Source organism: Vitis vinifera, chromosome 12 (assembly GCF_030704535.1).
Source record: "Vitis vinifera cultivar Pinot Noir 40024 chromosome 12, ASM3070453v1".
Taxonomy (NCBI): domain Eukaryota; kingdom Viridiplantae; phylum Streptophyta; class Magnoliopsida; order Vitales; family Vitaceae; genus Vitis; species Vitis vinifera.
Window position 1 is genome coordinate 18,029,584 of NC_081816.1, and position 72,089 is coordinate 18,101,672.

The following is a 72,089-nucleotide window of genomic DNA, read 5'->3' on the forward strand; positions in this document are numbered from 1 at the left end:
AAGGATTTTCAAAGTTGTAGATGCGATCATGTCTATCAGCCCTGAAAGATTATTGACTCAAATCCAATTCAATTAGAACCAAAGGATCTCCTTTCAGCAGGTTATTGGGGATAGACTCAGCAAATCTGTTGTTGCTGGGCTTGAGGATTTCGAGAGCATACAGAAAATTAAATCCAGGTAACTTTCCAGATAGTTGAATGTTGCTCAAATCCGACACCTTCATGTTAGCAAGTTCCAGTGGTCCACCTTCACTCACAAGTGATTCTCAACATTATGATAAAGGTTGGCTTGGGTTTTCTGGATGGATGAAGAATCTTGCTGAGGCCATTGAGTTTTGGATTGATCATTGATGAGCTTCCCGTCCATAGATGAGTCAGCCACCAATATCTCCATCTCAGAAGTATCATTGGGAGGTAAGCCATTTACAGGTGCAAGGTTATTGTGAATATTACTGCTATTAGAGCTCTGGTGCCGTTGTTTCTTAAATCTGCAGCCTGCAAGTCATCCTTTAGTTGTGTCACAAATTCTGTATTGAGCACATGATCACTAGTGAAGTCAAAATTTCTAGATCTCAAGACATCTTTCCTTCATTCATTCGCTATGAAACTGAATTCTTCAGTGAACTGCATAGTAGACTTCAGAGACTGTTGAGCAGAAGTTGACAATGGCAACAAATGGTGCTTGAAATGTTATAGTAGACGTTGTGCTCAAAGTATTAGGAGATATTGATGTTGGAGCAACTTATCCATCTGACCAGGGTATAAATTCTATGAGGAAGAAAGCATGGATGACATGGGTTCTTGCTCTGAACAAAAGTTTACATCTTTTATGACCAGCATGAAATCAGCAACAGGTAAGAACTCTACTTGATGTGTAACATAAATCACTGCTTTCGAACCCAAGAGACACAACAAGTATTCCATAAAGAAATTGGTTCCTGTGCGAGCATCCACAGCACTGTAAATATCTGATCACCAAATAAGAGAACCTCCAGATCTTACTAAGAGCAAGAGCCGTGAACTGATCTCTTGTTGCAAGCACTCAGTGGGAAGGTCCCAACGTGTTATGTATTGGTGGCTCTGCACACGGGCCAGGTCCAGAAAAACCATGCTCCAGCGATGTCCAGTAGAGTCACCACATATAAACAACACCAGAAACAGGGGAAGGTATCCAAAAAAACAGGGCACATAGAAAATAAACGAAAGAAACCAATAAAAGCGATGTTTCATGTTTTGAATCAACAAGTTTAAATAGGTGGGTGAAATCAAACGTATTTCGAATAGGAATCAAACATATCTCAAATAGAAATCAAAACATAACCGAAGACATCCCACGGAAAGACTAAAGCAGTATCAAACTAATCTCGACAAAGATCAATAAAAGTGAAACATGAACACGCTATGGCTTTGCCCAAACAAATCTAAGACTAGCAAATACGTCTCTGATGACTAAACCAAAAGCATCCAACGAATCTTAGTAGTATCAAACAAAAGAAATCTGGAAAGGAGTAGATATTTTGCAATGAAGGACTTACCTCTAGGCAGCTGCAGGTTGATGGATCACCTTTCTCCTTCCCTCTCCTCAGCGTGCTAAAAATCTTCTAAAAAAAAATCCCCTTTTTGCCCTCTTTCTTCTTCTCCCTCCTTCCAACTCCAATGCGTGCTCTGTCCCACTTTTTCCAAAAAAAAACCTTCTCGCTGAAAAGGAAAATCCTCCTTCCTTTTCTCCTTTTCCATTTTTTAAATCTTCCCCCCTCCAAAACCTTCCAAGGAGAGTCCCACTTTCCTTAAACTCCCACGGTAAGTTTCCTTGCAAAAATAAAACATGAAATTCTTGAAGTTAAATCATTGAATGAATAAATAAGCAAGTAAATAAATTAGGAAACGGTCAAAATAAATAAATAAATAAATAGAAATAAATAATAAATAAGTTAAGGAAAATAATATAAAGAGGAAAATAACTAATAAAAAGTGAATGATAATCATAAAACTAAAACTAAAATAAAATAAAATAAATAAAATAAAATAAAATAAAAATAAACCAATAAACAAAAGTCGAGCTCAAAAGCCATGTAACCATGCAAGTCATACAAGTCACGCTAAAAACGTCCAAATGGGCCACTAAGGAACTACTATGGAACACTGAAAACAAAATTTAAAGACATGTGCTAAAGAGACAAAATTGAGGGTCTACAAATATGCCCCTCTTCGGTGTAGATCACGAGTGTAGAGAATGTGAGTAGAAACACGAGTAATGAGCGAAATGAAGTGAACTATACCAAAGAATTAAAGAAAGACCAGAGATTTTGTCCTAGCACATGAAGAGGTAAGGTCAAAAGATGGGGTCTCAATGATATGGACGAGACAACTCTATATGGGGGGGAAATGAAAATAAAGAGAGAAGGCATGTGACGAGTGGCACAAAGATGGAACGAGGTGGAAGTGATGACTCAAAGCCATGGATGAGATGAATGAATCTGGGTTAGGGACAAGATGAACGACTCTGGATCTAAAATAGGATAAAAGACTCTGGGTCATGAGCTCAGGGCTCTAATTGGAAAGAATGACTCTGGGTCAAGATGGAAAACGACTCTAGGTCGAGAGCCATAGGCTCTAAATGGAAAAAAAATGACTCTGGGTCGAGAGCTCCAAGCTCTAAAATAGGAAAGAATGACTCTGGGTCGAAACGGAAAGTGACTCTGGGTCGAGAGCTCCAAGCTCTAAAATAGGAAAGAATGAATCTGGGTCAAAATGGAAAGTGACTCTGGGTCGAGAGCTCCGGGCTCTAAAATAGGAAAGAATGACTCTGGGTCGAAATGGAAAGTGACTCTGGGTCGAGAGCTCCGGGCTCTAAAATAGGAAATAATGACTCTGGGTCGAAATGGAAAGTGACTCTGGGTCGAGAGCTCCGGGCTCTAAAATAGGAAATAATGACTCTGGGTCGAAATGGAAAGTGACTCTGGGTCGAGAGCTCCAAGCTCTAAAATAGGAAAGAATGACTCTGGGTCGAAATGGAAAGTGACTCTGGGTCGAGAGCTCCGGGCTCTAAATGGAAAGGAATGACTCTAGGTCAAAATGGAAAATGACTCTGGGTCGAGAGCTCCGGGCTCTAAATAGATAGCCGATCAGGATACTTTCCGGCTCATGGTGCCGGGTCAAGGCCACTCACAAGTGGCTAGAATGATGAAAACGAAACATCTCAGGGATGTGAATGATGCAAATGACTCCGGGTCGTGAGCTCAGGGCTCGGGGTGCTATGAATGACTCTGGGTCAAGATGGAAAATGACTCTGGGTCGATGAATAGCTCTGGGCTATGAGCTCCGGGCTCTATGACTGATCGGCTAGAAGGAGAATGCGATACGCAAACTCCAGGTCAAACCACTCATGGGCGACCAAGTGATGAAAGCTCAGCTAAGAGCTGGAAAGATTCTGGGTCTATAGGAAATGATAGCTCAGGGCTAGCGGGCTCAGGGCCTAAGAGAAAAAAGATAGCTCAGGGCTATAAGACTCAGGGTCTAGAAGGAATGGATAACTCATGGCTACGAGGCTCAGGGCCTAAAAAAAGGATAGCTTAGGGCTAGCGGGCTCAGGGCCTAAGGGAAAATGGATGCTCAAGGCTATAAGACTCGGGGTCTAGAAGGAATGAATAACTCAAAGCTATGAGGCTCAGGGCCTAGAAGGGAATAATAGAGAAGACCAACTTGAAAGTGGACATGAAATAAATTGGCTCAAAGCCACATACTCAAAATGTCAAGGGTCGGATTACTGAAACCAAGAAGGGAAATATGCCCCAGTATCCAGGGTGCTCACACTGCCGAAACAACCAGTAAATCAATCATCCGCTGAAATCAATAGGTCAGAAACTGATGCATCGTGACAAACCTCTGAAAAGTCTAAACTGAAGGAACCCTCTATGTCTGAAAAGCTGCTCTGTCGATGAATCTCAAAAGGTAAATCTCAAAGAATGTATATCATGGCTCATCTAAAAGTAAACCTCAAAGTGCGTAAAATGCTGCTCATCTGGATAATCCAATCTGCAAGGTAACAATGACGAAAACAAATCTGTCTCATGAACATCTGGCTAAAGGATCCACCCACACTCCTCGGGTGAAACCTGATGCGATCCGTCTCTATCTCAACAAATCCATGTAGGGAGGCCCTGATACAGTCGATCGTCGGAAGCTCTGGGCTAGTGCTCAATCTAAAACCAAACTGGCCACTGTCTCAATCTCAAGGATACTCAAAGAAAATGGGGGAAATATGCCCCAGTATAAGATCTGACGTCAAAGTCATAAGCTAAACAACCGACACCAATCATCCATCCTCATATCACTGCCTAAATAAATCTCGTAATGGAGAGGGGAATATGCCCCAGTATGGATATCGGATGTCGAAGTCGTGAGGCAAACAAACTAACAATGATCATCCATCATCCATCCTCATATCACTGCCCAAATACAATCTCATCAAGGAAAGGGGAATATGCCCCAGTGTGGATAGTCTAATGTCGAAGTCGTGAGGTGAACAAACTAATAATGATCATCCATCCTCATACCGTATACAATAACAGATAAGAATCTCGAAGGAAGGGGGGAATATGTCCCAGTGTGAATATATGATGCACAACCAAAGGATAAATCCAACATCATCAATCAACTGTCCTCAGCTCAACAATAATCTGCTAAGAAGTCAGAATGATGTATCGACCAATGCCTCAAGGAAGATACTCCAAATCTAATCTCAAATGAATAGCCAAAATGATGAGGAATGTGGTAATCTCAAAAGTAAAAACATGTCTCTGATGAATCCCTGACTGTATCCAACATGAATCTGGTAACCTCAAAATGGGGAAATATGTCCCAGTATGCCAGATCTATACACTGCACTGAAAACTGCCTCCAACTCAGTAATAATCCACTAGTCTATCTCAGAAATACTCCACAAATGGAAACACTAGGGGCTCAACGATGCTCCACTAGAACTGATATAATCTCAACATACCCCACTACGGATCTCTGATCGGTGAAAATGACCAGACTCAAAGAAAGTGCTCCACTAGGGGCTCATCTCAACCAAATGAAAGGGGAATATGCCCCAGTATGGATATCTGATGTACAGTAGAAGCCAGACAACATCAAATATCATCCGTAAGATGAAGCAATCGTCTACATCCATCACTAAATCACCTCCAAGCATAAAAAAAAACATCTCCCAGAAGAAGAAACGTGACAACATCTATATATCAACCAAATCCCAAACACCAACCTAAGTAGAGGCTGTCAAAGATAACATCTGATCTCATGGTCTCAGGGTGGTCTTAAGACACGGGACGTAACGTAGGCCAGGGTGATAGGGTGAAAGAAATGAAGGGAAACTAGGCTCAAATACCCAATGATCAAACCCATACCCTCGTGTATAAGATGTAATGCATAGAAAAATCTCATGAGCCATGGACCTAAAGGTAACCAAAGGAAATGTCGATGGCGAAATGAGAGAAATGATGAATGGTCAAACCATCAATGAAATATGTGACTGATGTGAAAAAAGGTATCAAATCAGTAATGGGTATCAATATGTAGGGAATGAATAAAAGGTGGAACAAAGATCTGGAAAGCGGTAATGGGATACAAAAGAAAGCAATGAGAAAGTGGAACGAGTGATGATCAACCCATGTTAGCACAATAAAGGAAAGTCATATCACCAATGATGGAATTGTGGATAAGACAATGATCTGGAGACCCTAGTAAAAGGTCACTCATCTCTCATACCTAATACATATCAACCATGACCAAGAAGCATAGGATACCATAGAACTCTCACATGAACCCCCAACACTCCAAATGCATAACAAGAGTGGCTCAAGGAGTGAAAACTCATATAAACATCTCACAAGAACCCACAATGTCAAATATACCCAGTAAACAGACCTCAAAAGGTGATATAAGTACTCAATGGAGCAAGATACCATACACAAACATGTCATTGCGCTTTTTCTTTTTTTTTTTTTTTTTTTCTTTTTTTTTCTTTCTTTTTTTTTTTGGTTTTTTTTTTTTTTGTTTGTTTGTTTGTTTTTTTTTATTTTTTTTTTATTTTTAGAGCGCATGCTCTGATCATCAATAAGTCAAACTCCAATGGGAAAGATACAATAAATGAATAAACTCTCTCAAATCACTGATGAATACATGAACCCCAACCCATGAGACAACCTCTCAAACTAAAATCTCTGAATCAATGCCAAATGATGGGATGAATGGAGTGATATGACTGCCCTCTTTGCACTAAGACGTGAAGAATCATCAACCCAAGGAAGAGAATAGATAAGATGAAGCAAATAATGATAGAGACAAGAAAGAGAATGAATATATGATGATAATAAAATAGAACAAATAGGGTGATAAGAGGATGGTAACAAAATGAGAAGATAGACCTATAAGTCTAAAGCTCATGAGACTTTCCTAGCAAAGCATGCATATACATCAAAGGGTCCCAACCCGGGTGTAGAAATGGTAATCAAGGCTATAAGAAAGAAATAAGGCTATAACACACCACGTGAGGCTCAATGGGCTAGCAATGGTTTAATATATCAATAGAGGTGATAAGGTGTAAGGCTAACCAAAATGACGGCCACCCATCCTGCGACCATGGTCTCAAATGTAATACTTCTTCAACTAATCCACATTGGTGGGGTTTGAGAACTGGTCTCTATCCAGATATGTCAATCATATTTCCTCTCTGGGGTCAACTCTCTAATGACAAGTGGTGTACTCCAAGTAAGTCCCTAGGGTCTCCTGGAATAGATGAATCTCCAAGACCATAACCGGGCTAATGTTGTCCTCAAACATATCATCAACATAAGCGGGATGCCCCATCATAAATAAACTGAATCTCTTCTGAACTCTCAACAATGAAGATCTCAAGCATATCAAGAGAGTGAACTATCTCAGGTTAATCTGTGCCAAGCATCCAACTATCATCCAATACGTCCATCTCATGCTCGTCATGAAGAAAATCATGTCAATCAAATCTCCCATCTGAGAAAAGTTAACGTCCTCTATAAAAACTCTCATCTGATAAACTTTGACTCATAATCCACTAAACTCAATCATATGTACGAAGTCACCCTCAACAATGTCACTGGTTAACTGGGTGGTGGGGGTGGATGGTAAGGAATCATACGACATCTCATCTTGAACTGGATGCTATCTATCTCACTGTCCATCAATCATCTGGCTCAAACCTGCTAATGCATCCTGAATGGAGTCATGGTGGCTGTAGGTCGATCAACTGTATCATGCTGAGGATCCATACCTGACTGCTTTGAAACCTTGACCAATCTATCTCCAACTCTAATATAAAAAGTCGAATCCAAACTGAAGCGAGTAACATTACTATAAGGTACAAAGATGCGGAAAGAGAAATGACATGAAGGAAGCTCAGAAGAGGTGGAACCACACTAATCACAATGCAGAAAGGTGGCCCAACTGAGACTCAAACATGTACCAATCTCTGAGCACACCAAAAGGAGACCATGAAGAGGATAACTGAACCCAATTGTGACCAAGGCAGCTCTGAAGGTCCACAGATGCACCCACGTGTAGGAATGAAATCTTAATTGGGTCTAGGCTAACCTACAAGGTTGAGGTGGCTCTATAAGATAAGATGGGTGGGTTAAAGGATCCCTAACAGAAGCGATCGTACCCTCCGGCGGTACGCAACCCTCTGCACGCCTCCAAGGAGACGGGGTGCTTCCATGCAAGGTGGTCATCACCTCCACACATGCACTTCCTCGCGTTCCCAGGGGGTTTCTTAATGGTGAAGGCTCTCCCATCTCTCAACACTCAAGGATAATCTAAAGTGCACAATGAAGGATGTGGGTGCATCCAAAAAACCTAAGATCTAAAGTGAGATAGTGAATGAAGACAAGCAATCATACGAACATGCAAGAGAAAGGGTTGTCATGCAACAAGCAGCCATGCGAAGCAGATAAATATCAAACAATCAAAGTCCTATCTAGCATATGTGAGAGTGAATCATGCTAAAGTGAACAAGCAGTTAAGTGATCACATCAAACAGTCATGCGAATCAAATAAATATCAAACAAACAAAGTCTTATCTAACATATGTGAGAGTGAATCATGCTAAGTGAGCAAAACAATCAAGTGATCATCCAAGGCAATCAAACATATTAAGATAGCAAACCAAACAAGCAAGCAAATCAAATCACCTTGCCTAAAAAAAGAGGTACCCATTAATCGACCAATTAAACGCCACATTTTCCTTAAATAGTGTTCAAGTTTGATCCTCAAAATCCTCAGTGGAGTCGCCAATTTGTGGACCCGCATTTTTCACGTGCGCCCCCACTCGATCGGCGAGACTCGCTTTTTATTTGTGAAAAATTGATTTTTGAAAAAAAGTTGGAGTCGCCACTTATTTTATTTTTATTTTTGAAGGGAAAATAAAACAAGAAATAAAACCCTAAAAAAAATGACTCCATAATTTTTGGAAAAGCGTGTCTTTGAAAACCCAAGTCATGGTCCGGGGATCAGGTTACCTATTGGGAAGGTACCTCTAGGAGGTAGCACCCCTTTAAGCCCTAAAGAGGTCTCTACTGACTAAGTTAAGGGAAGCGTTGCAATTAAATGGTTGATCATGGATACCTAAGTAAGCTAGGTCACTCCAAAAACATAGCATATCAAACAAGGTCAAATCACAATTAAGGAGAGTTAAAAATGCGTACCTGGACGGCTTCCCAAGTGCTATCATAAAACATAAGAGATTAGTTTGGAGATACATCATACAACATTTGTTTTATTCAACCAAATCAGGCATATATCAAGACATTCAAGAATCACGTCAAATATGGATATGGTCATCAATGACATACAAGTCCATAGAGTTCTAAAAAAAATTGATGAGAAGAGAGCGTACCTGGATAGCAAGCTAGTACTCCTCTATGGGAAACAAGAGCATCTCAACAATAAATATTAAGTGAATTCAAGTGTTTCATCAAGAAGAATCAAAAATCAACATATCAAGTAAACAGTATTGAAGTGAGTGTTATGAATGTCGGGCCCCCACCAAAGCCCTAATTAATTTGGCATGAGTTGATTCCATGAATTCCATGATTTGGAATTATGAAGTTTATTCATGCTTATTGAAAATCAAGAAAAACACAAAAAATAGTTAAAAATCAAATAAAACGTTGAAAGTGCATACCCGAAGGAAAGTGGCAGCAAATAGCATGTTAAAACTGGGATTTTATACCTAGAAAGAGTTTGGGGGTAATTCCCTGAAGTTAGGGTTATTTGGATGAAAACGATTTTGAAAACACAATTCAAAACACGTAAAAGCACGAGGAGAACAGGAGGGTGCAAGAGGAAAATGGTATTGTGCTCTAGAATGGTCTTCAGAAGAGATCTGCTGGAATTGATTCTGATGGCTTCTGTTGATGTTGACTTGGAACGAACTGCTGTTGAAACCGATGAGGTTGTTGCGAAAATTTGTTGTTGTTTTCTCTTCGAAAAGGTCCCTGTGTTCAGAAGCCGCAACTGGGCATCCCAAAATCATCTAGATATAGGTCACAACCTTCATTAGGCGCCTTGGCGGTTTATTGGCATGTCTTAAAGCTCCTTATTGACATTTAAAACATAACCAGAAACAACTTTTCCTACTCCACAGTGCTTATGGAATTCTTGAAAATATGGAACATAACCGTGAGTAATCTTGGAAACAATTAGGCAATCTGTAGGTTCTTCACTTGCTCTCATAGTTAAGTTACCCCAACCTTTCTGATACCTGGACTTGCTACCTCTGATTTACTTGGAGATCATCAACAAGAGGACAATCAAGGTAAAGTGAGCCCACTGATTCTTATTCATGCTGGTTAGATGCTAACTTGCTGATGTGTTCTGTCAAACTAAGCAAGCCCACTGGTAGGTTCTATTGAATTGAGAAACATTATATTTACTCTCAAATTTAAATCTTTTAACCTGAATTTAGAATCAGCAGCGCCATTAGAGTCACTGGCAGTGGCAAGCTTCGATTTGTGTTGCTTGTCACTTGCTCTTTTTAATACTCTCCACCTTATTCTCCTCCACCTGTAGTTTGATTGTCAATCATTTCTTCTCTTATTCAAACTCTCTAATCTGTGCCCTTGACTTCTCAATCTGAAATTCTGGAGCAGCTTGCTTTTCTCGTAGAGACTCAGTTTCTGCTGCATTGGATTTTCTCTTCAAATCCTCATTTACAATTTTTAGCTGCTCATTTTCTTTCATCAGCTTTTACCTGAGCTTGTCTTGCAGCCTCCCCCCTAGAGTGCAGTTTCCAGCATCTTCAATTTGCTCAGCTAAGTTACCTTCGATCTCTGGGACTGTCCAGTTCATTTCTGTTTTAATATCAGGTACACATTTTTGATCATCTTGTTATGGAGGTCAATGGCAGAATTCACAGTCTATAAAAGATCATCCATCTTCGAATGCAATCTATCTGTCATAAGGAGAACAAATTGTCTTTCCATTTAAAGCTATGACAGTGCAATGAACTTCCACTCCGGAAGGTTTAATTTGAACAATGGCTTTTGTTGCACCTAGGGTTATAACTGAACCCCCATATCAAACTTCATGAGTTCAATATGACAGCGGGTCCAACACCATTCAATCTGACTTCCCAATAAAGTTTTGAACTATCATCTTCACCCTTATAAAAATTGTTTCCAGCATCTAAGCCATCTGTATTGTCACCTTCATGCTCGGAATCATCATCATCATCTTCTGGACTCCTGTGATCGTTGCAAGGGTGATTGAAAGTGATGAGCAAGCTCCAGGTTCCCTTTGGAAATTAAATACACTTTACTAATTTCAATCTGAATGTAGGGTTGATCAGTTACATCAGTGAGACATATTACCCTAATTGCTCTTCCATCAACTCACCAACAGCTACGTCATGTGCTAAAACATCACCACTGCCTATTCCTAGCACTAACAAAGAACATTGAAGCTTCCATTTTCTCTGTCTTGTTGTCCAGAACCAACCATCTTAAACAAATATAATCGGCTGAGAATGTCCTTTTTCAGGTATGCTGTATAAATTAGTTGTGCCCATTGATATGATGTCCCTGATTTCAGTCTGAATCTGATCCTTTAAAATGTCCCAAATCTTAACTCATCCATCTCCAGAACTGATGGCAAAGAAGTCCAAAGAGGTATCAAAGAGGGGCCCTAGGTTGTTAATAAATCTCATATATTTGATAGGCCCATGGTCTTGTTTTTCTCTAGGTACTGAGATTTCAGCTTGATAAGCTACTCTGAGGAGATTGTTGTATAAAGTTTGTCCCAATTTATATCTTCCTTCGGGGGTGTTTGCAATTGATAGACCTCGACTTTCTCGAATGGTTTAACTCTGACTGCACAACAACATCTTGGGCAGATATGAGAGCATCTAGCCTTGCCCTTAGCCATAAAGGATGCTACTTCGCTGACTTGGACCTCTAAATTTTGGTAAGAAGTTTAACTTGGCTCTGAATAGATATTCAACAGTCTTGCTCTTATCTGGTTTGAAGGAGAGGTGACACTAAGACCTGATTCAAGAACACCACTAACAGGAATTTCAATCTCATTATTAAGGCGCAATTGTCTGCCCTTCTCAACCTTGTTGCATTGTCCCGCTCTTTCATCGTCATTAACATCTACAGAGTTTGCATTAATACCGAATTTTGCACCTATTCCAATTCCGAGTTATCTGGTTCAACTACTTCAGCCTATGGAGTCAGCTCAATTTTTTTTTAAATTCTGGATTAATCTATGAAGCTTTTCTGTCCCGAACAGCATCATTGATAATCTGCATTCCTGGAAGCTCTTGAGGAACAGTTTCTTCATTGAGCCTTTATTCTATTTATTTATTTGCTGATCCTAAAATAATTCAATTCGGGCAGCCAACTTAGCATGATACACAGCCACTTCTCGGAGAGGTGCTCAGCTCATCTCAATAGCAGGGATGTTCCCCAAACATTTTGGGTGAAGGGTTTTCTTATTAATCAGCTCGCTATCCTCCATCAAAGTCGTCATATATGCAGTAGCGTGACTCCCAGAGATACGCTTGTGAACATCAGCATCAATTTGTTTGCCACCCTCGTTGAATTCAACAAACTCTCGTCACAACTTTATGAGTGTCGCAGTGCCATCCTTGGAATCATCAGATTGCTGACGATACTCTTTGACATCACACCTAACATGAAAACCGAGAGGGCAGAAAGGGTTTCTGGGGATGAGCCCTTCTCTGTCATGTTTTGATTCCTCTTCAGGCATCTTTGCTTCGACTGATCAAATACTGTATACTTAATTGCAGGGGTTCATGGTCAGAAGAAGAGAAATTCCAAGACCATCAAAGGCTTCACTCCAAGTTTAAGCTGTCAGGTTTTGCCAGATTGTTTTGCTGTAGCATGTTTGAGATACTTTCAGCAAGCTTCCTGAATGCAATAGCAGCAGAGAACACCTCCAAGGCTTGTCAGATGATGGATTATCAGTACAACTATACACCATGTTCAGGATACCTGTAAGCAATGATTCCATAGGCAATTTGGTGATTCAAGATTTTTATGAATGAGTATAGCTGGAAGTGGGGCAGCTTCTGGTCTCGATAAACTCCTCCAAAGGAGTTCAAATTCTTATAATTGCTTGTTCCTTCCACTAGCTGTTAGATAAGTGCCTTCAGCTTCCTGCAAACTCGTAGGTTTCAACCTTCACACTTGGCAGCTCAGGAATTAGCATTTCCAGCTGAAACACCAACTTTCTCGGTATGTAATCGAACCAAGAGAAATCGCTTCTCCTACAGCAAAGGGTTTAACTACAGATTCAAAAGCAGGATCATTTCTGGTATCAAATGAGACCTCTCGGGAACCATAACAGAGGAGAAAAAATATGGCGATTCAAGTTTCAACTTATTCGACTCCTATTGGACGGATTTGAGACAGGCCTTACCGACAAGTTGTGGATCTCAGTAGCAAGAAAAAACTAGAGCGCTAGCAAGAAGAGTATGACCATCACCCGCGTTAGGGATTTCTAAACCAGAATTCACCATCTCATAATTATTAGACTCGTCATCCATTCCTGAAGATATATCAGAATTCCTAGGCTCAAATGGTGAACTGTGCAGATTTGCAAGCATTTCAAGAAATTCAGCATGCAGTAACTTCTTCTACAGGAACAAGTCTTCTGCCATTATTTCCAGTACAGCTGTTTGACACTGGTATTTGTATGCCAAGCTTAGAGCCTCCATTTTGGTTAGATTCTCAGGCAGGGGAGCTTTCATTCTAGCAATTAGAGAAATAGAGTTACAAAAATAGTTTTCAGAACTTTTCAGAGTTTTTCAGCCATTCCAAAATATCTGCATATTGAGCAGCCCCTTGCCACAATGTTTTCAGTAAGTCAAGCACATTCAATAGTAAACGAGGATTGCTATTTGATAAGATCATTAAAATCTTTCAATAACTTGCGAGAGTGCATCTACCAAACTTGCTTTGACAGATCCCAGTATTCCAAGAAGAAGCTTCATTTATTGACTGCTTCAAACCTAGATTGTCTTTGGCTGAAATTATGGCGAAAAGAAAAAGAGGTTGATGAACTGCAGCAGAAGTAAGCAATTTGACTATAGCAACAAGGAGATCTTCATTCCAAGAAGGCTTGTCACTTAGAATCTTATCAATAGAATGCCTTAAATCTGTAATCTGTTTATCATCCGAACTAAAGCATCTATTCCCAAATAAATGTGGTTGTTAAGAATCTGCTATAATGAATAACATAGATAGTACTCTGCTAGCACCCACTAAAGTCAACACGAATGGCACCTGAAAATTACAAGAATTCCTCGTCTGGAAGTCCACTGAGCATATTCCCATGCGAGGCAAGAATTTCAAGTTTTGAAAACAACTCGAGACCTTTTGGAATTTTACTTTCGAACTCATTCAACGATAAATTAAGGGATACCCAATTAGCCAATTTTGTCGATGATGCTGCCATATCACCAGAAAAGGAGTTGCGACTGAAATCTAAGGACTTGATTGATTCTAACCCCGAAATTGAGTCTAGAGTTGAGTCAGAGAAGTTGTTGTCCGCTAATGACAGGTTCTTTAAATCTGCCCACTTCCTATCTGAAGCATACAAGTTTGATAATAATACATAAGGAGAAGTAGTCACAAGCTGAAGTTTTAGAAGCCATTTAGCCAAACACTCCCCAATTACAACATCTCCACGCAGTCGGCTAGCAGAAAGCAAGCTCACTAGAACATATGGATCATTCCAGAAAGGGAATTTCCTCATGTACTCTTCTTTCAGTTGCACCAGTGCCAAATTATTGTTACTTCTCTATAACAGGTAGCAGCAATTGACCAATTGCGCCTCTGAACATCAGGTTTGTTATAGAGCTCTCTGCACCTAGCAAGATCCTTAAGACAAACAAAAATCATGCACTTTTATTGGCAGAATAGAACTATAGAACTCTGACTTTCATTAAAACAATGGCTCCTCTGGACGCCCACTACATTTTCTTATTTTCTTGATCAAGACTTGGTAAAATTCAGTAGCTTCCAACTGAAACAATTTAAATCCTTCCAAATATTTGTCATTGTTGTTCTGTATGTTATCTTAGTCTTCACTTTTGTCAAGACGAGCCTTGTGGACAGCATGTTGGATTTGTTTCTCATGCTCTTTGAGCATTTCCTCAAGATTTCCCCATTTCAACAATTTAGTTAAGTTTCTCTCAAATTCATTACTTGACATTTCCAGTACAGCGCAGCTACCAGTCAGTAGTGGAAGCTCTCCTGAGAGCCCATTTGAGGAGAGATTAAGGATGTTCAAAGTTGTAGATGCGATCATGTCTATCAGCCCTGAAAGATTGTTGACTCAAATCCAATTCAATTAGAACCAAAGGATCTCCTTTCAGCAGGTTATTGGGGATAGACTCATCAAATCTGTTGTTGCTGGGCTTGAGGATTTCGAGAGCGTACAGAAAATTAAATCCAGGTAACTTTCCAGATAGTTGAATGTTGCTCAAATCCGACACCTTCATGTTAGCAAGTTCCAGTGGTCCACCTTCACTCACAAGTGATTCTCAACATTATGATAAAGGTTGGCTTGGGTTTTCTGGATGGATGAAGAATCTTGCTGAGGCCATTGAGTTTTGGATTGATCATTGATGAGCTTCCCGTCCATAGATGAGTCAGCCACCAATATCTCCATCTCAGAAGTATCATTGGGAGGTAAGCCATTTACAGGTGCAAGGTTATTGTGAATATTACTGCTATTAGAGCTCTGGTGCCGTTGTTTCTTAAATCTGCAGCCTGCAAGTCATCCTTTAGTTGTGTCACAAATTCTGTATTGAGCACATGATCACTAGTGAAGTCAAAATTTCTAGATCTCAAGACATCTTTCCTTCATTCATTCGCTATGAAACTGAATTCTTCAGTGAACTGCATAGTAGACTTCAGAGACTGTTGAGCAGAAGTTGACAATGGCAACAAATGGTGCTTGAAATGTTATAGTAGACGTTGTGCTCAAAGTATTAGGAGATATTGATGTTGGAGCAACTTATCCATCTGACCAGGGTATAAATTCTGTGAGGAAGAAAGCATGGATGACATGGGTTCTTGCTCTGAACAAAAGATTACATCTTTTATGACCAGCATGAAATCAGCAACAGGTAAGAACTCTACTTGATGTGTAACATAAATCACTGCTTTCGAACCCAAGAGACACAACAAGTATTCCATAAAGAAATTGGTTCCTGTGCGAGCATCCACAGCACTGTAAATATCTGATCACCAAATAAGAGAACCTCCAGATCTTACTAAGAGCAAGAGCCGTGAACTGATCTCTTGTTGCAAGCACTCAGTGGGAAGGTCCCAACGTGTTATGTATTGGTGGCTCTGCACACGGGCCAGGTCCAGAAAAACCATGCTCCAGCGATGTCCAGTAGAGTCACCACATATAAACAACACCAGAAACAGGGGAAGGTATCCAAAAAAACAGGGCACATAGAAAATAAACGAAAGAAACCAATAAAAGCGATGTTTCATGTTTTGAATCAACAAGTTTAAATAGGTGGGTGAAATCAAAAGTATTTCGAATAGGAATCAAACATATCTCAAATAGAAATCAAAACATAACCGAAGACATCCCACGGAAAGACTAAAGCAGTATCAAACTAATCTCGACAAAGATCAATAAAAGTGAAACATGAACACGCTATGGCTTTGCCCAAACAAATCTAAGACTAGCAAATACGTCTCTGATGACTAAACCAAAAGCATCCAACGAATCTTAGTAGTATCAAACAAAAGAAATCTGGAAAGGAGTAGATATTTTGCAATGAAGGACTTACCTCTAGGCAGCTGCAGGTTGATGGATCACCTTTCTCCTTCCCTCTCCTCAGCGTGCTAAAAATCTTCTAAAAAAAAATCCCCTTTTTGCCCTCTTTCTTCTTCTCCCTCCTTCCAACTCCAATGCGTGCTCTGTCCCACTTTTTCCAAAAAAAACCTTCTCGCTGAAAAGGAAAATCCTCCTTCCTTTTCTCCTTTTCCTTTTTTTAAATCTTCCCCCCTCCAAAACCTTCCAAGGAGAGTCCTACTTTCCTTAAACTCCCATGGTAAGTTTCCTTGCAAAAAAAAAACATGAAATTCTTGAAGTTAAATCATTGAATGAATAAATAAGCAAGTAAATAAATTAGGAAACGGTCAAAATAAATAAATAAATAAATAGAAATAAATAATAAATAAGTTAAGGAAAATAATATAAAGAGGAAAATAACTAATAAAAAGTGAATGATAATCATAAAACTAAAACTAAAATAAAATAAAATAAAATAAAATAAAATAAAAATAAAAAAATAAAATAAAAATAAACCAATAAACAAAAGTCGAGCTCAAAAGCCATGTAACCATGCAAGTCATACAAGTCACGCTAAAAATGTCCAAATGGGCCACTAAGGAACTACTATGGAACACTGAAAACAAAATTTAAAGACATGTGCTAAAGAGACAAAATTGAGGGTCTACAATTACATCGTTTGATTACATGATTCTCTTACAGTGGATGCAATGGAATATATATAGAGACGTTTTTCCAACCTTCCTAACTAAGAAATCTTATGGTTGGTGGATTACAAGGAGAAGAATGGAAATTCATACAAAAATATCTGAAGAAAAATATCCCAAAGTGTCGGTCACAAATATCGGGAAGCACTAAGGACCATTTCGCAGGTGAAAACGAGGTCTGCGAGATTTCGCAGACATCCAAAAAGGGCTGCGAAATTACTTCGCAGCAAAAGGCTGGTTCCGCACCGCTGCGAAGTTGGCTTTCATCTTGTGGTGTTTGGCTTTCATCGCGGCATGAAACTTCAAGGGAAATCCAAAGCACTGTGCAAAAAGGCTGCGAAATCATTCCGCAACAAAAGGGTGATTTCGCAACACTTTGCTGAATCCTTCCTTCAGCTTGGAGCAGTCATCTTCCAAAGGCTGTAACTTCCTCATTTCAGCTCCAAATCGTACACGGTTTAAAGAGTTGGATTATTGACTTCCTGAGCTTTGAAATGGTATATAGCATGTAGAAAATGGACTTCGGAAAGTGCTCCAAAAGTGCGAAAGAAGACTGCAGCTGCTGTCCTCTATTTTCTTCACTCTGTTTTTCCTCTCTCCTTGCTTCTCTCCTTGCATACTTTGAACGACTTTGGCAAAGGGCTATGGAGCTCCAAAGCTTGGTTTCTTCATGAATTTGAGCTTCCAAAAGCTTTGCCATGAACTATATACAGCTCTCCCTCATTCTTGGATTGCTTTGGTGATCAAAAAGTTATCAAAAACACCAAAATTTACACAATTTGATTAGAAATGATTGCAAGGGTCCTTAACATGTTAATTGAGTTAAAAGGCAATAACTACTACTCAAAAGTGTTTAAAAGGATTAATTACAAGCTACAAAATAGCACTTTTTGAGTAGTAATCACTTTCCACTCACTTAGAACTTCACCAATAACCAAATAGTTAGCAATATGAGCATACCAAAGAGCTTTCTCTAGCAACATAAGTGATTCCTCAGGAAAGTCATCATTAATAGGTAATACATGGGAATTATGTGTTATAGCCAACCTTGAAAGGTGGTCAGCTACCACATTCTCCACCCCTTTCTTGTCTCTGATTTGGAGATCAAATTCTTGTAACAAAAGAATCCATCTAATCAACCTTTCTTTTGCATCTTGCTTCGTCAATAAATACTTCAAGGCCGAATGGTCAGTGAAAACAATGATGAAAGACCCTACTAGATAAGTACGAAACTTATCTAAGGCAAACACCACAGCTAACAATTCTTTCTCTGTAGTTGTGTAGTTTCTTTGAGCCTCGTTCAATGTTTTGCTTGCATAATAGATCACGTAGGGCTTCCCATCTTCTCTTTGGCCAAGTACAACTCCTATAGCAAAGTCACTGGCATCACACATTACTTCAAAGGGTAATTGCCAGTTAGGAGCCCTTACTATTGGAGCGGTTGTCAAAAATTGCTTCAATTGATCAAAACTCTTTTGACATCTCTCATCCCAAACAAACTTAGCATCCTTAGCTAAAAGTTCACAAAGAGGCCTTGAAAGCTTAGAGAAGTCTTGTATAAATCTCCTGTAGAACCCTGCATGGCCAAGAAATTGCCTTACTCCTTTCATAGTGGTTGGGGATGGCAATTTGGCAATAAGTTCCACCTTTGCTTTATCAACTTCAATACCTTTCTCGGAAATGATATGGCCAAGGACAATTCCTTGATGTACCATAAAATGGCATTTCTCCCAGTTGAGCACCAAGTCTTTTTCAATGCATCTTTTAAGAACCGCTTCCAAATTTACTAAGCATTCTTCAAATGTACCTCCATATATGGTGATATCATCCATGAAAACCTCCATAATTCGCTCCACCATATCACTGAAGATACTAAGCATACATCTTTGGAATGTTGCAGGTGCATTGCATAAACCAAAAGGCATTCTTCTGTAGGCGTATGTTCCAAACGGACATGTGAAAATGGTCTTCTCCTGATCTTCAATATCAATTTCAATTTGGAAATACCCTGAGTACCCGTCCAAGAAACAATAGAAAGGATGGCCAGAGACCCTCTCCAGCACCTGATCAATAAACGGGAGTGGAAAATGATCTTTCCTTGTCACAACATTCAATTTCCTATAGTCTATACACACCCTCCACCCTAAAGTGAGGCGTGTAGCAATTTCTTCTCCTCTTTCATTCTGAACCACAGTAATCCCTGACTTCTTTGGTACCACTTGAGTAGGACTCACCCAAGGGCTATCAGATATGGGGTAAATAATACCCGATTGGAGTAGCTTCAGTACCTCAGTTCGCACCACTTCTTTTAAATGAGGATTCAATCTTCTTTGAGGTTGACGAATTGGTTTAGCTTCCTCCTCCATATATATATGATGTGTACAAACCAAAGGACTGATTCCTTTCAAGTCAGATATTTGCCATCCTATTGCTTTCTTGCACCTCTTAAGAACTTCAAGCAGAGAAATCTCCTGATGACCGGTAAGAGATGAAGATATAATAACATGACATTGGTTATTTTCTTCCAGGTATGTATATTTTAACTCCATGGGCAGAGGTTTCAAATTGAGCTTTGGGAATTCTTCTTTTACATCATCTTGTTCCTCCTCTTTATTGATTAAAGGCAGGATCACCTCTTTCCTCCTCCAATCTTGTAGAGTAGCAAGCACATCAGCGGGTTCAGTCAATCCTTCTTCAAGATTCTCAAGGCTTTCATTCAACTTGTCTTGCATATTCTGATCACAATGCTCCTCCACTAGAATGTCAATAATACATACCTCTTCTGGACCTTCTTCTTCTTCCGGAGTAATTAGCTTCTTAGACATATGAAAGATATTAAGCTCAAGTGTCATGTTGCCAAAAGTGAGTTGCATAAGTCCATTCCTACAATTTATGATTGCATTTGAAGTAGCAAGAAATGGCCTTCCAAGGATGATAGGAACATAATTAGCTTCCTTCACAAAAGGATCAGTTTCAAGAACAACAAAATCTACTGGATAGTAGAAATTATCAACTTGAACTAAAACATCCTCAATTATCCCCCTTGGAATTTTCACTGACCTATCAGCTAAAGATAGAGTGATTGATGTTGGCTTTAATTCACCAAGTCCCAATTGCTTATAAACAGAGTATGGTAACAAATTCACACTTGCTCCCAAATCTAACAAAGCTTTTTCCACTACCTTTCCTCCAATCATGACTAAAATGGTAGGACATCCCGGATCTTTGTACTTCAAAGGAGATTTGCATTGTATGATGGCACTCACTTGCTCAGTCAAAAAGGCTTTCTTATTCACATTCAACCCTCTTTTGATAGTACACAGGTCCTTTTGAAACTTTGCATATGTTGGAACTTGCTTAATCATGTCCAGCAATGGAATGTTGACCTTCACTTCCCTCAATACTTCAAGGATTTCTGATGCATTTTTTATCCCCTTTTTTCCATGCAAAGCTTGAGGAAAAGGTGGAGATTTGCATTTCTTCATCTATTCTTCCTTAATAAGCTCTTTCTCCGGATTTTCATTCACTGTTGAACCATGGTCCTCCTCCCTTTCACTGATATCTTTCTTCTTTCCTTTCATTTCCTCCCTCTTCTTTGTCTCTTCTTCTTCCTTCTCTTCAACATATAGCTTGGGTGTTGGTGACTCAACCTTTTTACCACTCCTTAGAGTGATCAAGGCTTTAACATCTCTCACCTGTGAAGATCCTCCCTCATGAGTTTCCACTTCATGGATACCCTTGGGGTTTTGGTGAGGTTGAGAAGGAAATCTACCCTTTTCTTGCACTGTGTTAAAATTAGTGAGCCTTGAGATTGAGTATTGGAGATTATCTATCTTTTGAGATAAGTCATTTTGCATCCCATCCATCATTTTATTCAAAGTATTCTCTATACTGTCAATTCTTTGACTGAGTTGAGAATTGATGGATTTTTGGTCTCCAACAAAATCTCCCACAACCTTGCTGAGATTCACTATTGCTTGTTCAAGACTTGAAGCTTGTTGGGATGGTTGAGATGGTTGAGTCAGCTGTTGGTACTGAGGTGCTCTTGGCTTCCATGAAAAATTTGGATGATTCCTCCAACTTGAGTTGTAAGTATTGCCATACGAAGCATTGCTATTGGGCTTAAATTGTCCAATGACATTTGCTTGTTCTCCAAACATTTCTCTAGCAATTGGAATTGTAGGGCACTCCTCCACCAAGTGTTCATAAGATTGACAAATAAAACATGGCTTTACTTGCGCTGGTGTTTCAGCAACAACTTGCACTTCATGCATCTTTTTCAATTCTAGCTCCTCCACTCTTCTTGTCATAGCTGCAAATTTTGCTTTCATATCAACATTTTCATTCAAGGTGTACATCCCAGCCTTAGCATGAAGAGTATTTGGTTGAGACTTCATCTTTCCCACTTCTCCTCTGTGCGGTTCATCCCATCCCTTTGAGACTTCAGCTACATAACTCAAGAAATCCATAGCTTCCTTAGGATTCTTACTCATGAAATCCCCTCCACACATTGTTTCGAGGAGCTGCTTCATTGAGGAAGACATCCCATCATAGAAATAACTCACCAACAGCCATGTATCAAAGCCATGGTGAGGACAAGCATTAATGGCTTCCATGTATCTTTCCCAACACTCATAAAATTTCTTATTCTCTTTAGCTGAGAAGTTTGAAATTTGCCTTTTCAAGTCATTTGTTCTGTGAGTAGGGAAGAACTTCTTGAGGAATTTAGCTTGTAAATCAGTCCAAGTACAGATACTCCTTGGCCTTAAAGAATTAAGCCAAATCTTGGCCTTATCCTTTAAAGTAAAAGGAAATAGTTTAAGCCTCATCAGGTCGATTGAAGTTCCTCCCTCTCGGAATGTATTACAAACATCTTCAAATTCCTTGATATGGGCATAGGGATTCTCACTCTCCATTCCATGGAAAGTTGGTAGAAGTGGCACAATATGGGGTCTGATCACTAGCTGCTCTGTAGGGGGCACTATACATGATGGTGCACTCATACGAGGTGGATGCATGCGGTCCCTCATTGATCTGAATTCATTGGGATTCTCCTGATGACTATGGTGACTATGCTGATCGTCAAGTGTATTTTCCATGATATTCAAGGTCAATTCCAACTCCTTAGTATGAGGTGTTTCAAGTTTAACAAGCCTTCCTCCACTATCTCGTATCCACTTTGGCATACACAACTAATATCAACTATAACTAAAAAAAAAACAAAAACAGAGGAAAACAAAAACAAAGCTACCAAAAAGAGTTCGATTAACTAAAACTAAATTAAAAGCTATACTAGAATATAAACGAGTAAAGGAAAAAAAAAAACTAAAAGAGTTAGTAAAATGACAGAAAACTCACCAAACTTGTGATGAAAACCATAAGTACTCTGAAATAATATCACTATAAAGTTGGCACCTTCCCCGGCAACGGCGCCATTTGATTCGTTCCCAATTGGTGTCTCAGCTAATTGATGTTCAGCTGGTGCTCCTTGATTGAGGGAGTAATCAACAAAATTTATAACCTATATCACCATGCATTAGGCTAGCTTTAGCTAGTATAGCATAGTGGCTCTAGGATCGTTCACTGGGAAGGGCTTTCAACTCACAACTGATACCAATTCAAAGTTAATTTGGTGCTTTTTCATTTCAAGGTTAGCTTAAAAAATAAAACACAAACTTTGGTTAAACGAGGTTTTGTTTCAAGCTAACTAAAAAGAAGGTAATGGAAATTACTTATGAAGAAGAACATTCCTTGGAGGTTTGGGTTCACAAAGGAGGTTCCTTATGCAAAAACAGAGCTTCGGTCATTTGGTTCATTTCCTCGCATTAGAGAACTAACATATAGTTAATTCTCTAATCGGTGTTGTACAGATGTATCCTTTAAATGGATTTCAGCTCTATTTCCCTCTCACTGATGCAACTTGCAATGGCTCGTGCCTCTCACCTAGCATTTGCCATTCAAGGTGATCTTTAACTTTGGACTTCCCTTCTCAAGCTCGCAAGAGATAACTAATGGATGTCTCCTTGGAGTCCAAAAGCTTACCAAGTGTTGGCAATTCTAGAAAATCCTACCTTCAAGTCACTTCCCAAAAGCTCGCAAGAGGTAAACTAGTGCATCTCCATGGACGAAGATCACTTGCCTTACCAAGGGTTGGCTCAAGTGAATTGAAGGTGTTTTAAGTTAACTAAAAAACCTAGAAATCATTAAAGGATTACACTTTTTCTTCATTAATGGCTAAAACCACAAAGCTATAAATTTTTGCACTTGGAACCTTTCCCGGCAACCTTAGCTCCAAGGAACTAAAAGTCTAGCCACTCATTCTCTGAGGATACTTCCTCAGAGCTTGTTTTGCTAGTAAGAAAAATTAAATGAATATAAACAATCAAAACAAGTAGGTAAGGTAAAGCAAAGGCTCTGTATTTTACTTCCTTCCAAGACTATACAAAAAGATCATCCGTCTCAGAACAAGCTCCCCCTTTAAATATGGGTTTATTTACCATTTTTTTTCACTTAAAGACTAAGAAATCCTATGATAGGTGGGTTACAAGGAGACTTTGGGGATTTAGACATCAAATATCTAAAGAAAAATATCTCAAAATATCGATCGCACATATCGGGAAGCTTCAGGAGAACACTGCGGCATTGTGCAAAATGGCTGGGAAACTCTCCGGGTAAGCGCTATCAGAGGATCCGGATATGTTTGACTGGGGAAGTTGAAACATCCTCCTTTCCCATCCGGCGTCAGGCGCCGAATGTGAAATATCCGGAGAAGGTGGAACGTCGCAAGGGAGACCGTCTATGTGTGCATTGTGTAGGGACCCCTTTCCCTGATGACACGGAGCGCTCATCGCTATCCGGAGCAACTCCACCCGGATTCCCCAAGAGGACACGTGGCGCGCTCCCCTATTCGGACTCCCTTAGGGAGAAGCACACGACACTCGCGATCATCACACCCCAGACGATAGCATATCCTATCTGGATATGTTGTCCAGATCATTGACTAAAGTGCACAAGCCTTGCTACGTCATTCTGACAGCCTGCCACAGCCCACATTCCGCCGCCCTCCGATGGTGTGTCTGGATGCCCTGTCCGGACATCTTTTGCAGGGAAGACTGAACCAGAACTCAATCTGGGTTGAAAGCGTGCGTCCACTTGGCAACTACGTGGATCACTGGGACGCAAGGCATCAACACAAGAGAGAGAGAGCCACGTGGCATTTTTTTAGGGAGGATCCCATATTCCTTGCATTCCGGATTTGCTTATGGCAAAGGACTTCAAAGATTAGGTTCTTCATGTTTCTGAGCTTTCCATTGTTTTGCTATGGATTCCAAAGAACTCTCCTCAATCTCGGATTGCTTTGGTGATCAAAAAGCTATCAAAACACCAAAACTTAACACAATTTGATTAGAATTGATTGCAAGGGTCCTTAATATGTTAATTGGGTTAAAAAGTGATAACTACTACTCAAAAGTGTTTAAAAGGGTTAATTACAAGCTATGAAATAGCACTTTTTGAGTAGTAATCATCGTGGCAAGCTCTTAAAAGATCTCAAGATAATCAAATTTTCAACAACCAGATGAAACTTTCATCTTGTTGTGGACTTCAAAATTTTCAAATCCTAGTGGGCTATGTGGACATCTCAAGAAAACTACCTACAAAACAATGGACTCAAACTTGTGGATTTCAAAACCATTGACAACTGGCATATGATGACAAGTTACTTTCTATGGATTCCAAAGTCTTTCAAATTCGTGGATTTTAAAGCTCTTCAAATCTGTCTCTATGGCTCTATATAAGGGGTCTCTCCCTTCAATGTGAGACATTAGCAAAAAATTGTGAGAGTTGAAAGAAACTAGTTGTGAGAAAAGCCAAAGCCTTGTAATAAAGAGTTTTGCTCAAAGAAGCTCTACTCAAAGTTTGTAATTTTCAAAAGTTTGTGTGTTCTCCTATTTTAATAACATTTTAAATTCCAAATTCAATTTTTTTCTTTCTTATTTTAAATATCTTGTTTGAGGATAATGAACTCTATTGAATCTCTATCTAGTAGACTAGGTTTTAAGTGAGACTGCTTGTGACTCCTCCAGTCTTTACTATGAGAATTCATCAAAGTTCATATTGATTTTGAAATTTGAAGTCTTTCACCTTTCTCTTTCGATTTCAATTTCGATCCTACAAAAAGTTGGTATCAGAGCCATGTCTTGTTTATTTCATTATTTAAATTTGCATTTTATTTTTTGATTATCTGTTTTATGATTCAAACAGTTAGTGTTGGTCAGTCCTCAGTTAGTGTTGTCATTTGTTCCTTGATTATTGATAAATGAGTAGTCTAAAGACTTTTTTTTAGAGAAGATAGGAACACTCTGAAACTCTCACTATTACTCCACTCAAGATCATCCTTCATTTATAAAAAAAGTAGCATCTTATATTTGTTTCTAAATCTTTAATTTAATAAATAAGATTAAATATATTGTGTTTAATTCTTTCTAATTTAAAAATAAAAAAAAAATTATAAAAATGGATTTAATTTCACTTAATGTTTTTTATTTTCATTTATGTTATAAAATGGCAAAATATAAAAAAATAAAAAAGAAAAAAAAGAAAAAACCCAAGTGATACTTCCTTGGATTTAAAATAAAAAAATTAATAAATATATAAATTGAAGGGATAGATTATAACACAACCTCAAAAATCATAAAGCGTATGCCTTAAAAGTATCAAAAGTATGGCATTATTCAAAAAGAGTAGGTAGTAGCAGCAGATACACCTAGTGCCTAAAATTAAAAATATGTCTAGCCTTATTCAAAAGTAGCCACTAGAAAGTGCCTTAAAAAAAGTGAGTGTTTAGCTAGGTTGGCAATTCCAAACAAAGTTCATAAGTGTCTCCTAACTCAATTTTTCCAATCCTTCTATGGACTACTTGCCTAACGAAGATCAAGTTGTTGAATTTGTCAAGAGACTAAGGTATATAGTTGAAGTTGGAGTTGGATGGAATTGAATCAACCATATTATTTAAATGTTGTTTTACTTAAATATTTTTTAAGGAGTTAGGAAGGTTTGGGAAGTTGTTTTTTTTTTTACTAAATGTTCAAAATGCACTATTCCAAGATCGGTCTAGCTTTAGGTTGGATCAATCCAGCTTACATTTTTTTGATGAAATTTCATCCGTTGGATCAAGGGCTTCCTTTAATTTAAAAACCCAAAACTTGCTTCTTGTGTTATATGTAGTAGGAGACATAGCAACAACCATTCCCTTTGATTTTCTTCTCCTTTCTTATTTTAGAGTGTTTGGTTGCCAAGAAAATCCAACTTTCCTATTGTTTTCAATGGATTTTCTCGAGGAAAAAATGGGTTTATTCATTTTTTCATTCATCTTTCAATTTCTAATCTATTTGGGTTTGGCTAAAACCCATTTTTTTCTTGTGTGGATTCAAGAAGAAATCGAGATCAAGCTTGGTGTGGACTCCAAGTGTGCTCCAAAAAAAGAATGTGGGAAGCTGAAAGTGAAAGGTACTAGTAAAGTGGTCCAGGAATGATTAGTAAGCTTGAGTTAGGTAAAACCTTGTATTCAACTTTTGTTTTTCATAGTGGACGTTTTTTATCAGTTGTAGGCCCATGGTTTTTTTTTTTTTTTTTTTATCTTTTTGGAGGTTTTCCACGTTAAAATTTAGTGTCATTGTCTCATTGTCTCATTCTACTCTTTGATTTATTTTCAGTTTTTGATATCATTGGTTACTTGGGCATATATGTTGAATGGAAGAAAAATGAGTTGAAATAGGGGTGATTATCCATTGGATATCTTGAATAATTTTTCTATTCATTTTGGTAATGATATCTTGTAGTAATTGGAAATGAGTTAAGAAGAGAATTGTTCTTATGAATTAATTTTGAGAAGTGTTGAAGCATTTGCATGTGAATTACATTTATAAATTGTTGGAAAAGTGTTGTTGCATTCATACTTGCTTGTGAATTTTATTCTTTGTTGAAAAGAAGTTCATAGACATTGAGAAATTCTAAGGTTAGGTAATTTTTATTGGGAGATTTTTTAAGTTTGTTCAACAACACCTATACAATCCCCTTCTCCTTCTAGGTGTAGTCCATTATTGAGATTCACCTTTAAAAAAGTATAGTACTAGTAAAAAAAAATGAAAATAAAGGATTGTAGCATGAACATTTAATCCTAAAGTGTCAATAGATGTAGGTTTAGATATATTTTTAAAATAAAAATAATAATACCTTTACATAAGATATAAGAATTTTTAGAGATTTATATTAAAAAAAATAGTAATTTTAAAAACTATTTAAAAAATTTTAAGGTATAAAAAATATAAATTAAATTTATTATTTTTGTATAAGATTCTACTTTTATATAAAATATTTTTATTTTAAAAATAAAAAACAAAAAAATATATTAGACATTTAATAATTTTTTTAACCCTCTAAAATATATAAGTTGTCTTTCCTCCTACTATGTCTAAAATAGATACTCTAGTGTACTCTTGATTTAGTGTACTCTTTTGACTCTTTGACTCAAGAATTTTGAAACTAAAGTTTCTAAAATTAAGATTCCAAGGATTTGCTAATAGTTGGCAAGGTAATTGATTTTGGGTTGAAAGGGTTTAGGGATGATGTTTGAATGAGTCAAGGTGTAAATATTAATAAGAATGTGTACAAGTTCAAAAGAGTAGGTAGCAGTAGGGCCTGGGTAGAACAGTGCTTAGAGTGAAAAGAACTTTGGCATTATCCGAAAGGAGTAGGCACTAAAATTAAGGGTCTCCAACGAGCCGGGCCGAGCAGCCCGGCCCGGAGGAGTAAGGCCCATGGCCCAGCCTGGGGCGGGCCACTGAGCCCGTTGACTGGTCAACGGGCCGGGCCGGGCCCTTGGTATATCTAAGGCCCGTGGCCCAGCCCGTGGGCCCTCAAGCTGGGCGGGCTGGGCGGGCCGACTGGGCGGGCTTGGGTAAAAATTAAAATAGTTTTCAGTTTTGAAGGGAAGGGGATTCGAACATCCCCTTCCCTTATGGATCCATAAGGGAGATAGCCACCAACTAAGCTAGCCCTCTTTTGTGTAACTATTTTGCATTAGTTATTTATATATTAGAAATGTTATATGATTTTTGAAAAAAAATAAAAGTGAGCTGGCTGTTCAACGGTCACATGACCGTTGAACATGCATGCCACTCATAATTCAATATTATGACCGTTGAACGGTCTTGAAATTAAAAAAAAAATAAAAATTAAATCCTAATATTTAAATCCCTATAAATATTAAATACCCTCAATTTTTTTCTATTCTCTCAACTCTTAAGCTCTCTCCCATTCCACAATATTTCCGATTATTGCATTTTGTCTCAAATTATTCAATATTATTGGTGGTGAAAAACAAGCATTGGTGGTTCAAAGAGTTCAAATTTGAAGGAATTTTTGCTTCGGTTCTCCAATTTAGTAACATACTTTACCTTTACTTTTATTTATTTGTTACATTTTAATTTTACATTTATTATTTTTAGCATAATATTTTATCAATAATTATAATTATGGCAAATGGTTCTTGTTCTTCATCTAATGCATGTGATAACAAAAAATTTACTTCAAATATATGGAATTTTTTTGATAGAATAGAAATAAATTTAGAAAATAATAAAAAAGAAATAAAAGCAAAATGTAAAATTAGTAACAAACTTCTTAGTGGTGGCTCAAATGCAAGTACAAGTCATTTAAAAAGGCATCATGAAAATTGTAAAACTAAAAATAATGTAGATATTAGAAATTATATGCAATTAGGTAAAGATGAAAGTGGAAATTTAAAAACATTTTCTTATGATGAATCTTATTGTCGTGAAGAAATGATTGGTTATATAATAAGAGCAGAACAACCTTTCAATTTCATGGAAACTCATGATTTTACAGGAACAATGCAACGAGCTGTTAATCCTCAGTTTCAAGGTTGCTCTGGAAATACAGTTAAAAGAATTCTTATAAAAAATTTTGAAACACAAAAAGAAAATTAAAAAAAATTTTTTGCAAATTTTGAAGGAAGAATTTGTTTAACATCTGATATTTGGACATCTTTAACTCACAGTGGTTTTTTATGTATAACTGCTCATTATATTGATAATGAATGGAAATTAAATAAAAGAATTATTTCATTTAAAATAATAAATGCTCCACATAATGGTAAAAATATAGCATCTTTAATAAATGATGAAATTATAGATTTTGGCATTCGTGATAAAATATTTACAATAACATTAGATAATGCTTCTAATAATAATGCAGCAGTATCTAGATTAAAACGATATTGACAAATGAAAGAAGATCAATGTAAAATATTTCATGTGCGTTGTTGAGCACATATTTTAAATTTAATTGTAAAAGATGGATTAAAACACGTTGATGATACATTATCAAAAATTAGAGGCATTGTTGCGGGTCTTAATAGTTCTCAAGCAAAACATGAATTATTTTTTGATTGTTGCAAAATGTTAAATATGAAAAAAAGAAATATAAATTTGGATATGCCCACTAGATGGAATTCCACTTATAAACTTTTACAAACTATTATAAAATATAGAAAAGTAGTAGAACTATAGGAAATACAATTAATTAACAATGATTGTGAAGCAGATATTGATGCATTAAATGATTATGATTGGCATATTGCAGATCTTTTAAGAGATCTTTTTTTTTGGTTTAATTGTGGACCCTAGATTGAAATTTGAAGCTTTGGATGAATGGTTAACAATTATATATTTTAATGACCAAATAAAAATTGAAGAAATTAAAAATGAAATAAATTCATTATTATATAATTTATATAACTATTATAAAGAAAAATATGGTGATGATATTAGTTCTATTAAATTACCACCTACATCTACAAGTTCTTCATCTTTTTATAAAGGAGCTCTAGAAATGTTAAAAAGTCAAAAGAAGACAACTAATAGTTCTCCAAACAACACAACTGATTTAGATAGATATCTTAATATTGATTTAATTTCATTTGAAGATGATGAAGATTTTGATATTTTAATATGGTGGAAATCACAACAACACAAATATCATGTGCTTTCTATCATTGCTTGTGATGTACTAACAGTTCCTGTGAGTATAGTTGCATCAGAAGCTGCTTTTAGTGCAGGTGGAAGAGTAGTTAGTGATAAACGATGCAGCTTAGCGTCGGATTCTATTGAAGCAAATATATGTGTGAAAGACTGGGCAATAGCAGATAAAAGGATATTTGATTCTATTCAAGAAGAAAATATGCTTGTCGATATGGAAAAACTAAAATCATCAAGATCTTCATGGATTTGCGATAGTTCGCCATCACCGCTAAGAGATAATGATTAAAATATTTTACTAAATGTATGTCATATTTTTATTTTTATTTTTGTGGTTGAAAAGTACAAATGATTGACAAATAAGTAGGTGCCAACCTAGTTGGGATGTATTTATTTTGTAGTGATGTAAGCTTTTCCCACATTTTCAAATGTAATGTATATATTCAATGAATAAAATAGTTAGCAATGAATATTTTTATTAATGTATCATTTTCTATTTCTTGAATATATATTTTATATATATATATATATATATATATATATATTTTTTTTTAAGTGGCGGGCCTACGGGCGGGCCAGTCCGCCGGGCCTAAATTGGGGCCCATGGCCCGGCCCATCCAGAAATGGGCTCGGGCCGGGCCAGGCCGCGGGCCGCGGGCTTTTTGGAGACCCTTAACTAAAATACATGGGCGCGCACACACTCGCTGATGGCTGACTTGGGTTTTTATTTTTTTATTTTTTATTTTTTATTTTATTATTATTTTGTTTAATTGGAAGGAAGAATGTGCATGCGCCATCCACGCATGCGTTCATTGTTTCCTTAATTGTTTTGTTTTGTTTTGTTCCTTCTCATATTTTTTCTTTCTTTAATTTTTCCTCCACTTTCTTTCTTGCCTTCTTTTTTTTTTTTTTTTTTAACTCACTTTCTTATGCAACCCAACAAATTAATTTGGCCACACCTATGCTAAGATCTCGTCCCTTGGGTTGGCATTCATTCTAAGCTCAAGTTCATTTGTTCAACTCTACCCCTTATCCCATATTCAATCCAAACTGTAATATTCAAGCCTATTTTTGAATCTCTAGTTTGACCATTTGTTGGAATCATGCATGTAAGCAAGGTATCAGACATGTTAAAATGTGGGGAAAAAAAGTTAAACCCATTTCTAACCTTTGTTCCCCTAAATTTTACAATAATTGTCACTTTTTTTTTTCTTTCATTTTTAATATGTGTTTCCACAAAATCATACAAGAAGTAAATATTTTTGTTAATTAATTTCTTTCATATTAGTTAACTAATGTTTGTCAAAGACATTAACAACATTAGCTACTAGCTAGGTCTATGATATTATTGTATGATATTTAAAACATACGTATAAATACTTGAAATCGTTAAGAATATTTAAGTAAAAAAATTACCCTTTCAACAAAAATATGAGGCGCATTAAATTCACCAAACGGATTTTTTTTCCATATATATATATATATATATATATAGGGAAAAAAATTGGGAAAAATGAAAAAGTTACTAACCCAACAATGCAATTATTAGCCCTAATGTCCCTAACATCCCTCATACATAGTTGTCACACGTTTTTCAGTTTTCATTCCCATTCTCCACCATAACATTTATTAACTTATTTTTTCATTCTCTTCAAACAACACATCCTGCGTCACTCCATACTTTCTTTATTATATTATTATATCCTTTTTACTTTCCAAAACTACCTATACCGTACACTCCGACTTTCATTCATTTAATATATCTTTGGGAGAATTGTGTTGGGCCCAAAAATTAACATTTGGTCCATATATTATGAATATTTAAGCCTAAGACCCACACAAAGTATGAAAATTAAGATGAAGGATATTGTCCTTCATTAATCCCTAAAATACCCTTAACCCTTACATAGGCACAAGTGAGTGTGAATTTCAATTTTTTTTTGTGTTTTTTTCCTTTTTCTATTCCCTATTAAGTATTACTCATTTCTAACTTTTTTTTTCTTTTTCTTTCAATCTATATTTCTATTTTATGTCAAATAAAAAGCAATAATGTTTTTTTGTTTTTCATTTTTAAAGATATTGAATCTTTTTGCTCTTATTATAAGCAATGATAAAAATTTTGGGATTTTTCATTCAAATATTTTTTATCTTTTTGTATTTATCTTTTAGTTTAATTTTCATTTTTATTTTAAATTTATATTGCCCTTTCATTTATATTTTTCTCTTTTTTTTAATTATTTTTTATATTTTCTACATTAACCATATTTTAAAAATTTTAAAAATTGACTATTACTTCACTTTATTATATATGTCCGTTTAGCTTTTTAATTTTTAATGTTTTTATTTTAAAATTTTTAAAAAGATAAATTTATTGAAAAAATAACTAAGATATGAAGTTCTAATATTATATTAATAATTTCTCTTATCTAGATAGACTAATGCAAAGTATTTTAATTCACAATAAGAAAATTGTCAATACAATTTTTTGTGAAACTTTAGAAATTAAATTTCAAATAAAATATATTATATAAAATTTTATCTAAAAATTATTAAAAGTGACATTTAATTTTTTTTTTTATTGACTTTCAAACTTATCTAATTTTTTACTTGAAAGGTAATAGTTTACAAAAAAATAAAATAAAATAGTTTTTCATTTTTTAAATAAATGAGTATAAATATATTAAAAGAATTAAAGATAATCTTAGTAAAAAATTTGATAAATATGATTATAATTTTAAATATAGATTCATTTGGATAAAATTTCACAAAAAAAAAAAAAAATAGTGGAAAGAAAGAACATTGCTAAAACTACAAAAACAAAATAAGCAATTACAAAATTTTGATGATGAAATTTAAAAATAAAATTCGAAACAATTCTTGAGTGAGAGAATTTGAGTGGGGAAAAAAATGGGAAAGTTTTTCAAAATCACTTGAAATCCTTAACAAAAAGCAGTCTTGTACACCCTTGTACAATTAGTAAATTTGTCTTGTACAGTTAGAGTAATACTCTTGTACAATAACTCAAATTTCATACTTCATCTCATGAATATCTTACAATAAGTCGGTTAACCATGTTTGCATTGGTTTGGTTTTAAAAAAGAATAAAAATTATTGTATAATTTTGTTTTACAATCATCATAAGTGAGGTACCTATTCAAATGACCATATACAAGTTATATAAAGTGAATGAGATAAATGTATGCTTAATCAATGTGTGTAAGGAATGTCATTTATCCTCGGTTAGGGGAAATAAACAAACATGTTTTTCAGAATCACTTAAAATCCTTCACAAATAATAGTCTTATACACCTTTGTACAGTTAGTATATTTGTCATGTACACTTAGTGTAAATACCTTGTACAATGACTCAAATAAAACGTTATTTTATTTTATTTTGAATGCAAAATGTAATTAAAAATAAGATAAAGAAATTACTTAAAAACTATTATTTAAGCCAAGTTTATTTATTTATTTCCTTTTATTTTTGGAAATAAAGAAAAAAGAATAAAAAATTTATTTAACCATAAGAAATATGAATATAAGATCAGTTAGAAAATACCAAATTTATTTATTTATTTCATTTTATTTTTGGAATTAAAGAAATAAAAAATAAAAAAATTATTTAACCATAAAAAATATTGATATAAGATATGTTAAAAATAGAAATAACCCCAAATTTATCTACTTATTTCATTTTATTTATTTAAATTAGAAAGTAATTTATTTTAATAGATTAAAATGTGCACAATTGATTTATTACTTTGTTAATTATGGATATATTAAAATTTTCTATTAGACAAAAAATAAATAAAGAAAATAAAATTAAAAAGAGTAATAAATATATATAATTTAGTTATTTAATTATTTTTCATGTAAAAGTAGTCCCACAAAAAACACATAATTGATCGATTTCTTTGTTTAATTGTAAACATACTATATATTTTTATTTTATTATTAAAATAACTAATGAAAAAAAAATAAAAATGGATAATCAATGAATTAAATTTAATTATTTTTATTATTTTCATATAAAAAATAGTACTAAACAAGGTTTTCAATTTTTATTTTTAAAAATAGTTTTCATTTTTTAATTAAATATTTTTTCAAAAAGAAAATATAAAAAATATAAATCATATTACCATTTTTTTAGAAAGTATTTTTTAAAATAGTTTTTGAACATAATTTTCTTTATTTATAATTTAAAATAGAAAATAATGCTGATCTTCAATTATTTATAAAAAAAAAAATTAAAAACAATGAAAAATTTAAATTGTTAAAATAGAATTATTATGGTTGCATGAATAGTGGTGCAATAAAGAGAAAAAAAACTTATGTGAAAGGTATTGGATATTTTAGTCCATCACTATTTTATATCCTTAAAAGGTAATATATAGAAATTTAAAGAATATATTGGTATTTGAATATCTTATATCATTTCCATCAATTATGAAAGTTATATGGACCAAATGTTAATTTTTGGGCCCAACTAGGCCCAAAACACAATTCTCCCTTTTAAATAAAGCTCTTTTAAACTTTTTATGTTCCTTCCCTTCTCCGAAAATTTCTCAAACTTTGAGCAATTAGAAAGAGAAAGACTCTCAAGAGATTCCAAGTCTCCAATGCTATCCGGCAGATCCTTAATAACACTATTTTCTAAATTAAACTTCTTTAAACTTTTCATGTTCCCTCCCTTCTCCAAAAATTTCTCAAACTTTGAGCAATTAGTGAGATCAAGAATCTTAAGAGATTCCAAGTCTCCAATGCTATCTGACAGATCCTTAATAGCAGTATTTTCTAAATTAAGCTCCTTTAAACATTTCATGTTCCCTCTCTTCTCCGAAAATTTCTCAAATTTTGAGCAATATGAGAAATTGAGAATCTGAAGAGATTCCAAGTCTCCAATGCTATCCGACAAATCCTTAATAGCAGTATTTTTTAAATAAAGCTCGTTTAAACTTTTCATGTTCCCTCTCTTCTCTGGAAATTTATCAAACTTTGAGCAATAAGAGAGATCGAGAATCTCAAGAGATTCCAAGTCTCCAATGCTATCTAGCAAATTCTTAAGCTTATCACAACTTCTCAAACTTAAGGTAGTAAGCTTCTTCATATTTCCATCAGATGGGTGAATATCGATCAAGCTTACACAACCTTGAAGAATTAGTCTCTCCAAATTTGTCATGCTTGAGAATTCTAACATTTGAATGAGCTTCCTTGAGTAACTTAGATCAATGACCTTTAACCTTTCAAGATACTGTACCAAAAGAAAATTAGTTTCAATAAATACATAACTATCACAAATTTCAAAATCAATACAAAGAAAAAGAAGTCATTATTAAATGATAATAATACCTTATTCCCTTGCCACAACTATTTTATTTTGCTATACTTCAAGTGAAGTTCAACAAGCTTCTCTCCATCAAAGTTTGATGGTAAAAAATCTAAAGGATATCCATCCCAATAAAGATACCTTAACTCATAAGAAGGAAATTCAAAATTCATGTCAAGTCGCTGTAGACCCTCAATTTTGTCCCTTTAGCACATGTCTTTAAAATTCGTTTTCAGTGCTTCAAAATAGTTCCTTGGTGGCCCATTACTACTCGTACAACTTACCTTTTTCTGAGTCACCTCGGGGTCTTTGGTTAGGGGATTATCTGACCCTTTATTGTGATCCTTGGCAGTCTTGATTTAGACTTAGGCTTTTCTTGTTTTTTTAGGATAGCTTTTAGATACACTTGGCCCATTAGGCACCACCCTAGACCCACTTAGTCTCACCTTAGGCCCATTTAGGTACACTGGGTCTATTAAGAATTTTCTTTGTAGCGTGACTTATATGACTTGCGTGTTTGCATGGCTCGTGGGGCCCAATTTTTGTTAATTTGTTTATTTTTATTTTATTTTATTTATTTATTTATTTATTTATTGTTATTATTATTTATTTTTATTTTTAGTTTTATTTTTATTATTATCAATCACTTGTTTATTTTTATTTGTTATATTCATTTTTATATTATTTTTTCTTAGTTTTTTTTAATTAACTTATTTATTTATTATTTTTTTACCGTTTTCTAATTTATCTACTCATTTATTTATTCATTCAATGATTTAATTTTTAAAAAAAATTCATGCTTTTGCAAGGAAACTTACCATTGAAGTTTAAGAAAAGTGGGACTCTCCTTGGAAGGTTTTGGAGAGGGAGTTTGAAATTGGGAGGATTGTTTTTGAATGGGAAGATTGGAAAAAGAAGGAAAAAAAAAAATGGGGAATATCTCACAGCCATATAAGGAGTAGACTGCCATCATGAAAAGGGAAAAAAAAAAGAAGAGAGTTAGAGATTTTTTATTTTCAGGGGGATGGAGAGAACAATAGGAATTTTTTTAGAAGGGGTTTTTTTTTTAGAAATTGAAGCATAAAGCAGAATTTTTTTTAAAAGAGAGCACACGGAATTTTGGAAGAAAGCAAGGGACTTCGAACGGAGATCGGGCTGTCATTTAATCATCAAGAGAGGATTTTCTCTTTCACTTCAAAGGTTAGTTTTCTATATAGTACTTTTATTTAGCCTAGATTTTTTTTTGGAAATTTTAGTTTTTGATTAATTCTTTGTGTTAAAGTTTATATTATTTTCTTTTTTAAATCCCCAATTAGTTTAATTCTAATCGATCTTTTAGTTTAAGTTTGTTAATGATTTTAATTCTTAAGTTTAAATAATCATATTGAATAAAGTTTGTATTTTTAATCCCAATTAGTTTGATTTCAATTCGTTTTTAATTTAAATACATTTTATTGATCTTAATTCTTAAATTTAAATAATCATATCGAATAAAGTTTGTATTTTTTAATCCCAATTAGTTTGATTTTAACTTGATTTTTAGTTTAAATGTATTTTGTTGATTTTAATTCTTTGTTTTAAATAATCACGTTAAATAAAGTTTGTATTTTTAATCCCAATTAATTTGATATCAATTCGTTTTTTAGTTTAAATGTATTTTGTTGATCTTAATTCTTGACTTTAAATAATCACGTTAAATAAAGTTTGTGTTTTTAATCTCAATTAGTTTGATTTCAATTCGTTTTTTAGTTTAAATACATTTTGCTGATCTTAATTCTTTAGTTTAAATAATCATATCGAATAAAGTTTGTATTTTTAATCCCAATTAGTTTGATTTTAATTTGTTTTTTAGTTTAAATGTATTTTGTTGATCTTAATTCTTTACTTTAAATAATCACGTTAAATAAAGTTTATGTTTTTAATCTCAATTAGTTTGATTTCAATTCGTTTTTAGTTTAAATACATTTTATTGATCTTAATTCTTAAGTTTAAATAATCATATCGAATAAAGTTTGTATTTTTAATCCCAATTAGTTTGATTTTAACTTGTTTTTTAGTTTAAATGTATTTTGTTGATTTTAATTCTTAAGTTTAAATAATCGTATTGAATAAAGTTTGTATTTTTAATCCCAATTAGTTTGATTTCAATTCATTTTTAATTTAAATGCATTAGTTGATCTTAATTCTTTGTTTTAAATAATCACGTTAAATAAAGCTTGTATTTTTAATCCCAATTAATTTGATTTCAATTCGTTTTTTAGTTTAAATATATTTTGTTGATCTTAATTTTTGACTTTTAATAATAACGTTAAATAAAGTTTGTGTTTTTAATCTCAATTAGTTTGATTTCAATTTGTGTTTAGTTTAAATACATTTTGTTGATCTTAATTCTTAAGTTTAAATAATCATATCGAATAAATTTTGTATTTTTAATCCCAATTAATTTTATTTTAATTTGTTTTTAGTTTAAATGTATTTTGTTGATTTTAATTCTTCACTTTAAATAATCACGTTAAATAAAGTTTGTGTTTTTAATCTCAATTAGTTTGATTTCAATTCGTTTTTAGTTTAAATGCATTAGTTGATCTTAATTCTTAAGTTTAAATAATCACGTTAATAAAGTTTGTGTTTTTAATCCCAATTAGTTTGATTTTAATTTGTTTTTAGTTTAAATGCATTTTGTTGATCTTGATTCTTTAGTTTAAATAATCATATTGAATAAAGTTTGTATTTTTAATTCCAATTAGTTTGATATTAATTTGTTTTTAGCCTGAATACATTCATTGATCTTAGTTTTTTAGTTTAAATAATCATATTGAATAAAGTTTGCGTTTTTAATTCCAATAATCTTATTAAATCCCTGTTATTATCTTTATATGCTAAGTTTGTTAACTTTTAATCTTTGGTTGGTTATTTTTATTTTAATTCATGTGTTTCTTGAAATCTAGATGTTAGTCTTGGATAATATTTGTGTTAGTTAGTTTGACTAGGAAACCATTAGTTTGTTGCTTTAGTAATTGTTGGTAAAATCTTTTTTTTTTTTTTTTGAAGGCCATTGGAAAATCATGAAGATTGGCCTCTACCATCACCTTTATCATTTTTGTTAATTACTAAAAAAATTTTACTTTGAGGTTTCATTTTTTTTGTTTTGTTTGGTATTTTATTTCTTATATTTTATTTTTTCCAAATTAATTCCTTTTATTTTAAAATAAAATACTTTTCTCAAAAAATCATTTTAAAAATCTATTTAAAAAACTCATTTAGAGTCCTCAGGATCAATTTTTTTTAAAAAAAAAAAATAATATGCAACCATATTTTGTTCGGTTTGCATCCTTCTCGGTTTTTAACAAAAAGTTCGGTTTTGAACAAAAACACGAATCAAAGCTTGTGGTCCCAAATAATGGGATAATTCTGGGCTAAATTTGTGTATATTAATTTGGGGAATTGGTGAAACCCCTACATAAGAAAATCTTTTCAAAAATTATTTTTGTTGCCACCTTTGTCACTTATTGAAATTATGTCTATCTTTTTTTTAGGAATTATATACAGGATGAGTGTGATAATTATTGTTTTCATATACTTTGACAATTTTTGTTATGCTAATTAGATAACAAGCATGATAGGGTTTCTTTATTTTATTATTATCTAATCCCTCATGTCTTATGGAAGCGCATTGTAAGTTATCTATGCTATCCAGGTACGCCCCTTTATCACCTACTTTCTAAATTTTGTAAACAATCGTGTCACTGTGAAGTATGCATATGTTTGATAATCCTTAGGTGTTTAGATGTATGCTTGATTCACTATGATTAAATACATGTTGTGTGTTATACTTCTATACTAACTCTGATGTTTTATGATAGCGCTTGAGAAGCGGTCCGGGTACGCATCCTAACCTTTCTTTTATGGCAATTTGATCTTGTTTAGCATGCAAATCTTTTGAAATCACCTAGCCTACTTAGGTATCCATAATTAACCGATTAATTGCCATATTCCCCTTAACTTAATTAGTAGAGACCTCTTTAGGGCTTAGAGGGGTGCTACCTCCTAGAGGTACCTTCCCAATAAGTAACCTGATCCCCGGACCAAGACTTGGGTTTTCAAAGACACGCTTTTCCAAAAATTATGGAGTCATTTTTTTTAGGGTTTATTTCTTGTTTTATTTTCCCTTCAAAAATAAAAATAAAATAAGTGGCGACTCCAACTTTTTTTCAAAAAATCAATTTTTCACAAATAAATAAAAAGCGAGTCTCGCCGATCGAGTGGGGACGCACGTGAAAAATGCGGGTCCACAAATTGGCGACTCCACTGGGGATTTTGAGGATCAAGCTTGAACACTAGTTAAGGAAAATGTGGCGTTTAATTGGTCGATTAGAGGGTACCCCCTTTTTTCCTAGGCAAGGTGATTTGATTTGTTTGCTTGGTCTGCTATCTTGACATGTTTGATTGCCTTGGATGATCACTTGATTGTTTGCTCACTTCAGCATGATTCACTCTCACATATGCTAGATAGGACTTTGATTGTATGATATTCATCTGCCTGGTATGACTGCTTGTTGCATGACAACCCTTTCTTTTGCATATTCGTATGATTGCTTGTCTTTGTTCACTATCTCACCTTAGAGCTTAGGTTTTTTCGGATGCACCCACATCCTTCATTGTGCACTTTAGATTATCCCTGAGTGTTGAGAGATGAGAGAGCCTTTCCTTTTAAGAAACCCTCTGGGAACGCGAGGAAGTGCATGTGTGGAGGTGATGACCACCTTGCATGGAAGCACCCCGTCTCCTTGGAGGCGTGCAGAGGGTTGCGTACCGCCGGAGGGTACGATCGCTTCTGCTAGGGATCCTTTGACCCGCCCATTTTATCTTATAGAGCCACCTTAACCTTGTAGGTTAGCCTAGACCCAATTAAGATTTCATTCCTACAAGTGGGTGCATCTGTGGACCTTCAGAGTTGCCTTGGTCACAATTGGATTTGGTTATCCCTTCCTTGGTCTCCTTTTGGTGTAATCAGAGGAGGGTATCAGATTGAGTATATTTGGGCTTTGCTTCTACGCCTTTGATTCATACAGAGTCACCTTCGAGTTGCACCTTATTCAGTGTTTCCATATTTGTAGGAGGGTTTACCGTGACCGATCTGGATTCACCTTTGTGGATTAGAGTTGGAGGTAGATTGAGCAGAGTATCAGACCAGTCAGATCAGAGGGATATGGACTCACAGGTAGTTACCGTTGACCAGTTTGCCGCAGCCATGGCTTCTATCCAGGAGGCTATAGCTAACCTTGGCCAGAGGATAGATGGACAGCAGACCCAGCAGGTCCCAGTTCAGGAGAGTACCCAGTTCGATACCACAGTACCGCCACCACCTCTGCCTAGTCAGTCAGTACCACAGGCTATACCTTTCACTCTGCATAGTCAGATCGAGGTTGCCCCGCCTCCTATCACATCGCCTATCCCGGCTTCAGAGGACCCACATGCTCGTATGGATAAACTTGAGCAGAAGTTGAGACAGATGAGGACTTCAGAGGGAGCTATTACTTGGGAGGATTTTGATGGAGCACCAGTGGCCAGTCTACCGGCCAAGTTCAGGATGCCTGAGATTGAGAGATACACAGGCATAGGATGCCCTCGCATCCATTTGAGACTCTATAGTACTGTTATGAGGGCCCATGGACTGGATGATGCCCAGATGGTTATGCTCTTCCCTATGTCATTGAGTGGAGCTGCACAGCGTTGGTTCGCTTCATTGGAGGTATCACGCCGTAGGACTTGGGATGACTTAGCCCAGGAGTTTTTGAGACAGTTTGCATTTAACACTGTCATTGATGTTTCGAAGAGAGAGTTAGAGGCTTTGAGACAGAGGCCAGAGGAGTCAGTCACTTCATTTATCTCCCGCTGGAGGGAGAAGATTTCACAGATTATTGATCGTCCTTCCGAGAAGGATCAGATTAGCATGATCATGAGGAGCTTGCAACCTAGATTTGCTAGACACTTGATGGGATTTCCTCATACGGATTTTGGATCTTTGGTACAGGCTTTGTATGGTATAGAGGAGGGCATTGCTAGAGGATTGTGGTCCGAGTCTTCCTCTATTGATCCTAAGGGGAAGAGGCCTTTAGGAGGACAGAGATCAGGAGATGTTGGTGCTATCAGTTCAGCAGGGATGAGACCTTCTAGACGCTATCAGACAGTTGGGCAGACTCCTGGGTACTACTATCCATCTTCACCCCATGTGCAGTATAGGCCACCTGTTCCCTCCAGACCTATGACTCCTACCTATCTACATCCAGTCTCACAGCCTGTTTTCGCTGCACACGTCGCAGAGAGGCCTCCTGCCCCATATACTCGACCCCGAGCTCCACAGACCACTACTTATGTGCCGAGGCCACCACGTCAGTTTGCTCAGTTGGGTATGCCTTTGAGTCGAGCTTTTCAGAAGCTCGTAGAGGGTGGATTATTGATTCCATTAGCATCCAGGCCTTTACCCTAACCCATACCACCTCGCTTCAGGATGGACTTACATTGTTCCTACCATCAGGGACCAGGGCATGACACTGACCATTGCACTGCTTTGAGACATGCTATTCAGGATTTGATAGATCAGGGTTTGGTCAACTTGGGGCAGCCAAGTGTGACCACCAACCCTCTTCCTGCTCATTCTACACACGCAGTGCACCCATCTTCAGGAGATATTCATCACATGGACCTTATAGAGGATGACAGTATACACATGTTGAGTTGGGATGATGGATTACCCGAGCCGATTGTTTTGCATGACAGTTATGAGGTTGATGGGGTTTCAGTGGTCCCTCAAACTCCTGCACCATTCAGTTTGATCCCGGACGAGGCACCATTCTAGTTGACTCATCCTACACCCTTAGTTATCGGATGTCAGGATGCTTTTGTCCCGTTCACTTTATGGCCAGAGGATGATGATTCAGCAGGGAGAGAGATACAGATTGTGACTCGTACTGGGAGGATAGCTCAGCCACCACCACCAGCAGTCAGACCATTTGAGGGTACAGCCTCTCATGAGGAGGTTAGGAGAGAGGATGATGAGGTTTTGAGACAGCTACAGAGCACTCAAGCTCGCATTTCCATCTGGAGTTTATTAGCATCATCCAGTACTCATAGAGATGCTTTGATTCGAGCCTTGAGTCAGATCAGAGTAGAGACTACCACCACTCCAGAGGGATTGATTCATATGATGACGGTTGGCAGGGCCACTTGCATTGTATTTTCAGATGATGACTTGCCACCCGATGGTTTAGACCATGTGCGCCCTCTATACATCACAGTTGGATGTTCAGGCCGTAGAGTCCCGTCTTTCCTACTGGACAACGGCTCAGCCCTGAATGTTTGCCCTTTAGCCACTGCTATAGCCCTTGGTTTCGCGCCTTCAGATTTTGGTCCTTCTACTTAGACAGCCAGAGCGTATGATAGCACCAAGAGGGAGGTTATGGGTACCTTGATGATCGATTTGCAGATTGGTCCAGCCACATTTTCCACTTTGTTCCAGGTTTTGAGGATTCCTGCATCCTTTAACCTGCTACTAGGCCGACCATGGATTCATGTAGCTGGAGCTATTCCTTCTTCCCTTCATCAGAAGGTGAAGTTTATTCATGATGGGCAGGTCATCACAGTGCAGTCTACCAGGGATATGTTAGCCTCTTCCGAGCCAGTACTTCAGATTAGTCACAGTGAGGATGACCTATTTTTGACTGGATTTACTTTTGATGAGATACAGATTCTCGAGATTGAGGATTTTTGTAGAGACTTTGTGGCTATGTCGCTTGATCAGCACAGTAGCACAGTGGTTCTTGATATGATGAGGGGTATGACCTTTCTACCTGGCATGGGGTTAGGACGACGTCAGCAGGGACCGAGCGAGTTCATAGCTGCCATTGACCATGATACGACATTTGGACTTGGATTCATCCCTACTGAGGCCGATTACCGTCACATGGCACGGCTGCGCAAGGAGAGGGTGAGAGCCCGCTTATCCCACACACCATTTGATTATCCTATTCGACCCTATAGGATGAGTTTGGCTAACTACTTTGTCAGAGGATCAGAGACTCGACCTGGTCTAGAGGAGATTGATAGTGTGGTTCATACAGATAGAGAGACCGAGCTTCAGCATCTATTTCACCAGCTACAGTTGAGTGATGGGGCTCCCGACTTTTCTTTCCCTGTGGCGATTACTCCCACGTCTCCAGATCGAGCTAGCATGTTGTCTCTATGCTTTCCAGAGGAGATCACAGATGATGGGGTGATTGTTGATTCTACTGAGGTGATTGATGGAGTTGTTTCCCATGATGAGTACCGAGATGAGATGGACATGATGACCATGAGCCAGATTACCGGCATTGTTCAGCTTCAGCCTGTTTCAGCATTTGATATGTTTGGGGTATCTACCATTGAGGTTTTGGAGGGGACTCAGACTCTTCCTGTTCCAGAGCTTCCAGAGGATGATAGTAGTTTGTTTGAGGACATTGTTAGCCCAGTTGAGGGAGCGTCCGACCTTGTGGACCCACCTCTTTCTTTTGATGTTTTATCGGGATTTGTCTCCTGCTCTGACGATGTTTCGGTTGCTTCATTTATGGATTTGAGCATTTTTGAGTATTCGCCTGTCTCTTGTGATAGTACCTCTATATCTGCACCCCACTCACCCACTTCACAGATATTTGATATAAATGATGAAGTTGCATGGCCCGATTCGGATAGGGACTCTTTTGATCATGACTCTGGTCCCATAGATGAGAGAGTTTCATCTGCTGCAGGGGACGTTGAGACTGTTGATTTTGGCACAGAGGATCAGCCTAGAGAGCTGAAGATTGGTTCACCCCTATCTACAGATGAGAGAGATAGACTCATCCATTTACTTAGGTCATACTTGGATGTCTTTGCATGGTCTTATGAGGACATGCCAGGTCTTGATCCCTCTATAGTCCAGCACCATTTACCTACCCTACCACATGCTAGACCAGTTAAGCAGAAATTGAGACGGTTGCATCCATGTTGGAGTCTACAGGTAAAAGAGGAGATTCAGAAACAACTCAGTGTTGGGTTCATATCAGTAGTTGAGTATCCAGAGTGGTTGGCTAATGTCGTCCCTGTTCCCAAAAAGGATGGCAAAGTTAGGGTTTGTGTTGACTTCAGAGATCTCAATAAAGCCAGCCCTAAAGATGACTTTCCCCTTCCACACATTGATTTGTTGGTTGATGGCACTGCAGGCCATTCGATGTTGTCTTTCATGGATGGGTTTTCAGGGTATAATCAGATTTTGATGGCTCCAGAGGATATGGAGAAGACAGCCTTTATTACTGAGTGGGGTACTTACTGTTACAGAGTTATGCCATTTGGGTTGAAGAACGCAGGAGCCACTTATCAGAGAGCCGCTACCACTTTGTTTCATGACATGATGCATAGGGATGTCGAGGTTTACGTGGATGATATGATTGTGAAATCCCGAGGTAGAGGAGATCACCTAGATGCTTTAGAGAGATTCTTTGAGAGGATCCGGAAGTTTAGATTGAGGTTGAATCCCAAGAAGTGCACCTTTGGAGTGACTTCTGGGAAACTGTTGGGGCATATGGTCAGTGATCGGGGCATAAAGGTCGACCCAGATAAAATCAAAGCCATACTTGACATGCCTGTGCCGAGGACTGAGAAAGAGATTAGAGGTTTTCTGGGCAGATTACAGTACATTAGTCGGTTCATAGCCAGATTGACAGACATATGTGAGCCTATCTTTCGTCTTTTGAGCAACCAACAATTTGGAATGACGACTGTCAGTTTGCATTTGAGAAGATCAAGGAGTATTTGCTTTCTCCTCCTGTTTTAGTGCCTCCTACGCCAGGACATCCACTTCTTCTATATTTGTCAGTTTCAGACATGGCCTTGGGATGTATGTTAGCTCAGATTGATGACTTAGGAAAGGAGCGAGCTATTTACTACCTAAGTAAGAGGATGTTGGAGTATGAGATGAGATATGTTATGATTGAGCGCCTTTGCTTAGCATTAGTTTGGGCTACCAGGAGATTGAGGCATTACATGACAGAGTGTTCAGTGCATTTGATATCTCGTCTAGACCCATTGAGATACTTGTTTGATAGACCTGCATTGACTGGTAGATTGATGAGATGGCTCGTACTTTTGACAGAGTTCGATATTCAGTATGTTTCTCAGAAGTCTATTAAGGGAAGTATTGTCACCGATCACTTAGCCTCACTACCGACATCTGAGGATAGACCAGTTGATGATGATTTTCCAGACGAGGAGTTTGTTGCTATGACTAGCTTATCAGGATGGTGCATGTACTTCGATGGTGCAGCCAATCAGTCAGGGTATGGGATTGGTGTTCTATTGGTATCCCCTCAGGGTGATCATATTCTGAGGTCCGTTCGTTTGGCATTCTCTGATCGACATCCTGCCACGAATAACATAGTTAAGTATGAGGCTTGTATCCTTGGTTTAGAGACTGCATTGGAGCTTGACATTAGACAGATGGAGGTGTTTGGTGACTCCAATTTGGTACTCAGGCAGATTCAGGGGGATTGGAAGACTAGGGACGTGAAGCTTAGGCCATATCATGCTTATTTAGAGTTGTTGGTTGCGAGATTTGACGACTTGAGATATGTTCATCTGCCTAAAGCGCAGAACCGATTTGCTGACGCCTTAGCTACTTTAGCTTCCTCCGTGGACATTCCGATTGATGTAGTCATACGTCCATTACTGATTGAGTCGAGGTCTGCACCCGCCTATTGTTGTTTGATTGGAGAGATAGAGGACCAGGATGATCTACCTTGGTATCATGACATTCATCAGTTCCTCAGATTTGGCACATACCCTGAGGTAGCCACTGCCAAGGATCGGAGAGCACTGAGGAATTTGGCCACTAGATTTGTGATTTGCGGAGATACCTTATACAGGCGATCAGCTGATGGTATGCTTCTGTTGTGTTTGGATCGAGCCTCTGCAGATTGAGTGATGAGAGAGGTCCATTCCGGAGTTTGTGGTCCGCATATGGGAGGACACATGCTAGCCCGTAAGATTATGAGGACGGGCTATTTCTGGTTGACTATGGAGACAGATTGTTGTCAGTTTGTCCAGAAATGCCTAGAGTGTCAGATTCATGGTGATCTCATTCATGCACCACCATCAGAGTTACACGCTTTGACCTCGCCATGGCCATTTTCAGTATGGGGTATTGATATTATTGGGAAGGTTTCACCAAAATCTTCCAGTGGTCACGAGTTCATCCTGGTTGCCATAGATTATTTCACCAAGTGGGTGGAAGCTGCATCATATGCGAGGTTGACATTTGCTAGGGTTGCCAGTTTTATCAGATCACATATCATTTGCCGCTATGGGGTTCCTCATGAGTTGATTTTCGACAGAGGGGCGCACTTCCGAGCTGAGGTAGACACTTTGTTGCAGGAGTATGGCATCCGACATCATAGATCTTCAGCATATAGGCCACAGACCAATGGGGCAGTAGAGGCTGCAAACAAGAATATTAAGAGGATTTTGAGGAAGATGGTTGAGACTTCTCGAGATTGGTCAGAGAAGCTTCCTTTTGCATTGTGGGCGTACCGCACCTCTTTTCGCACCTCTACAGGAGCTACGCCTTACTCCCTAGTGTATGGTATGGAGGCTGTTTTGCCAGTCGAGGCAGAGATGGGCTCATTGAGAGTAGCCCTTGAGCAGCAGATTTCTGAGACAGAGTGGGCTCAGGCTCGATTTGATCAACTTAACCTTTTAGATGAGAGGAGATTGAGAGCAGCAGATCATGTTCAGGCCTATCAGAGAAAGATGGCTTGTGCCTTCAAGAAACGGGTTAAGCCTAGACCATTGCAAAAAGGGGACTTAGTTTTGAGGATTCTCAGAGGTTTGATTGGAGACCCTAGAGGAAAGTTTAGACCTAGTTGGAGTGGGCCTTATGTTATCCGAGAGTTGACTCTAGAAGGGGCTGCATGGTTGACAGACTTAGATGGAAACCAATTTTCAGAGCCTACCAACGTGGATCAGCTGAAGAAGTATTATGTTTGAGACCGTGGTCGCAGGATGGGTGGCCATCATTTCGGTTAGCCTTACACTTTATCACCTTTATTAAAATATTAAACCATTGCTAGCCCATTGAGCCTCACGTGGTATATTATAGCCTTATTTCTTTCTTATAGCTTTGATTACCATTTATACACCCGGGTTGGGGCCCTTTGATGTATATGCATGCTTTGCTAGGAAAGTCTCATGAGCTTTGGACTTATAAATCTATCTTCTCATTTTGTTACCATCCTCTTATCACCCTATTTGTTCTATTTTATTATCACCACATATTCATTCTCTTTCTTGTCCTTATCATTATTCGCTTCATCTTATCTATTCTCTTCCTTGGGTTGATGATTCTTCACGTCTTAGTGCAAAAAGGGCAGTCATATCACTCCATTCATTCCATCATTTGACATTGATTCGGAGATCTTAGTTTGAGAGGTTGTCTCATGGGTTAGGGTTCATGTATTCATCAGTGATTTGAGAGAGTTTGTTCATTCCTTATATTTTTCCATTGGAGTTTGACTTATTGATGATTAGAGCATGCGCAAAAAAAAAAAAAAAAAAAAAAATCAAATAAAAAAAAAACAAAAAAAAAAAAAAAAAAAAAAACGCAATGATATGCTCATGTATGGTATCTCGTTCCATTGGATATTTGTGCCACCTTTGGAGGTTCATTTATTGGGTATATTTGTCATTGTGGGTTTTTGTAAGTTTTTATGAGTTTTTCAGTCCTTGAGCCACTCTTGTTACGCATTTGGAGTGTCGAGGGTTCATGTGAGAGTTCTATGAGATCCTATGCTGCTTGGATCATGATTGATATATATTAGGTATGAGAGATGAGTGACCTTTTTACTAGGGTCTCAAATCATTGTCTTATACCCACCATTCCATCATTGGTGATATGACTTTCCTTTATTGTACTAACATGGGTTGATCATCACTCATCCCACTTTCTCATTACCTTCTTTTGTATCCCATTACCTCTTTCCAGATCTTTGTTCCGCCTTTTATTCATTCCCTACATATTGATACCCATTACTGATTTGATACCTTCTTCACATCATTCACATATTTCATTGATGGTTTGACCATTCATCCTTTCTCTCATTTCGTTATCGGCATTCCCTTTGGTTACTTCTAAGTCCATGACTCATGAGATTTTTCTATGCATTACATCTTGTACACGAGGGTACGGGTTTGATCATTGGGTATTTGAGCCTAGTTTCTCTTCATTTCTTTCACCCTATCACCTTGGCCTACGTTACGTCCCGTGTCTTAAGACCACCCTGAGGCCGCAAGATCAGACGTTATCTTTGACAGTCTTCACTTGGACAGGTTTTTGGTAGATTGGTTGAAGTTTGGTCGTTACTATGTTCTCTTTTATGGAAGATACTTTTGGAAGCATTTGGTCTCTCTCTTGCTTGGCATATTGATGTTTGATGGATTTTTGGGTTTGGAGACAGTTCATTGAGGATATTGGATTCATCTTTTGGTTGTGCATTAGATATCCATACTAGGGCATATTCCCCTTTCATTTGGTTGAGATGAGCCCCTAGTGGAGCACTTTCTTTGAGTTTGGGTATTTTCACCGATCAGAGATCCCTAGTGAGGTATGTTGAGACTATATCAGTTCTAGTGGAGCATCGTTGAGCCCCTAGTGGTTCCATTCCCGGAGTACTTCTGAGATAGACTAGTGGATTATTACTGAGTTGGAGGCAGTTTTCAGTGCAGTGTATAGACCAGGCATACTGGGGCATATTTCCCCATTTTGAGGTTACCAGATTCCTATCAGATTCAGTCAGGGATTCATCAGAGACATGTTTCTACTTTTGAGATTACCACATTCCTCATCATTTTGGCTATTCATTTGAGATTAGATCTAGAGTGTCTCCCTTGAGGCATTGGTCGATACATCATTCCGACCTCTTAGCGGATTATTGTTGAGCTGAGGATAGTTGATTGATGATGTTGGATTCATCCTTTGGTTGTGCATCATATATTCACACTGGGGCATATTCCCCCCTCCTCCGAGATTCTTATCTGTTATTGTATACGGTACGAGGATGGATGATCATTGTTAGTTTGTTTGCCTCACGACTTCGACATCCGATGTCCATACTGGGGCATATTCCCCTCTCCATTGCGAGATTTATTCGAGCAGTGATATGAGGATGGATGATTGGTGTCAATTGTTTAGCTTATGACTTTGACATCAGGTCTCATATTGGGGCGTATTTCCCTACTTTCTGAGTATCCTTGAGATTGAGACAGTAACCAGCTTGGTTTTAGATTGAGTACTAGCCCAGAGCTTCCGACGATCGACTGTATCAGGGCCTCCCTACATGGATTTGTTGAGATAGAGATGGATCGCATCAGGTTTCACCCGAGGAGCGTGGGTGGATCCTTTAGCCAAATGTTCATGAGACAGATTTGTTTTCGTCATTGTTACCTTGCAGATCGGATTATCCAGATGAGCAGCATTTTACGCACTTTGAGGTTTACTTTTAGATGAGCCATGATATACACTCTTTGAGATTTACCTTTTGAGATTCATTGACAGAGCAGCTTTTCAGACATAGAGGGTTCCTTTAGTTTAGGCTTTTCAGAGGTTTGTCACGATGCATCAGTTTCTGACCTATTGATTTCAGCAGATGATTGATTTACTGGTTGTTTCGGCAGTGTGAGCACCTTGGATACTGGGGCATATTTCCCTTCTTGGTTTCAGTAGTCCGACCCTTGACATTTTGAGTATGTGGCTTTGAGCCAATTTATTTCATGTCCACTTTCGAGTTGGTCTTCTCTATTATTCCCTTCTAGGCCCTGAGCCTCATAGCTTTGAGTTATTCATTCCTTCTAGACCCCGAGTCTTATAGCCTTGAGCATTCTTCTTCCCTTAGGCCCTGAGCCCACTAGCCTTGAGCTATCTTTCTTTTTTTTAGGCCCTAAGCCTCGTAGCCATGAGTTATCCATTCCTTCTAGACCCTGAGTCTTATAGCCCTGAGCTATCCTTTTTCCCTTAGGCCCTGAGCCCGCTAGCCCTGAGCTATCATTTCCTATAGACCTAGAGTCTTTCCAGCTCTTAGCTGAGCTTTCATCACTTGGTCGCCCATGAGTGGTTTGACCTGGAGTTTGCGTATCGCATTTTCCTTCTAGCCGATCAGTCATAGAGCCCGGAGCTCATAGCCCAGAGCTATTCATCGACCCAGAGTCATTTTTCATCTTGACCCAGAGTCATTCATAGAACCCCGAGCCCTGAGCTCACGACCCGGAGTCATTTGCATCATTCACATCCCTGAGATGTTTCGTTTTCATCATTCTAGCCACTTGTGAGTGGCCTCGACCCGGCACCTTGGGTCGGGAAGTATCCTGATCGGCTATCTATTTAGAGCCCAGAGCTCTCGACCCAGAGTCATTTTCCATCTTGACCCAGAGTCATTCTTTCCTATTTAGAGCCCAGAGCTCTCGACCCAGAGTCATTTTCCATTTTGACCCAGAGTCATTCTTTCCTAGTTAGAGCCCAGAGCTCTCGACCCAGAGTCATTTTCCATCTTGACCCAGAGTCATTCTTCTCCATTTAGAGCCTAGAGCTCTCGATCCAGAGTCATTTTCCATTTATGACCCAGAGTCATTTCTTCTCCATTTAGAGCTCAGAGCTCAAGACCCAGAGTCATTTCTTCTCCATTCAGAGCTTAGAGCTCTCGACCCAGAGTCATTTTCCATTTTGACCCAGAGTCATTCTTTCCTATTTAGAGCCTAGAGCTCTCGACCTAGAGTCATTTTCCATTTTGACCCAGAGTCATTCTTTCATATTTAAAGCCTGAAGCTCACGACCTAGAGTCATTTTCCATTTTGACCCAGAGTCATTCTTTCCTATTTAGAGCCCAAAGCTCTCGACCCAGAGTCATTCTTTCCTATTTAGAGCCTAGAGCTCTCGACCTAGAGTCGTTTTCCAGCTTGACCCCGAGTCATTCTTTCCAATTAGAGCCCTGAGCTCATGACCCAGAGTCTTTTATCCTATTTTAGATCCAGAGTCGTTCACCTTGTCTGTGATCCAGATTCATTCATCTCATTCATGACTTTGAGTTACCCTTTTCACCTCTTTCCATCTCATTGTGACCCCATCTTTTGACCTTACCTTTTCATGTGCTAGGACAAAATCTCTGGTCTTTCTTTAATTCTTCGATATAGTTCACTTCATTTCGCTCATTACTCGTATTTCTACTCACATTCTCTACACTCGTGATCTATACCGAAGAGGGGCATATTTGTAGACCCTCAATTTTGTCCCTTTAGCACATGTCTTTAAAATTCGTTTTCAGTGCTTCAAAATAGTTCCTTGGTGGCCCATTACTACTCGTACAACTTACCTTTTTCTGAGTCACCTCGGGGACTTTGGTTAGGGGATTATCTGACCCTTTATTGTGATCCTTGGCAGTCTTGATTTAGACTTAGGCTTTTCTTGTTTTTTTAGGATAGCTTTTAGATACACTTGGCCCATTAGGCACCACCCTAGACCCACTTAGTCTCACCTTAGGCCCGTTTAGGTACACTGGGTCTATTAAGAATTTTCTTTGTAGCGTGACTTATATGACTTGCGTGTTTGCATGGCTCGTGGGGCCCAATTTTTGTTAATTTGTTTATTTTTATTTTATTTATTTATTTATTTATTTATTTATTGTTATTATTATTTATTTTTATTTTTAGTTTTATTTTTATTATTATCAATCACTTGTTTATTTTTATTTGTTATATTCATTTTTATATTATTTTTTCTTAGTTTTTTTTAATTAACTTATTTATTTATTATTGTTTTACCGTTTTCTAATTTATCTACTCATTTATTTATTCATTCAATGATTTAATTTTAAAAAAAAATTCATGCTTTTGCAAGGAAACTTACCATTGAAGTTTAAGAAAAGTGGGACTCTCCTTGGAAGGTTTTGGAGAGGGAGTTTGAAATTGGGAGGATTGTTTTTTAATGGGAAGATTGGAAAAAGAAGGAAAAAAAAAAATGGGGAATATCTCACAGCCATATAAGGAGTAGACTGCCATCATGAAAAGGGAAAAAAAAAGAAGAGAGTTAGAGATTTTTTATTTTCAGGGGGATGGAGAGAACAATAGGAATTTTTTTAGAAGGGGTTTTTTTTTTGAGAAATTGAAGCATAAAGCAGAATTTTTTTTAAAAGAGAGCACACGGAATTTTGGAAGAAAGCAAGGGACTTCGAACGGAGATCGGGCTGTCATTTAATCATCAAGAGAGGATTTTCTCTTTCACTTCAAAGGTTAGTTTTCTATATAGTACTTTTATTTAGCCTAGATTTTTTTTTGGAAATTTTAGTTTTTGATTAATTCTTTGTGTTAAAGTTTATATTATTTTCTTTTTTAAATCCCCAATTAGTTTAATTCTAATCGATCTTTTAGTTTAAGTTTGTTAATGATTTTAATTCTTAAGTTTAAATAATCATATTGAATAAAGTTTGTATTTTTAATCCCAATTAGTTTGATTTCAATTCGTTTTTAATTTAAATACATTTTATTGATCTTAATTCTTAAATTTAAATAATCATATCGAATAAAGTTTGTATTTTTTAATCCCAATTAGTTTGATTTTAACTTGATTTTTAGTTTAAATGTATTTTGTTGATTTTAATTCTTTGTTTTAAATAATCACGTTAAATAAAGTTTGTATTTTTAATCCCAATTAATTTGATTTCAATTCGTTTTTTAGTTTAAATGTATTTTGTTGATCTTAATTCTTGACTTTAAATAATCACGTTAAATAAAGTTTGTGTTTTTAATCTCAATTAGTTTGATTTCAATTCGTTTTTTAGTTTAAATACATTTTGCTGATCTTAATTCTTTAGTTTAAATAATCATATCGAATAAAGTTTGTATTTTTAATCCCAATTAGTTTGATTTTAATTTGTTTTTTAGTTTAAATGTATTTTGTTGATCTTAATTCTTTACTTTAAATAATCACGTTAAATAAAGTTTATGTTTTTAATCTCAATTAGTTTGATTTCAATTCGTTTTTAGTTTAAATACATTTTATTGATCTTAATTCTTAAGTTTAAATAATCATATCGAATAAAGTTTGTATTTTTAATCCCAATTAGTTTGATTTTAACTTGTTTTTTAGTTTAAATGTATTTTGTTGATTTTAATTCTTAAGTTTAAATAATCGTATTGAATAAAGTTTGTATTTTTAATCCCAATTAGTTTGATTTTAATTCATTTTTAATTTAAATGCATTAGTTGATCTTAATTCTTTGTTTTAAATAATCACGTTAAATAAAGCTTGTATTTTTAATCCCAATTCGTTTTTTAGTTTAAATATATTTTGTTGATCTTAATTCTTGACTTTTAATAATCACGTTAAATAAAGTTTGTGTTTTTAATCTCAATTAGTTTGATTTCAATTTGTTTTTAGTTTAAATACATTTTGTTGATCTTAATTCTTAAGTTTAAATAATCATATCGAATAAATTTTGTATTTTTAATCCCAATTAATTTTATTTTAATTTGTTTTTAGTTTAAATGTATTTTGTTGATTTTAATTCTTTACTTTAAATAATCACGTTAAATAAAGTTTGTGTTTTTAATCTCAATTAGTTTGATTTCAATTCGTTTTTAGTTTAAATGCATTAGTTGATCTTAATTCTTAAGTTTAAATAATCACGTTAATAAAGTTTGTGTTTTTAATCCCAATTAGTTTGATTTTAATTTGTTTTTAGTTTAAATGCATTTTGTTGATCTTGATTCTTTAGTTTAAATAATCATATTGAATAAAGTTTGTATTTTTAATTCCAATTAGTTTGATATTAATTTGTTTTTAGCCTGAATACATTCATTGATCTTAGTTCTTTAGTTTAAATAATCATATTGAATAAAGTTTGCGTTTTTAATTCCAATAATCTTATTAAATCCCTGTTATTATCTTTATATGCTAAGTTTGTTAACTTTTAATCTTTGGTTGGTTATTTTTATTTTAATTCATGTGTTTCTTGAAATCTAGATGTTAGTCTTGGATAATATTTGTGTTAGTTAGTTTGACTAGGAAACCATTAGTTTGTTGCTTTAGTAATTGTTGGTAAAATCTTTTTTTTTTTTTTGAAGGCCATTGGAAAATCATGAAGATTGGCCTCTACCATCACCTTTATCATTTTTGTTAATTACTAAAAAAATTTTACTTTGAGGTTTCATTTTTTTTGTTTTGTTTGGTATTTTATTTCTTATATTTTATTTTTTCCAAATTAATTCCTTTTATTTTAAAATAAAATACTTTTCTCAAAAAATCATTTTAAAAATCTATTTAAAAAACTCATTTAGAGTCCTCAGGATCAATTTTTTTTTTTATTTTAAAAAATAATATGCAACCATATTTTGTTCGGTTTGCATCCTTCTCGGTTTTTAACAAAAAGTTTGATTTTGAACAAAAACACGAATCAAAGCTTGTGGTCCCAAATAATGGGATAATTCTGGGCTAAATTTGTGTATATTAATTTGGGGAATTGGTGGAACCCCTACATAAGAAAATCTTTTCAAAAATTATTTTTGTTGCCACCTTTGTCACTTGTTGAAATTATGTCTATCTTTTTTTTAGGAATTATATACAGGATGAGTGTGATAATTATTGTTTTCATATACTTTGACAATTTTTGTTATGCTAATTAGATAACAAGCATGATAGGGTTTCTTTATTTTATTATTATCTAATCCCTCATGTCTTATGGAAGCGCATTGTAAGTTATCTATGCTATCCAGGTACGCCCCTTTATCACCTACTTTCTAAATTTTGTAAACAATCGTGTCACTGTGAAGTATGCATATGTTTGATAATCCTTAGGTGTTTAGATGTATGCTTGATTCACTATGATTAAATACATGTTGTGTGTTATACTTCTATACTAACTCTGATGTTTTATGATAGCGCTTGAGAAGCGGTCCGGGTACGCATCCTAACCTTTCTTTTATGGCAATTTGATCTTGTTTAGCATGCAAATCTTTTGAAATCACCTAGCCTACTTAGGTATCCATAATTAACCGATTAATTGCCATATTCCCCTTAACTTAATTAGTAGAGACCTCTTTAGGGCTTAGAGGGGTGCTACCTCCTAGAGGTACCTTCCCAATAAGTAACCTGATCCCCGGACCAAGACTTGGGTTTTCAAAGACACGCTTTTCCAAAAATTATGGAGTCATTTTTTTTAGGGTTTTATTTCTTGTTTTATTTTCCCTTCAAAAATAAAAATAAAATAAGTGGCGACTCCAACTTTTTTTCAAAAAATCAATTTTTCACAAATAAATAAAAAGCGAGTCTCGCCGATCGAGTGGGGATGCACGTGAAAAATGCGGGTCCACAGTCGCATTTTAGAAGTATTTTTTATCATAGCATCATGATCTTCCTCGCGAATACCTCTAAAATCATGATAATAGACACTTGAATGAACTTCGAGCAATCGAAGATCAGTCATCTTTGTCAAAACATCTGGCTTGAAGTGTACTCTTTTTAACTTAGACAAGTCCAAGGATATTATTTGAGCTCTTTGTATTCCCTGAAAGATAACAAGGATAAGGCAAACATAAATATAAACTAACTCAACTTATATGGGTATGTAAGTTCTTATACAAGAATGACATTATTGAAGTTTATATCTTCAACTAGTTTAAGTGAAATTATGCACTTGGCTCTTACCTCATATGTTGTAAGCGCACGTTCAATATCACGGGGATCCCACAATCTACTCCATTTGTTTGGCTCAATAGGAAATTCTTCATGAACAATTTCTCAACCCATCCGTTGTATCAAATCATTCATATGTATTTGGTGGTTGTATGGGATAGTTATAAGACACATATCATTTAGATTTCTTATTCTGCTTTCCACAAGGAAATCACAACTATCCAATATTCTTGACACAAAATCTCTATCTTCACCTTTAAAAAAACATGCAACATCAAGAAATATATTTTTATCTATACGATTTAATCCATCATAGCTTCGTTTAAGAACTTTGTGAATTTTTGCTTTAGGTTCACTGTCCAATTTATTCAATTCGCCTTCCCATTGAGGTATTGTCTTATTGAATAAGAGAGAACCTAGAACTTTTAGAGCTAATGGAAGGCCTTTACAATAATGTACTGCGTTGTGTGAGAGGTTTATAAAACCTGATTTGGGATGATTTTGTTTAAAGGCATACAAACTAAAAAGTTCATAAGCTTCTTCAAAATTCAATCCCTCAACCTCAAATAAGTAATCCACTTCTTATATAGTTAACACATGTTTATTTCTAGTTGTTATGATGACTCTACTTCCTTTTCCAAGCCATTCACGATTTTTTAGTAAATATTCTAATTGGTTTAAATCGCCAACATCATCAAGAACAATAAAAACTCTTTTACATAAGAGAATGGTCTCCATCAAACTTGCTCCATGGTCAACACTATTTATATTTTGACTTCCCTCTCCCCTAAGGATATCATCAAGAAGTTGATTTTGTAAGTAAGGTAAACCTCGAGCATTGGAAACCTCACTATTATTTTCAAGAAAGCTCATACATTCAAATTCACAAGAAAGTTTATTATATGTAACTTTTGCGATGGTTGTCTTACCTATCCCACCAAGTCCACATATCCCAACAATACGAACATCACTTGATCCATATTCAACCGCAAAATCATCTCTTTTACGTGGAAATCCATACCAACTAAATTGGCACCAACATCAAACCTCTTACAATTCAATCAACGAAATATGTTATCTGTTATTTCCTTAATTTGATCGGACTCATACCTGCCAATTATAAAAGTACAACATATTAAGCAATGAGGAACAGTGGTAAATAAAACACATTAAGTTTGACATCTTTACAACAAATAAATTATGGTAAAATAGAATATATCAAAGATATTGGTTCAGTTACATTTTTATGACATTTTTCTTTATATCAAGTATGCATGAGAATGAAAAATAAAACATCATCTTTGTTACTTGTGTTGCTTGTGTGGCATAGCTTCAAATGGGAAATTTTGTACCATAACAGAGGGCGATGATTATGAATCAAGATATTACTTTATCATTCATGCACATTTCAAAAATGCTTTAACAGCCATGGCAATGAGAAACCTTGCAGGAGCAAATATTTTATTCTTTGACTTTCATTTTATATCTTGTAATGCTTGAAGCCTCATTGTAGATATAGTACTCAACTTCTTAATATAAGAAGTTTTTAGTTTAAAAACCCCATTTTCAATTCCTCAAGCTTCAAAACTTATTTATCCCACAACATCATCTCCTTATTATTCATTTGAATAATAAAAATTAAAAATTAAAGGCTTGTAAACAAGTTATTCATTTGTATTTTATTTTGAGTTGATTTCCTTCAACATCATCTATAAGAAAATTAAGTTCCTAACCAACATTCTTTATTGTTTATATATACACACACAAACTCTTAGGGAAGTTCAATTCCAACAAAACAATTTACGTTACATAATTTTGTTATTGGTAGTTGTTACATAATTAATCAAACTATTTGTTCAACTTGTTCTCAAATAAAATTAGTTAAATAGTTTTGTTATTGTTACTTGTTACATAATTAATCAAATTATTTTTAGAATTTGATTAAGTTGTTCTATTGATACACAAAAGTTTGGTTAATTGAAAATTTTGAAACATGTTAATAGATAGTAATAATCATTAACTTTATTGTTACTTGTTATATAATTATTCAAATAAAATTTCAAATAAATTGATTAATTTTTGTAACATTGATATAGATTGAATCTTGAAAATTGAAAAATTAGTAATAAATTTTGATTAAAATAGTAAAACTTATTAATTGGGTTTTAATAAGTTCATTCTACCATTTATCATGAATTCTAACTCAATATAATTGTTATTCTACTATTCTTTTTATACTAATGTCATTGCAACTACTATTACCAACAACAAAAAAACAATAATATTAGTATTAAACAACAATAACAATAACAATAATAATAATAATAATAATAATAATAATAATTTAATTTGTAAATAAAATCTACTAATGAATGAAAAGTGAAAGAAACTTAAATTGTATCTCCATTAAATTAATATAGATGTCATCCATATAAATTGACTGCTACTGTGGTCAATCAATACTCCAATTTCCTACTTTCTCCTTATTCATGATACATAGTCGGCTGCGCAAATGATATACTTGAATAAAACCCAACCTAAAAATAAAGCCCTAGAAAGCAATAGTTTATTTTTATTTTGAGCAAACAAATATATGCCTGTTGTTCTAATATGTTAACAACCTCAAGTAATGTTACAATTTGTTTGGGAAGTGTAAAAAGTGTCTTTATATAAAATAAAAAAAAAATTAAGACGTTTGAAAAAGAATTTAGAATTACTTATAAAAAGTAAAGGAAAAAAAACACTTATAGTAATTCTTTGAGAAATACTTGATAATTTTCCCAAAAATATTTATATATAAAAAAACTTTTACTAAAAGCATTTAAATAAATTTGCCTGCTAAAAACTCTCTAAAAATACTTTTAGAAAGTACTTATAATCTAAAAACTGTTTTTGAAGAAAAAAAATAAAATTAACAAAATTTTGAAATTTCTTTAAAAAATGTTAGAAAAAATTAATTCGTGGAAAAGATAGCTGATTTTCTAAAAAACACTTATACTGACAACATTTCCTATAAAAGAATATCAAACACATTTACACATAAAAGACTTCAACTAAAAGCATTTTGAGGAGAAATTTGTGCTTAAGGAGTAGACCTCCAAATAAAAAATTTGAGCTTTTGTATTTTTATAAATATTTCAATCAACATCATCACTCTATAAATGCAAAACTAATCATTCCTATACCTACAAATAGTTGAAAGGAAATTAAAGTTACCCTTCTAGTAGATGCCATCCAGAAAGATTGGCTGCTTCCATCAAGGCCGTCCTCCACCTTGGTATCTCGTCCTTCCAGTTTTCTTCATAACCGGCAAAGGCCTCTCCAAAGCTTCCTTCTTGCTTTCGTACATGGGATGGATCCACATGATAGAAAATTGGGAAAACAGTATGTCCCAAGTCTTTCTTGCACTCCATGATCTCGAATGAGCATAGTTTTCAGAGAAAACAATTATGGAAGACCTTGATTCTTCAATGGCTTTGAGATATATATATATATATATCTCAAATGACATCAACAAGAAGTAATAATAAAAAAATTAAAGTAAATACAAAAAATCTGATCAAGAAATAAAATATAAATATAAAAACAAAAAATTTAAAATTAAAAATTAAGAGGAAAATATTCTTGTGTGAAGAATATTACTCTAAAGAATTGTACCCAGCAAAATTTCTAACACAAATAATTTATTTGCATATTTTTCTTGTTCTTTTGATTATTTTTAGTAGGACTTCCAAGATTTATGGATACAAATTTCTATCATGTTGAATGAGACCTCTTTGCCTCTCATCTCTTTCATTAGAGAGAAAAAAAAAAAGGATTTAATAGTAACTAAGACAATAACATTAAAAAGGACTCAAGTTCCACAAGTTAACAAGGCAATCACAAGATTACCATTATTCAATCAAAGCATAACATAGAGGTGTCCAATGGGCCGTGTCGGGCCGGCATGGCCTAATATTGACCGGGCCATTATGGGCCAACATGTCGGGCTAGCACGGCCCACTTAAAAATCGTGTCGGGCCAGGTCGGCCCATGCAAGACAAATCGATGGTTCGACATGACCCATAAGTCCACAGGCTAATCGAGTCAGGCTGGGACGAGTCGTGCCTTGCCGACGGGCTGTGGCTACAAGCTGTGGTCCATGGGCCACTCACTTTGTTAAAAATTTTAATTTGATTTTTACAAGTCATTTTTTCTCAAGTTTTTTCATTATTAAATAAAATTTCTTTTTGTTACTTTAAACACCTCTAATAATTATATATTTTTATTTTTTATACACCTCTAATAATTATACTTTTTATTTTTTACATTTATATTTATTGAGTTTGTAATTGTAAAATTTATAGAAATATTAGTTTTTTCTTTTTAAAATAGTAAAAAAAAATGTATATGAATTTGTTTTTTTTTATCAAAATAAAAATAAATTTAAAATAATTGAATATAAAAAAAATAATTCTTTTATTCAATATTTCAAAAAATTACATGAAAAAATAAGAAGAAAAAAAAAGGTGAGAATTTCATCACTATAGTTTGAATACATCCCAACTAGGTTGACACCCACCCGACTATCAATCATATGAATTACTCAACCTTTAAAAATTAGCTACATTTAATAGATTTAAAAGAAACGAACAACATATAATTCTTCAATTATCATATTCACTTTTGTTTTCTTATTCAATCTTCATCCTTCTTTTTTCATCTTCAATCATCATCAATGTCTTAAACATCATTGTCTGCATTGAGATGCAACTTCTTGAAGGCTTCTTTAAGTTCATCCCCTAAAGTTTGAAGTCTCATGCGTCCATTTTCCCAATCCTTCAAACATGTCAAAACTTCTAGCATCTTTGCTGTAAGAGTTGTCCTTCTATCTCCTATTATATTTGCAGCAATTGAAAAAAAAAAATTCCAATGCTACAGTAAACACTGATGGGATTAGTAGATCACGTGCCATTTTAGATAGTACAGGAGAGACATTACCATATTTATTCTCATAATATTTATATAAGTTGTTTAATTGTTCATATATCTTACCCTCTAATTCGGATGGTTGGTTCATACAAATAGCTATGTAATTTAAAATATTTTCTACACTTTCAACCTTAACCCTTCGATTCATACAAGCAGCTAAACAATAAAGTGATGGAATAGTCTTCCAATATTTCAAAAAAAAATTTCCATTTTTGTACACATATTTCACTAAAATGGGGATGTTCCCTATATTGTTGAAACACATCACTTATATTGCAAATACATCTATGTTATACAAGATGTAGGAGTATATACAACAGAACACATGTTAGTAGTATCATAAAAAACCTTCAAGAATTTTAAAAAAGCAAAGCCTTTCTCCCAATCACCAGAAGTTACTATAATTTCACTTGTCTTACTAATGGCATAATCTGATAGTATGTTATGATACCTTGTACAAGATTCTAATATTTGGTAGGTAGAATTCCAACATTGACCAATATCACGATGAAATTTTCTCTTCTTCAAACCTACTGATTGACATAAAGTATAAAATTCTTGTAATTTGTTAGATGAATCAAGAAATAGTATAGTTGACTGGATAGCCTATAATGAAGGTGATATTAATTTTAAACCATCTTTTATTATTAAATTAATTATATGACACATACATTTCACATGAAATATTTCACTTAGTGGACCTTCTCTAATTGTTCTTGCAAATAAATTTATGGCACTTTAATTATTTGAAGCATTATCAAAGGTAATACTAAAATTTTTGCTTTGTATCCCATATTCTCTAAAAACACTTGTCAAAGAATCATATATGGAAGACCCATCATGATGATGTAATATTTTACGAAAACCTAATATTTTCTTTTGTAATTTCATATTTGAATCTATATAATGTGATGTCACACATGTAAAAGGTTCATTACTTTGATTAGTCCATAGATCTGAAGTCACATATACAATACCATTATGATTTTTAAATTCTTCAATTACTAATTTTTTTCATTTAGGTAACATTTAATTACATCATTACGAGAAGTAGTCCTAGGAATTCTATGATAGGTTGGTTGGACATACTTTTGCATGAAATGTACAAATCTAGGATCTTCTCCCCATATTGGCTATCATTCTAGCTAACCCTTCTCTTAGGAATTGTTGATTATATATAAAGGGGTCATTGAAGATGTACTAGATCCTATTTTGTTTTGACTTATTTGGGATTGTCTAGGATCCAATGCACCATTTTTTTTGTACTTTGTTCGACATGTCTTTTAAGGTGACCTATGCCACCACTAGCTTTGCAACTATATGTTTTTTTTTTACAATACTTACATTCTGCTAGATTTTCTACTTCTCCTCTTGTATTTTGTCTATTTATTATAGTGAAGTGATTCCATACTATAGATGTGCGTCTACTAGCCCTAGGTCTTTTGCCTATGGGATTGGGTTGGGGAAGGTTAGAGAGAGGGACACTAGAGGTGGGAATCTCGTCATTTTCAAAAGGATTAAATTCATTACATGCATCAATACCAAAGTCAAGGTTTTCTACATCTAAGTGATAACAATCCATTTTTTATTTTAGAGGAAAAAAATAAGGTAAAAGAAAGAAAACAATAAAATTAAATACATAGAATTAAAATAAATGAATAAAATGACTAAATATAAATACCTCAACCTTATGAATAATGACCACTTGTAGAGTTGGTAGATATCTTTAGCACTTGTAAAGTTAGTAGATATCTTTACCACTTGAGAGAATTTCTATTTAGAGAATTGTGAAAAGAGAAAGTAGAGAGAATTGTAAACAATATAAAGAGAGAGAATAGAGAATTGTGTGAGAAAGAATTAAAATGAAGGGTATTTATAGAGAAGTATTGGTGAGTCATTTACTTATTTACTCCTAAAATTAGTCGTTATATAGTTGTTGAGAGGGGTATTATAGATATTTGACATAAAAATATTAATAGTGAGTGATTTACTTATTTATCTTTTAAACTAATTGTTATATAGTTGTTGGAAGGGGTAATATTGATATTTGACATGAAAAATGTAAAAATAGTTATTAATTTACTTTTTTACCCCTCAAACTAGTCGTTATATAGTTGTTAAGAGGGGTATTATAAACATTTGACATGTAATAAAAAGTAAAAAGTGAAATTTAAAAGGGTCAAGTGGGTCGGCACGATGGGTTGGTACAGTGGGCATGATAGGCCGATGGGCTGTTTCTTTAGGCCCAGCACAGCACGCTCCTTTGGGTCGTGTTAGCCCAACCTACTACAATGTTGGGTCGTGCTGGCCCAGCCCGACCTTTTGACATGTCGGGCCATGGGCCAAAATGGGTGCCCTAGCCCAATGGACACCTCTAGCATAACACCTCTATGAGTCCCATGACCGTAGCAACACAAAGACATTCATTATATTTTCATCCAAGTAAGCGAATGAAAAGCAACCTTATATGATGAATTGAATATAGTGCCAAAATAGTTCAAAAAATAAATCAATATTTCATGTAAGTGATGTAGCAAATCAATTATTTTTTAGTTATAAAATTTTTTATCTTCACCATTTAATTATAAAAAAAAAAAAAATCATCAATTTGTTGATAAGTATGCATTTCCTAAAATAAAATTAAAAAGGAAATAAATAAAATACTGAGTTCAAGTAGACATTCCCATATTTTAAATGAACTAATTTAATTTAAGAAAAAAAAAACAAGCATAGAAATCTGTTTAAAGTTTAAGTAAAAACAAGTTTTAAAATTTAATGAAATATATATATATATATATTAATAATTCTTTTCTAGAAACATGATACAAAATTTTTTCAAAAAAAATTTATTGAGATGCTTTGAAAATTTTTTAAATAAATAAATGCAAGTTGATTTAAATAAATTTAGTATAATTTTAATGGAATGTGTACCACAAGTGGATTAACAAGTATTCAAATTATTTTTAATTAAAAATTATCCAACTGCAAGACATTGTTTTTCTTTTTTAGAGCATTTTCATATTTTCAAATAATTAAAAATTGGATATTTAATTTTAGAAAATATGAAAAAAATTATATAAAATATTCTTATTTAATTTTTTTTTATATTTTAATATTCTTAACAGAATTTTAATTAAAAATTATTCGATTTCAAGACATTAATTTTCTTTTTGGAGCATCTTCATCTTTTCAAATGATTAAAAATTGGATATTTAATTTTAGAAAATATGAAAAAAAAAATTATATAATTAATTTTTTATTTTTTATTTTAATATTCTTTACAAAATTTTATTTCTATGGTTCTTTGGGGGCTTGCAACACATGTGAAAGTCTACAAGGCTATTAACCTTTGGAGAAAGAGTTAAGGAGAGGTTGATTCCCTTTTTTATCAATTGGTGTGTGTGTGTTAAAAGAAGCTTAGGAGGGGCAAAGCTTTTAAGATAATGGACTAATCAATGACTCTCTTTTATACTTTATATGAACAAGAAGCTTGAAAATTTTCAGGAATCTTTTTGAAATGAGGGACAATGTTTTTAAGATAATGGACTAGTCAATGACTCTCTTTTATACTTTATATGAACAAAAAATTTGAAATTTCTAAAAAGCTTCATGAAAGTAGGGGCAACACTTTTAAAATAATGGGCTAGCTAATCAGTGATTCTCTTCTATACTTTATATGAACAAGAAGCTTAAAATTTTCAGGAAGCTTCATGAAATAGGGGCAATACTTTTAAAATAATAATCTAGCTAATGATTCTCTTCTATATTTTATATGAACAAGAAACTTGAAATTTCCAGGAAGCTTCATAAAAGGAGGGACAACACTTTTAAGATAATGAGTTAGTCAATGATTCTGTTCTATACTTTATATGAATAAAATTTTTAAAATTTCTAGGAAGCTTAATGAAATTAAGGAGGGGTAAATTTTTTAAGATAATGGGCTACATAGAGTCAATGATTTTCTTCTATACTTTTGGTTTGTTCCCATTTGTTCTATAGTTTAGTATTGGATGGTAGTGGGATTAGTTTGACAAAGTCAAGAGTCAATGATAATGTTTTTCTTCACATTATTTTGAATTTCACTTTGTATTATATATGAAATCTCTTTATTTCAATGGTTTTTCCCTTGTTCTTATTTATTACCACTTGATGTTTTTCAAAGGAGTTTAAGATCTTTAATAACTATAAATTTTTTAAATCAAACACTTGTTGGACAATAGTGCATAAAGTGTAAGTTTATAGAACTATACATCTTAACATTTATATAAATTTAAAATTATTTCATTAGAATTAGTTTTTGTTAATAAGGAATATTATATGAAAAAAAAATTCTTACAAAAATGATGTTGAAGTCAAAATGTTATGTAAATATAAAGAATTTTCATATTTAGGAAGATGAGTGAGTTTTAAAGTAGAAACAATTTTTTTAAAAAAATTGCATGTTGGAAAATGAACGGGTTTATAGAGTTTGCTCAAACCATTAAAATATGGTTATTATCTACTTTTGAGATGAAAGATATAAGAGAAGCATTTTATATTTTTGGAGTAAAGATCCATAGAGATCGTTATAGCAGACTAGTGGCTCTTTAACAAGAACACTATATTAAGAAAATCCTTGAATTATTTAATATGCAAGATTGAATCCCATTGACACTCCATTTGCAAGAGATGAAAACCTAAGCAAAGAAATGGGTCCAAAGACTTCAGAAGAAAAAAGGAAAATGAGTAATGTTCCTTAACATTGGAGTCTAATGTATGCTACGATGTGCACAAGATCAAACATCTATTATATGTTGTTGGGATGGTTAGTTGCTACCAAGCAAATCCTAGAATGATGCATTGGAAAGCAGTAAAGAGAATTTTTAACCATCTAAAAGGCATTATGGACTATTCCCTTTGTTATCAAGATAAATAATTGTATTTGGTGGGTTATTCAGATGTCAATTGGCAGGTGGTCTAGATGAGCACAAATCAACATCAGGATATATATTCTTACTTAACAATGGTGCTATCTCATGAAGAAGTAAGAAACAGACTTGTATAGCTTTGTCAACCATGGAAGTTAAATTTATTGTTTGTTCAGTTACAATATAGGAAGTTGTATGGTTAAGAAGAATTTTGCAAAGTTTGGGAATAGCCAAGGATGTTTTTAAGCCAACGATAATATAAAATGACAATCAAGTTGCAATCACTTATGTAAAGGACTCGAAATATCATGGAAAAACTAAGCATATAGATACCAAGAATAATTTTATAAGAGATATTATTGAACAAAAGGAGGTGATCGTGAAATATTTACCCACATGTCAAATGGCTGCTGATCCATTCAAAAATCCATTTCGAGAGACATGTTTTTGTACATGTAAAGTCATTAAGACTATGTAGGTTATAATTTATGCTGATCATATGACATAGATCATTATTGATTCGATATAAGATACTTTGTACATGATCAAGTAAGATAGGTATTTATTATTTATATCATTGAGTATGTAAATGGTACTTATACAAATATACTCTTAAATGCATGCCGTCAAGTAGAGGTTGACTCTCTCACATGAGCAACCACCCTAATTAATGAGTTTATGAGCTGGGATGAGACATGGTATACTAATGATGATAAATGAGTGAAAAGTATACAAAGACAATATGTGTCACATAGATTAAGTATCAAGATGAGGTTTATGATAATTAATATCTTAACCAAATGTAATCACCCACAATTACATTTACCTATTTTAACCAAACTTGAACTAGAAGCATAAAAAATTTGGAGCTATTAGTTAAGGTCCGTATGGTGGTAATTTGACATACACTCTCTAATTGAAGAGAAACCACCATAGCATGTATTTCATACTACATGTGTTTACAAGTGACTAATAAGGAAAGTGAGTGATTAATCCCTGCATCCTCATTATATGAGATCCTTAGGGCTTATTACAATTATAATAGCCTAGTATTGTACTCACTATATGAGGCAACAAATTAATACTACTACTTTGGTGTGTTTCTAATAGAAATAAAATAATTTATCCTTATGGAACATATTGGACAAGTGGTTAATTTGAATATAAAATACATGAGCTTAAAAGAAAGATTCTTTTTGAGTTACATTGATAAAGATGTATTCACAGTCGACCGGTTATATTGCTTTTGTAGCTAATTTAATTGTGAATACACTTATAATGTTGTGTAGTATGCAGCTTTAAGGGATTTAAGTGTATACATTAGAATGTGACTAAATAAATCTGGCATATAGCGAAACACGATTATAGTTGTTTAATCAAAATTTTGGGTTAAGTTATTATGTATCCCTAACAAGTACATAACTTTATAAGCTCCCAAATTGTAGATGTGCTTGCATGGTCACACGACCCATTTGCCTATATGAATCACCTTCAAAAGTTACAAGAATGGACTTGGATGATTATTGATTGGGCTGTATCAACATCTTATGCAAGTAAGAGATGTTGGAGTTGGGTAAGTGCCTAAGTTGGGCTGACCCAACCCAATCCAATCAAATAAGAGATAAGGAAGGAGTAGTTTCTAGGAGTTGGAATTGCCAGAAATTGCCTAAAAACCACCCTAATAAAAAAAGAAAAGGAAGGGAGATATGTCTCTCTTTCTCTCACTCACTCACTTTACTATTCTCTAGAAAAAGAAAGACCGACTTGATTTTAGTGTGGTTCCATTCATGACTTGGGACGAAGATCGAATTGAACAGTAAAACAACTATTTTTTAATCTTGGTCATTTCAAAAAGGTAATATGAAGTTTTCATACAATTATAATTATTAATAATATATCAATAATAATAAACATAAAATCAATTAATTTTACAATATCTATTTATAAAAAATTTATTATTAAAATATATTATTAATTAAAATGTTATTAAAAATAAGAAAACATGAAAAAAAATAATTTTTGAAATCATCGCTTAATATGAATTTAGCATAGAAATTTTTTTAAAAGAATTTTTAGAAATTGTCTGTTCAAAAGACAATTTTGCCTATAATTTTTTTTAAAGAAAATAAATCATATCTTCAAGAGACATTTTTATGTCAAATTCAATCTCTTTTTTCTAATTGGAAAAAAGTGCGATCAATTTGAAAATACTTTTTCCATTACCATAGTTTACAAATTATTTTTCAAAACTATCGTATACATATCAAAAATCCCTAAAACTATCAAGAGTAGCACCCAACCTTTAGCTTCATACCAACTTCTTTTTCCGGCCATCAAATATCTCTTTCGTGGCCATATGTGTTGGGTTCCATCGGAATCCACTTAAAGACTTTTAAAAAAATATAAAGAAAAAACTTTTAAATGATTTTTTTTTTTGTATTTAATTTTACAATAGAAAATATAAAATAATCAAATATAATTAAAAATAATTTAAAAAATTGATGTATTTTTAAATCATTTAATTTATATATATAAAAAAATAAGGAAAATGATTTTGAATAATATATAAATATAATTATTTGATTTCAAATATAATTTTTATTTTCTCACTTTTTTTTCTCCCATGTTTTCCCTCAAATTTTGAACCAAACTAAAGAAAAAATATGAGAAAACACTAATCAACACAATTAAACACTAATCAAAAGAACCGGTCAAGTGTTGTTTCACCAAAATGATATTGGACTCTCATCCTCACTTGGCCTACATTGCTTGTCGTCAGGCCTATCAATGAGCTTGTGATTCAATGGGTGTTATAATTTGTACAACACATATCGTCCACATCCTTTGACTATGGGATTGATTATAAGATAAGGATAAGAAAATTTACAAGGGGACTTAGCCATAAATCTACAATAAAAATAAAAAATAAAAATCAGACCATCAAGTTATGCTGCCACTTTATTAAATATTATTATAAAATAACATATAAAACCATTAAATAAATATAAATATTTATGAATAATTATATAATGATAAGTACAAAAATAATATCAATTAATTACTATAATAATTTTTAAAATTTTAAAATAATAAATAGATAGACATTTAAATCAACAATTGAATATTAAATCGATAATTTTACTGATTCAATAACTGGTCTAATTCTGGAAATATTGAATGTAACACTTTAAATCAAATTTTGGGATAAAATTGTAAATTAAAAAAAGAAATAAATTAGATAAATTAAAAAGGATAGAAAGGTGTTTTAAATAAAAGAAATACATGAACATAGATAGATTTATGGATTGACCTAGAAAAATTTAAAATATTTAAACGAATAGATTTATATAAAATAAAATAAATCATCCTATAAATAATAATAATAATAAAAGAATGACAGAATGATATGATTGGGTAGAATTTGCATGCATTTCAACCGTTTGAGAGAGAAAGAGAGATGAGAAAAAGGGAGAATTGTGTTTTGGGCCTAGTTGGGTCCAAAAATTAACATTTGGTCCATATAACTTCAATAATTAATGAAAATGATATAAGATGTTAAAAGACCAATATATCTTTTAAATTTCTATATATTACCTTTTAAGGATATAAAATAGTGATGAACTAAAATACCCAATGACCTTCATATAAGTTTTTTTTTTTTTTTTTTACTATTCATGCAACCATAATAATTCTATTTTAACAATTTGGATTTTTCATTGTTTTTCAATTTTTTTTTATAAATGATTGAAAATCGGCATTATTTTCTATTTTAAATTATAAATAAAGAAAAATTATGCTCAAAAACTATTTCAAAAAACGCTTTCTAAAAGGCTAGTAATATGATTTATATTTTTTTATATTTTCTTTTTGAAAAAGCATTTAATTAAAAAATGAAAACTATTTTTAAAAATAAAAATTTAAAACCTTGTTTAGTACTATTTTTTATATGAAAATAATAAAAAGAATTAAATTTCATTCATTGATTATCCATTTTTATTTTTTTCCATTAGTTATTTTAATATATATATATATATATATATATATATATATATATATATATATATATATAGTATGTTTACAATTAAACAAAGGAATTGATCGATTATGAGTTTTTTGTAGGACTATCTTTTACATGCAAAATAATTAAATAACTAAATTATATATATATTTATTACTCTTTTTAATTTTATTTTCTTTATTTATTTTTTGTCTAATAGAAAATTTTAATATATCCATAATTAACAAAGTATTAGATCAATTGTGCACATTTTAATCTATTAAAATAAATTACTTTCTAATTTACATAAATAAAAAGAAATAAGTAAATAAATTTGGGGTTATTTTTATTTTTTTCTTTAATTTCAAAAATAAAATAAAATAAATAAATAAATTTTGTATTTTCTAATTGATCTTATATTCATATTTCTTATGGTTAAATAAATTTTTTATTCTTTTTTCTTTATTTCCAAAAATAAAAGGAAATAAATAAATAAACTTGACTTAAATAATAGTTTTCAAGTAATTTCTTTGTCTTATTTTTAATTACATTTTGCATTGAAAATAAAATAAAATAACGTTTTATTTGTTTTAATTATTTTAAATGTCAAACTATTGAGAACATAGTTTACACACTCATATAGATATAATTTATACATATATATAAAATTTATACCATTATATAAGGTTATTATACTAATTGTACAAGAGGTGTACAAAACTATACATTTTGAACAATTTTTTTTTCTTTTCTTGTCATCTAAGGATTATACGTTCTCCTACCACAAATTCTTTTATTTCATGTACTTTATTTAACTCGCATATAACAATTCAAATACTTACCTTAATAATGATGTTTAGGAAAAAAATTGTTTTTACGTTTTATATCATTTTTTAAATCAAATCATTGGAAACATGGTTCACATATCATATGTGGCACATAATGTAGGCATATGGATGAAATTTGCACCATTGTATAAGGGTGTTATATTAACTGTACAAGGTAAATGTTCAATTGGATAGGGCAAATGTTCTAACTGTACAAGACAAATGTTCTAACTATACAAGGGGTATACAAGGCTATCATTTGTGAAAGATTTTAATTAATTTTGGACAACTTTTTTTTTTTTTGTCTTGTCATCTAAGGATTGCACACTCTTAAGGTACACATTCATCTTATGCACTTTATTTAACTCGCACATGATAATTCGAATACTTATCTCACTAATGATGTTTGAGAGAAAATTATGTTTTTCTATCTTCCACTATTTTTTGAAACAAACCAATAAAAACATGGTTAGCCTACCTTAAACATTGGGTAGGGGGTATATGGAATTTGAGTTACTGCACAAGGTATTTACATTAAGTGTGCATGAAAAATATACTAATTGTACAAGGGTGTACAAGACTATTATTTGTGAAGGATTTTAAGTGATTTTGAAAAACTTGTTTGTTTATTTCCTCTAATCGAGGATAAATGACATTCCTTACACACATTGGTTAAGCATACATTCATCTCATGCACTTTATCTAACTTGTATCTGATCATTTGAATAGGTACCTCATTTATGATGATTGTAAAAAAAAATTATACAACAATTTTTCTTTTCTTTTTTAAAACCAAACCAATGCAAACACGGTTAACCGACCTATTGTCAGATATTCATGAGATGATGTATAAAATTTGAGTTATTGTACAAGGGTATTACACTAACTGTACAAGACAAATTTACTAATTATACAAGGGTGTACAAGACTACTTTTTGTTAAGGATTTCAAGTGATTTTGAAAAACTTTCCCATTTTTTTCCACTCAAAGATTTTTTCCCCACTCAAATTCCCTCACTCAAAATTGTTTCAAATTTTATTTTTAAATTTCATCATCAAAATTTTGTAATTGCATATTTTGTTTTTGTAGTTTTAGCAATGTTCTTTCTTTCCATTATTTTTTTTGAGAAATTTTATCCAAATGAATCTATATTTAAAATTATAATCATATTTATCAATTT

The 72,089-nt window shown here is 34.3% G+C and overlaps 1 pseudogene; it reads right to left on the bottom strand.

Annotated features, from left to right (window-relative positions):
• Positions 1-12,704: 12,704 nt before the first annotated feature.
• LOC109123487 (disease resistance protein RPV1-like) lies at positions 12,705-59,718 on the bottom strand (annotated as a pseudogene).
• Between the last annotated feature and the right edge of the window lie 12,371 nt (positions 59,719-72,089).